The following is a 66,498-nucleotide window of genomic DNA, read 5'->3' on the forward strand; positions in this document are numbered from 1 at the left end:
CTCCCATTGCTGAAAGTGACCTCGTCTCTGTCTCCTGGATGACCTCGTCTAAATCTTCTATCACCATTCATATCCATACTATCTCCTCCGGACAAGCCTAGCCAAAATGCCATACAACACTCGCCGCAAATCTTTGTCTCTCCCATCGCTGGGCATTCATGTTCCAGGGAGCCATCCAAGTCGCAATTCGGCCACTGCCGCCCCAAGTCGAAGCAATTCCGAGAATGGGGGAAATCGCGTAACAATTACATCGACAACAACAGCGCGCCCGAATAAGAGACAAAAACGCTCCCATGGGGATGAGACAGGGCATGGGCCGACGTCACAAAAACATACCGGAGACGCTGTGGTTTTCGACCATACGCCACCGCCGTCTCCGACAAGAAGCAATGTCGAGATGCAGGAATCCCACAGCGACTCCGAATCTGCTACTCACATGACGATCGAGGGAATCAACGACGAGATTGTAGAAGCTACTATTGCCCAACTACAGGCCACCTGCAACCGACCTCATCTGGTGCGAGAGCTGGCAACTGTGCTTTCGCAGCGGATTCCAATTGTCAAGAAGTAAGCCCCTCAGCTCCGTTCTTGAGTTATTACAAACTTTCTAACAGATTCGTAGCTCTGCAAACCCATGCGCCATTGTTTCCTCCCGCCTCTCCGCCTACCTGAAGCGATCCTGTTGGAGTGTTCGAGCACCTTGCCCGATGGCTAAGGAACTCGAAAAGATACACCCACGCCGGACATATTTCTATCTCACAACGCGCCCAAGACTGCCTTTCCCAGACTCTCCGGCCTTCGCTCAGCGCGCTGTCATTTCTCCATCTCTCTCTAGCATCGCATCTGGATCCGAAGATGGTGACGACATTGACCTTCGCCGACGGGATTTAAGCCCCTCCCCCGAGGTTGATCTTTCCTCTCCTGAATTTGATGATGGTGACGAAGACCTTGCCATGCCTACTACTCCCGTCGGGTCACTACCAAGCAGTTTCCGGTACTCAAGAAGCCAACGCAGTGCCTCTCCTCCTCTGGAGAAAGATGAACGAGAGTTCACGCAGACGGCCGACGGTCTGCAGAAACGCAAACTCGCCCGCGAACTGTCTTTGACTGGCAATGGCGAGCAATCTGCCAATGCCTATGAACCGGCACGGGATGATGGCATGTTCGACGAGAAAACCGGCGTGGCCGTAAACAGCGGGCTGGCAACTATGCATCAGTTCATCACAAGCCCAGCCTTCAAGGCAACCGTCCCGGCGAGCGCCAGAAAGGAAATTGATGGCGACAGCTGGTTCAGACTGGGGGGCCTCCTAGAATGGGATCATAGCCCTGAAAGTATTGAACTTGATGAGCTTGATTGTTTGCTGGACTCTTGTTAACGGCCGTGAAATGTTACGTGTAACGAAGGCATGCTCATGTCCCGTATCAGCGTACGGAGTATCGACTGAGTATATTTTGCGCAACTCAGTGCCAGGTCCTGCTTGGCCTGTCGACTCTGAAACCAACTGGGCTCCCTTTCCGGAGATTTGATACTTAGCTGGCGTTGCTGGATAATGGTGAAAACAAAAATGGAATCAGGGCATACGATAGCGGGAAGGTTGATTTCGTTTGGAAGTACAATCAGGGAATGGGCGGATGTCTTTCTTGTATTAGTAGTTGTAAGACCAGCTGGTCCCGAGGAAGTCTCTGTAGGCTTGGGGTTTGGGAATCTAAGCTGGGAGGATCGAACTCGAAAATTGGCTGGGTATGATTGAAATGAAATAAACAAACCTCCCCTTTCTCTACAAGTCTTGAAAATCAGCTGTTGACGCCGACTTCTTGTTGACCACCAGATTGCAACAAATGCATCATGACTCTTCGCTTGTGAGTCTGGAGACCAGGGGTTGCCTAAGACACACCCGAATCCGAAACTCTTAACTCAATCCACAAGGTCGTCCCGAGCTGTGTAAAGTACGGGCGATCTACCTTTGTGACTTGGAGTCCCGGTGTAGACTGTGCGGCGTTCTCGACAATCTCAGCGATGTCTCGATTCCACCAGCATCCATATTCTGAAAGAGTAGGCGAGTTAGTTCGTGCTGATGATTCTCATGGAAAGAACCAAGCTTACTCTGGAAATGAGAAGCTGCGGACTTATCAAGTAGCCCATTGACAAATCCCCACCATCCTCTACCGTGCTCAACTAGGACGATCTTGCCTGTGTTCGGCTTTACTTTGCTGGCCAAATCCCGAACCATTTGTTCCGGGTCGCGGACACTGCAGAGTGAAAATGTCGAACAGATAAAGTCGTATCGAGCTTGCGGACAAGATTGCCGAGGGGGCGAAGGAATATATTCGTGAATATCCGACCGGAACATTCGTAGTCTTCCTGCAAGGTAGGAAATATCATTCCACTCAGCCGTCTGCTTTTCAGTTCTTGGGTCAACATCAGCCAGCTCTGGCACAGTTTCTGCGAGCTTTTCGACAGCAACGCCGAGCATTTTATCAGAAATGTCGATTCCCGTATAGGAGATCATCGGTGCTGCGTCGGGCTTGGATGGTTGTGCGTCAGCCTCTGGTGCTGCAAGTGCCTGGGTTGCTGGCTTCGGAGAGCTGATAACATAACTCCAGTCGTAAAAGGGAAGGTTACGGCCAGTGCCCATGGCAACTTCAAGCACATGTCCGAAAGCCTCCGCAGCAAGCCTTTTCCGCAGAGAAGTGATACCCATCAGCCATTCTGAGCCCTCGAGACTTTGGTCAAATTTCTTAGCAGAATCCTTGGTGAAGACGTTAGGCCGCCCTGTCGGAACTGCATCTGGCGCTGGCTCTGGGTTCTCGTGGTAGGTCGAAGAATAGGACGAGGATGCCAAGAGGCTAATATAGATTCCTAGACCCAGAGCTACTACCCCGGAGGCAAGCAAAGGTATCTTCCTGGCCTTGAAAATGGCGTCGGCCGTTTCGAGAGTATTTGGAGTTGTGGGACTAGGAGGAAGTTGGTTGGCACGACGAGAAGCGTAGCTGCAGCATGGTTAGTAATGTGTACTGGGCAGAGGACTGTTTGGACTAACGGCCGTGGAGCTCTTGCACCATGGCTCGTGGATCGAGTTGAAGCCAGCCGTCGAGATATTGTTACAGAGCTACAGGCAGCCCGGCGAGGGGCGCTCGCGCCGATTGCAAGGTGTAGCATGGTTCGCGACCGCTGCCAGGGCCGACACAAAGTGTATTTTGGTGTCTTCGGGAACTAGTTGCGGGAGAATTGGATCATGGCGCAGCTACCCATGGTATCACCTTGCCACGTTTGCGTCTTTACAAAAGTGGTATGCAGAAACACTGACCTTGCCTAGCGAGGTGTGTGTGTGTGTGTGTGTGTGTGTGTGTGTGTGTGTGTGTGTGTGTGCACAGTCATAGTGTTTACTGACCTGTTAGTAAAGCATGATCAGGTCCAGTATTCTTGATAAGATATCTATCCGCAGAGGTGAACCACCTTAGCCGAGGAAGCTACCCAAATCAAGGTACCCAGCTATGTAGGTACCTTGATTGTGTGGGACCAGGCTAGAACAGGGGGCACCCCGTCCCGGTCCCGCCATGTCTTCAATTCCAACTCCCCGGGACCGCGGTAGTTCCGCGATGCAGTGAGTGCCTTACCAACGGAGTCTCGGCGAAGACGCGAATGGGGTTGAGATGTGGGCTTCCGTATGTTTAGGAAATATACGGCAGGATAACGGGTTTGTGTTCTGCCCAATCTCAGCCTGCAGACATTGAAAACGAACGTGAGCGCTTTGGTCTGCCAAAGGCTTGGGCATCCTGCCGGGTTGATAATCTATTTCCCCGTACTATGGGCGTCATCTCGACGTAGCTGAAGTATCGAATCTAGCTTCAGCCAACCTTTGGCACCCCACCCTGCCACCCCTGGCTTTACATCTGGTCTGATAGACGCATACCATGAGAATGCCTTGCGGTCCATCTCACGGGGTCCAAGGCTGCTCCAGCTATCGAATAGCAGCCGGAGAGCTCCGAGGAGACGGCCAAGGTTGCGCATTCTCTCACTGTCAACCTCCGATTTGCTAACCCTCTTTTGCTTGGCTTTAGAAGAACTCCCGCCGGAATTGTCGCCTATGGGAACACCCCCAGATTGGCCGGAAGCAAAACTCTTAAGCAAGTACGCCCGAGCTGATTCCGGACGATAGGTAGGGATTCCGACGACGTTACCACTTGTTCCGCTGGCACTGCGGCTGCCAAGTCCATTGTCCGTGTTCTGAAGATCCAGTGCCCACAAGGCCACATCATCACAGCCCCCCTGGGTCTGTGTGAGTCGTAGCCTCTGGGAGAGTGCCTCTGTGACGACGTTGCGCATCAGTCTCCAGCGATCTGGACCTAGCATCTCCCCTCCGAACCACCTGGTCAGCACTACAATCACGTCGACAATGCCGGCCTCCCTAATCAGTCGTTGTATGAATTCGCCGCAGCCAGTTTCGCCGTCGTCCTCGCTTGCTTCGCGTACCTCTCCTGACCCCTTGTCTTGCCTGCCGTCTTGCCCTCTCCTCTTCACTCGGTAAGCCCAGGCGTTGTGCGTGGCCGTTTGTAGTTGTGGCTCGGATAGCAGGAGGGAGCGGACGAGACCTGACGCCTGAGTGCCGTCCTCGACATTTGCCACCCTTGCAACAAAGGTGGACGATTTGAAAGTGACCTGGCGGCTGGCAGACCACGGATTTCCCATGAATGCAATACTCCCGAGGTCTTGCTCCAAGGACTCTGACGGCTTCCTGCCCTGCAGACTATCATCTGAAGCTCTCTCTGGAGATTCCGGGGCTACCAAAACACTGCCTTGCATATTGAAGTCGCCTCTCTTGAGAACAGCTATAGCTCTGCCCATGATATGGACCTTTGGCTGTCCTTCGCCCCATGAGCCGTCTTCGTTGGCGGCCTTGGCCAGTCCAATGCTGATGGCCTTTGACTTTGAGTTGGCGCTGACGACAGCCTGAGCTAAGCTGAGACGACTCGACATCGGCTGCATTGGCATTGTGTGCCTGAGAAGTTCCAACACGAAGGCCAACATGAGTGGCGCCCGATTGGTGTATATGGACGCTTCGGCGATCTCCTTCTCGTCCGTAACCACCGGTAGATTCAGGGCAGCCTCCATGTCCTCTACACGTTGGGCAGGGCCTTCGGAATTGTCGCTGGGGTGGTGGTTCTTGGGACGCTTCTCGCTTGGAGAGGTAAGATGATCCCCGGATCTTTTGGTGTTTGCCCTCTTCATGTGAGTCTTGCATGCAGTCTGTAGAGCCTTGGCCGACTTTGAATCACCCAGACCTCGCTCGACCAGGTCGAGCGGAGCGTCACTTATCTGCTGGATGCTATTCACCTGCGTGTGAGACTGGTGGACTGTAAAAGCAGAGCCACGCAATCGATCAACATACCTCCGAAGCTCCACTGTCTGCAGTGCTTTGACCTGGCCCATTGCAGCCATCATTGTTACTCCCTTCCGAGAGGTGATGACCCTTAGCAGTTCTTGAAGATCCTGTTGTGAAGCCATTTCTGAGCCGGCCAGGACTATTGTTTCGTGAGTTGCTTCCTAGGACGTTTATTTGTATCGGCAGCGTTGAGGAAAAAAGAGTCCACGCAGTGTGGATGGTTTACTATGAACTGGCTACGCCACGTCAAGTAAAGTACGCAATTGGAGAATGGCTTCAACTGGAAGCACAGCAGGTTCATCGGTCCTCACTGTGACACTTTTGACTGCATCCACCTACTATCTCATCCGTATGCATTTGTTCACCACCTTAGGAATTGCACGGGGCATTCGTACTTTCCTCTCGCTGTATGCACGGCCATCTCGACCAAGAACGCACTGCCATCCCTAATCTACGTAGGTACGCAGTATGTGGCTGCATATGGAACACTGTATAGGTAGGTATATTGGCGCGGGGAAACCCCTCGGTCGAGGTATCCATAGGCACGTAGGAAGGTACTAAGGATAGAGTACCTTACGTCAACTCCACTTGCCTTTCGCAGGCAAGGTAGACACAATACCTAAAGTACGGGGCACACCTACCTTACTTTAGGTGTTTGGCACGGGTAGCTGCTACGGAACGTCACATGCTAGTTGAAGCAGTCGTTGTATTAAGGTAGGTACCTAGCCTCCAATCTGTATGAATGGGCAACAGCTCTGCACTTTGCCAAGCTACCCCTTTCCTTCGAGGCAACAGCGGAAGCCATCCGGAAGATTAGCAAATTCCAGCTGGCGAGGGCGAAGGATCAGTTTGGAAATGGCGGCATGCCAGCCCAGCGCCACAACTTTCTGAACTGATACGGACAAGGTACCTTACACACCCTGATACCACATCAATTGGCGGCCCGGGGCTAGCCACCTTGCCAACCGTCATCCCTTTGCTCAGAGAAGCTCGAGCCTCGAGCTTCAAATCCATCTGCGCTTCACTTTCGCATCTCAACATCGACATCCAGCGTGACCAGGAGCTCTGGCCCGTTCAAAGTCAGTGCCCGGATCGCGTCTCTTCTGTCCAAGAGCGCAGGGTGCTGCGTTCAACGGCCCATTTGACTACGTTAGTCTCGCTTCACGGCAAGTACCTTACAGCTCATCGCTCGCTCACCCCCTGCACAACGACGACACTATACATGCATAGCTTGGTGAAGCAACTGGTCGTATGCTTCGGACGACATCGCTTGCAACTCGGACGACATCATTTTTCCACGACTTGGCCCCGAACCTCCAGTCGGAGCACCCCCCTCGCCTACCTTACTTATTGAAACTACCCCCTTAAGCTCCCACAACAAACAACTACATCTGTTCTCGGATATAATGGTACGCTCTCTGTCCAGTATTACGATTCGCTAGCCCTTGAGATTCTAAGTCTGGCGTTGGTAGGAGGTGTTGAGCAAGGCGTCCCGAGTGGCCACGTCCAAGACTGCGCAGCGGACACTTGTGAACGTGAGCCTCCTCGTGGGCACGTCGCTATTTCTGCTGCCCTTTGCTGCTATCGCCTCGATCCTTTTTTTCCGCGACTACCTCCCTGAGCAAGTAGTGACGACCCCAGTTCACCTCCAGTATGGGTGAGTTCTTCTCGCGCTTCCCGCGTGCTTCACGTTTGATCCGACCAAGATGTTGCTGTCTAACCTCATCTCTAGATCAGGTGCAAATCCCTTTGGAACTGCATCTATCCCGACGTCTGCTCTGCGAACGCAACAGGAGTATGATGTGTCTGTCACGTTGTCTATGCCCCGTTCGCCTGCCAACACGCAGCGAGGCAACTTTATGATTGCCATCCACCTGCTGGATATTGGAGCCTTGTCGACGGGAAGCGACAAAATACAGCCTCATATCGCTCCTGAACCCTATGCCCATTTCGACGGAAAGACAGTCCTTTTGTCTTCAAGGCGGCCTGCTTTGGTGCCATATCAAGATCCAATGGTGTCGATAGCGTCGCGAATCCTCTTCCTAGCCTACCATGTTTTGTTCTCCGATTCGGAAACTTGCGTACTGACCGTACCGATGGCCGAGCGCGTTGAGTTGGCCAAAGGCTCCTCCTTACCCGCTTCAGCGTACCTTGAACTTCAGGGCGGCCAGGATATCGAGACGTACTCTGCCTCGATAACGCTGACTGCTCAACTACGGGGATTGCGTTGGCTGATGTATAACTACCGCGTGATGACCCTGACCGCTGCCGTCCTGTTATTCTGGACATCCGAGATCATTTTCATGGCGGTGGCATGGCTGGCATGGTCTGGGCTCTCAAGATCGTCACAGGGCTCTGGCATCGGCAATGGAGGAATCGTGGAAAAGTCGTACAATAAGTCGATGGGTCAAGTCAAGCGAGAGGATGGAAGTGGCATCGATGAGCTGTCGGATGCCCCGAGGACCTTCCCGACCTATGGTAATCAGGCTCCGTTACGATATGAGCCTGAAGTCAAAGATGAGCAGCATGCGGGGCCTCGTATGGAGGACCTGCTCCCGCTCGGTGGCGAGGCCGACGATGAGGAAGAAGATGACGGAAGGGGCTTCAGAGGGGATTCGGGCATTGGAACGAGTTATAGTGAGGGAGGTTCCAGTAGTGTGCGGCGGAGGTCATCGCATAGAAGTTGATGAGGGAGTGCGTGCTGTGGTGGTATGGTTGCTGACCTCTTACTGGGGTCTGGCGGAAGTACCTGGAGGGAGCAACACGTCGGGATAGAAAAAATCAAGAGGCTATTGAGAGACGCCGCCGAGGGTTCGGCATTCACTCATTAAAATGTTTGTAACCAAGCTGCTTGCGTCGACTTCCTTGGAGTGCAACGAAACGAAGGTACTACAGGGCTAGGTGGTACATAACTTGGGTAGGAAAATGAGGTGTGAGCCAGCTGTCAGCGACAACCTTGACCGTGATTGTTCGTCAGGCATCACGAGCACCAAAGTCGCCATCTGATAATGGAAGGTCCAGATGAGGTAGGTATCGCCATATCGGTGTGCCCTTGCTTACCTAACAGGAGGCGGGGAGGCACCTGAGTGCAGGTACGGAGCTAAGGTGCCTTAAGTCAAGGTAGTTAGTCGCGGCCCGGAAGACCAATATCTGCCACTGCCATGGTACCTCGTCGATGGAAGTGCCAGCCCCCCACAGTGCATCAGTGCACTTCATCCCAGCGGATGTAGGAAGCTGCACTTGTGGGAACATCCAAGCACGGACACGGGACAGCCAAGGAACATTTCCCCTCCAGGGCACTATCTTGTCGCTTCCTTGCCCTCCCACACCGCCAGCTGCCGCCGCCATCGTCTTGAGCCTTGTCCTGACTTCGACCACACCACGCTGTAGCCAACAATACTCTGGTATTTTTCAGCCTCATCATCTTCTACTTTTCAATAATTTCCCCTCCCAGATCCCATCTGCCTCTCCACTGTCGCCGGGGCAATATGCGCACTATTTGTACCTAGGCCTCCTCGCCCAAGGTCTCATTGCCCCCGGTCGTCAGATCCACCACAACCAGGTCCATTCGGAGACGGTGAAGAAGAGCAAATTCTACTTCAGCTTCGACCTCATAGTCGCATCAACTGCTACCCCATCACGCTGCCGTCCACTCGCTACCCGCCACTGCGACTTTTGACGTCGTTGAGCCAACAAACCACTCTTGCAGAACACCGTTGCTTGCGTTCTCCTCGGCAATCACCAAGACAAGAAGCAACCTCCCCCACTATTCCCACCTCGTCCGCCTTGTGCCGCAGCGAATCCCGCAAACCACTCACGTAACTATCGACTCAACAACCCACCCGAACTACGGCCTTCAGCTGATATCACGCAGCTTTACCCAGCTGTCTGGCCGCCGCGTTTGCAAGGAAAACCTTCAGATCGCCGCATTGTCACTGGCGACCGCGGTGTCCTTCGCCGATTCTCCTTCCTTGCTCAGACTGCGGCGCTTCTACGCGCTCTAGTCCGCTTTGCAGTCATGCCCTGCTTCAAAGGGATCGCTGTTAGCATACATGCCAACGGTGCCCCTCTTCCTGAGCATGGTATGCAAAAGCAGTCACGACTGTCACGCATCAGCACCTATATACCCGTGCCCCAGCCAAGCATCAATCCCGATTCGAACAAGCCCGAGCCTGCCAAATTCGCCATATCAATCACCCTCTTGACACCCGGCTTGCCGATTCCATACTCGACTCCGAAGTCCACCGAGACGAACCCTTATCCCAAGCCCCAGTTTGTCGGAGGCCTGCCCACCGCCGCTCATGGTCCCTCAAAGTTCTCCGGAGTCGTCAACCCTTATATTCCCATGACCAATTCAGAGAATGAGACGATAGCCGCCTACATATACTTTGACGGAAGATCCAAGGAGGAAGTCGCCACGCTTCTGCGACCGGGTGAGGAGACGTGGGTCAACAGTCGTTGGGTCCAGGTACCCGACTCTGAAGGCGGAGGTCTTGCCGAGCGCGAATTCCTATTCCGCGAAGTCGGCTTAGAGCGCTGGCTTAACGGCTTGGACCTTCAAGGTCACGATGCCGCAGAGAAGCTGGAACGTCGCCGTCAAAAGTTTGAGAAGCGACGCAGGAGGCAAAAGGTTACGACTGGAGCGACGAGCATGCAAGTTGAGGAGGGCCCCAACGGCCCTAGAGACACTCTGCGCTACGGTGCCGAGGACGGATCTCCTGTTGAGGCTGTCTTTGGCGAAGACGACTCAGACTCCTTGTCTGACGATGACGAGATCCCCGAGGCAACTGGACAGATCAAGGTGCTGATGTTCCGTGTGCTTGCTTCTGGCGAAATAAAAAAAGGAGAATACTCCCCACAGTTCGACGCTCACGACGATGACGATGACGCGGAGTCCGGAAAGCAAGGCAATGGAAAGAGCGGCGTGGATGCTGACGTGGAGCATACCACAAGCTTTGCCAAGCCCAAGACGTTGGATCCGAAGACTATTAGTACTCAGACCGTGACAGGTATCGATGGCCCCGACAAGCCATATGCTTCTTTCACATTCTTCTACCGTGGGGAGAGTAAGTCAGCCATCTTCTCAAGAAATGGAGTAATGTTACGTTCTAAGAAGCTAATAACGCGCAGGGCAACTCCAAAAGATTGGCATCATTGCTTCTTCAAAGACAGCCCAGGCAACGCCGGGATCTGCCAAACGCCGGTCTGGGCAGCTAGACTTTTCCAGCCTCGGCCCCTTAAAAACCTCTGGCACCGTTGGATTTTCTGCCTTCAGAGACCAGGATACAGAGGCCACCAGACGACGGAAAGCCCGCAAGAAGAGCAACGGCAATATTGGGGGAGCTCTCAATGACGACAGTGACGACGACGATGACGAGAGTGAACTTCTTGGAAAGATGCAGGATATTGATGAAAAGGACATCAATAACAAGCTCGCTCCCGAAGATGTCAGATCTCAAGGGGAGCTTGCTGATGGTGTGAACCGAATTCGAGTATGTGTCACTCCCCACAGGCTCTTGTCTAAGCTAGAAAACTGACTCCTCATCAAACAGCTTAAGAGAGCACATTCAGCCGAGCCCGACCGCTCTGAGAACGCAGGTGCCACCAATAACTCTGCAAACTCGGGCACGTTCGGTAGTCCATTGATTGGCGCTGCAGGCAATGGCCATGTTTCTGGGGGCGTGGACCAGGACCCTAGCAACGATGCTACATTAGAAGGAACGATTGGGAGCCCCTTGAAGAAACATCGGCCGAGTATTTCTGGCGGCGATGACCTAGCCCGAGCCCAGTCAAATAACTCAAATTTGAGCGATGTCATGAACCGCGGGGTCCCGGCACAGACAAACGCGCCGGCTACCGTAGGTACGAATGTGGAAGAGGAAGAGCTGTGATGCTCATGCATTTATACTGGTTCTATCAGGGGGGAGGGGAAGGGGCTGCGGGAGTCTGGGCCACATGGTAAAAAGGGTCCGTGACGATACCCACGACAGCCGAATGCGATGGATAAGAAAAGCGTCAGAGGTCCCGAAGTAGGTTTGCACGGTTATTTTGTATGCCGCTCTGGCAAGTCAAGTGGCGATTCAGCTAGGTCGCGACCGCACAGGAAGCCGCGAGGCCCGGCCTGCTTTCCAATAGAAACGTGTATTCTTGAGTGTGTACGTACTACTTACTGGGTGGACATCACTATGTAGCACTCTGTGCCTCAGCTTTCAGGAATCTACACAAGGAAGGCATCTCGCATGAGTAATCGTGTGAAGTATTGAGGAAAAAGACCTTGAGAGGGAGATGAATCGGTAACGTTCTGTTTGCTCACAGACAAACATGAGCGTGCCTTCTTGTGGCCTCTATTGTATCCGGCAATAACATTGCTAGGATAAAGCTTAGAAAACTTCCTGCCTTTGTTATCGACCGCAGGCGATGACGACGGTCGCTGTGGAAGTGAATACCTACTCTCGCGCATATGCGCGATCATTCGAGTTGAGGAATAGAAGTAGTTCAGAGCGAGAAGACCAAGCAAGGGGGCTAGGCGGAGGATACAGAATACAACTACTATTTATCGAGGTATTGTCTATCTGGGTTGCCTTAAGTCGATCCCTCGACACCATAACTGCCACACACAAACACCTGTGCCTGAGTTCGTCTCGAGGACCCCGACCCTCCGTTGCCTCAGAGGACTCTATGTATTTATCTCTATCATATCGCCATGACGCCGCTTGGACGAGCAAGGAAGGAATGAAGGCCAAACGCTTCTAGGTCGGAATGTCCAACAAACCACCAGAATTCTCATTATCGTACATTAGCATAAATACTACAGGTTCTTTTCCGTGATTTCCATGTAGAACGCCCTGAGAAAGGAATCGCCACCCATATCTCCTTTTTGTGAACCCCCAATCCGCCCGTTTCCCCACCCGTCTTGTGCCGCGATTGAACCGAGGAACACACCTTGCCATCGCCTCGTCTTATGAATAGACATGATTGCCAGATTGGGGCCAAACCTTTCCACGGATTCTTATGCGCGCTGTAAAATGGCATGGAAGCGTTCAATGACCTATTTAGCGCGACATTAGTCATGGGTGAATGTTAACATAGTCGGCCAAAGCTGCTTCACTTACCTCTGGGTTTGACTTGACGAATGGGAGATCAAAAAACATGTACTTCTCGTTCTTGAGCAATTCAACAACTGTCACCATGAGACCCCAGGGTTGGGGCCAGTAGCCGATCAGGCGTTCCCAAAGGACTCGAGTGATTTGCTGCCTGATTTCCGTCTCCTCAGGGTCATTCATGTCCTGGCCGAAGATCTCCAGTAAGATACGACTGAAGTAGTTGGTATGGGCATTGGGGAACCGCAGTTGGTTTGCAATGCTAGTGATGAGGTAGTAGCGGGCCTCAGGGGGCAGCTCGTGTAGCAAGATAGACATTGTGGCCACATCGGATGAGGCTGGATTGAAGACATCCGTACCCTTCTGAGTTGACTGCTGGACAGCATAGTTGCCGACATGAAGAGTGACTGCCTCAACCACTCGCAAATTGGCATTGATAGGCACATGCCCAAAGCCCGTGTCAGATCGCTGGCTCTCGACAATGGCTCGCGTGATGTGTGCTAATGTATCCTCGGACGGGCCGTTCTGCAGCGCGTGGTCAAGGACATCGAGCAAGCCCAAGTCGCGCAGAATAGACGCAGAGTTGTCTAGCGATTCAGGGGAGTCCCTGACACCATCTACTCTGTCAGCTTGCAGACCGGGGAATGAAGGGTCCGGCATCTTGGGATGGGTTGCTGGGTTCGCTGTCAATATGGCGTTGAGAAGCTGCTTGCAGTGAGGAGGGACACTAGCTATGAGCTGATGTGAGTGTGCCGCGAGGTAGTCCGAGTAGTCGTGCTGTAAGATAACGAGTAGCTTGAGGGTGGCACGATAAATTTCTCGCGCTACATTGGAGGGCTCAACCGCTTTGACTTGTTCGCCGATATGTTCCAGGAGCAGTTGCAGAAGTCTGGTAAACGCCGCCCACCCGGAGCGATCCTTCATAACTGCGGGCAAGAAAGCCCGATGCTGGAGCAGGGAGAGCCAGCCAAAAACGAAGCCAGGAAGATATTTTGGCCCGAGGTCTGCGAGTCTGGCAGCGAATTTCAGGAATAGCTCCGATCTCTCTGACTCGGGGAGCTGCTCTGCAGTAGAGCTGATTTCGTAGAGGAGAACCGACAACAGACGATGGAATACTCTTTGGTTGAAGTGATCCGCACGCTTCACATGGTGATGGTTGAGCACGAGAGTGACGAAGGCCAAGACAGAATCCAAGTAGATCGCCCGGCTTAGCGTCGGAGTCGGCTGTGCTTCACCGTGAAGCCTGATGAAGATGTTAATCATCTTTGCGAGGGCATCGACAGCGAGGAAGGCGTCTGTCAGGGTTCCCGTCGAATGGGCGAAGTGCTCAAACCTGTCTACCGACATGTCTGTTGCGATTCTTAGGAAGACAAAAAGATCGTCCTTGCTCTTGACGACACCTCTGATTTGCATTTGCTGCACGAACATGATGGACGAGTTCTCCGATCCGTCAGGGTTGTTGCAAAGATGGATCCATTCGTCAAACACATATTCCATCTGGTCCTGCTGGAGTGCGCCTTCGCTCTCCTGTTGCGCAGTTTGCGGCAGCGATTGACCGGAGAGCTTTGCCTTCAAGCGCTGTCCGATGGCGGAATCTGGCTCGTCCTGTATCCAGGACCAAGCGGCCTCGAGTGTCCGAACAAAGTCGCCATAAAGCGCCATTGGTCGGCTGCCGAGGAGGGTCAGATCGACCATCTGGTCCAAGAAGTCTAGTGAGCCTTCTTTCCTTTGCTGCAGCGCTTTGGACATGGACAAATCAATGTTTCTCCAGTCGAGAAGATCGGTGCGCAGCAGTGCGGCGAGGAGTGGCATTTGGAGGAAGGTGGCTCCAGGCTGCTGGCGGAAGTGAGCAGTGACGCGATTGTTGAGTGTCGGGCCAGAAATCTTGCGCAACGTCTCCAGAACATGGACTAGGCTTTCCAAGGCTAAGTTGTCATCAATCGGGCTGAAAATGAGTTGGATAATTTGATCCGCAGCAAAAACCGCAAACTCGTCTGAAGTCTGTGATGCCTTGATCATGTGCTGGACCAATGCGTCAACCACATCTAGGACAGGATGTGGCCTTGGGAGGTCGGCGAAGTGTTCCTCGCGCGCTTCGGTCGCCACGCGCTGCAGTTCCATGAGAAGCTTCTGGACGCGTTCAATCAGAGCGCGACCGTCCATTTGGAATGCTTGGGGTCTCGCGCTAGGCATCGCTCCATTATGAACTGGGGCGTACTGCTGAATCTGAGAGCCGAGGTGTTGAACGGCTGGCGCATCTGCCGTGGCTCCCAGGCTGGGTACGGTAGAGAACTGGTCTTGGAGAACCTCGTTGGCTAGTGATCTGGTCGCATCAGAAGCGGAGGGCACGTGTGATGGAGCATTAGAAGTGGTGGTCCGAGGCTGGCGGGCGAAGTCCTCGTAAATGGCCATCTGCTCAGGGTTGAGGCCGCCCATGCTTGGCGACAGCTTGAACGGGTTGGGGATAGTCCATGCCCATCGACTGAGAGAGGCATCCACATATGGCTCATTAGGTCGCTGAAGGCGATGACGACGGCGTGCTTCCAACTCAGGCTCGATCATCTCCTCAATCTCCGGCACAGCTCTCTCCTCAGCTTGCTTCTCGATAATGTTGCATGCCAGATCAAGATTTGAGTTTACACACATGATGATGGTGCCTTCCGGTAACCCTTGCGGTAGATCGTTAGACGAGTTCCTCATATAATTCGTAAAGTTGGCTCTCAACGGCTCCTTAGAGGTCACTAATGCCAAACTTCCGGCAGTCGCCTTCACCATGCTGATGGCCGATGTCCTGACCCTGTTTTCATCAGGCTCAGTCGCAAAATCTTTGTGAATCATTTGCTGCGTAGAAATGGCAGCAATCGTGACCGATCGATCTACCACAGGCTGTATAATGTCTTGCAAAGCCTGCGTAAGAGCAGTCCGAACAATCTCATGCAGTCGGGTAGCCGTTACCACCATTTCGTTCGTAGGCGGAATGTGAATGAGCGGGCCAAGATCTGGAATTGATGCAGCGATGACCTGAGGAGAGAGACCAGCTGTGACACCAGTGGAAATCCCGTTTAGAGAAAGATTCTCAAATGTCTCCAGAGTGTCCTGGGAAACCAGCTCTTGTGCATCTTCGATAGCGGCACGATTGAGAATCTCGCCGGAAGGCTCGATACTTTTGTGGTCAAGGTTGAGACCCTTGCACAACACTTCAATCTCGAACTTGAGGTTGAGCTTGAGCTCAGCATGGTGGTATAACTCGATGAGCAAGTGAATGATGTCCATCAACCATGGGTTCGGTGGTCGAAATACGGTTGAGTTGACCCCTTGGAGAATGACTTTGCAAACGAAGGGAATGACCACAATGAGCCTTTTCGTGTCGTGGGCCTCGATCAAGAGCTGTTTGAAGGCAATGTTCTTGTGCTTAATTGGCTTATCGCGAGCCAGAGTAAGGAGACCAAGCCAGCCTCCAAGATTCTTGAGGTGTGACCGTTCGGTCGAGTTCTGCATGGTGGCCTCCGAGTTGAGCATACGAGCAACGCTCACGTACGTCTCTCTCAGAACCTCTCCCCACAGAATCTTGTCCTCGAACAGCTTGACTAGTTCAAGATAGACTTGGTGATAATTAGGCTGCATCTTGGCTCGCTCCTCAACCAGGTGGCTTGCAAACCATTGCTGATAACGATGCTCCAGTATTTCCCGCAGCTCTTGACACATGGTTTGAAGGGTGGTCTCGGTAAGATTGTTCAGTACGAACTGAATCTTGCCTTGTGTATCGCTTGATGGCTCCTCACAATCGACCCCAGGCGAGCGGTCAGATGCGTTGATAGACTGGAAGGGCTGCGGTTGACGATCCGTCGGTCTGCCTTCGGCTACGTTGCCGTTCGAAAGAGACTCGGTATTGACATGAGCTGAAGGCATAACGCCGTTGCGTGATCGTGCAAGCTCATCCTCGTGGTCCCTGACCACGTCTTCAGCTTTCTTCCAGGCCTCGGTACCTTGCAGGCCGGGTATCTGCAGTAATTGTCGACAGAAGCCGGGCCATTCTCGGAAGCGAGAAAAGAGTTGCATCAAGGCCTGCAGTCCAAACTTGTACATCGAATCCTCTGGTGAATAGTCTCTGACAGCCTCAAGAATCATGCCAAGACCAATCTTGAGCGGGAGGTCTGAGATAAGCTTGTGGGAGATAATGCCGCCGAAAAGTACTGCGGTCGTTGCGAGTGCCTCTAAGGGATAATCGACATAATGAGCGTACTCATCGAACAGGCCGTGGATCATGCATGCGAACACGTCTTGATCTAGAGGATCGCGAGAATGTTTGTATCGATCCAGGACCTCGACGATGTTGCGGACTTGGATTTCGTCCCCGTACATCTTCTTGTAATGCTCTTCCATCTTACTGTTGGCCCCTGTGGGCAGAGCGTTCCCATCTTTGCCGTTGGCGTCGATGATATCGTCGAAGCCTTCGCCATAGTTGATCAATCTTGGGTAGACCGTGATGCAAGATCTTTGCACCATGATGAGATCCTGCAAGGGAGTCTTGGGGAGAAAGTCCTCCAGAATTTGCAGAAAAGCAGCCACTGTTCTTACTTGGAGAGTGGTACTAGATTTGACGGCAGCTTGGCCATCGGGAGGGCGCTGGAATTGCAATTCCAAATTTGCCTTGATCAACAAAAACTGGAGCAAAGACCGCGCAATCTCATTGCTTCTCTCGGAGTTGAGTCGCGCCCAATTGACTAAGTCAAGATATCCCTCGGCATGAGCAAGCGCTGCGAGGTCAAGTCCAAAACCATTTGATAGGTATACAAGCTCATCGAGCCACTTGTGTTTCAACGCATGCTCAAAAATCAAGGGAAGATCGGTTGGCTTAATGGCATGTGCCTCAATCAGCCGCTGAATCACCCACTCCTTGTCCTTCTTCCACAAGCTGTCGAGAACGAAATCGTATTCCGTTGATCGTTTGTAGAGGAAGCTTTCGAAAAGTGAGTTCAGCGTATCGACTGCCATCGTTGGCCATGGTTTCGGCACTCCAAATGCGGAAACGACGAAGATGTCTAGGTTAGGCACCACGACTTCCTGGAACAGGCGCTTGGCTTCGACGCTTTGCGACGCGTGGACTGAGTGAAGGGCAACATGGAACACGGCCGACAATGCTTCAACAGACACCAACGCGTGCTTGGCCGCGAACGCCGCGCGTTGCTTAACCTCTGGAGCAGATTGCGCGTAGGTTTCCAGTGTCAGCGTTGGAATCAGCCCTGGGATTGTACTGGCGTCAAGCTGATCCGGCTGAAGGGAGGCGAACGCGCATATGAAGGACAGTTGGGTTTCTGGATGTTCCCAGTTTCCACCCCATAGTTTCTGGATATCGAATGTTTGATCCTCTTCAGCGATCGGGAGCAACGCGTCGTACAGACGGAGGAATTGCCGGGAGGAGATTCGAGCGGATCGCTGATCGAAGTATGAAACTACGTCTTGCCACCTAAATGACGAAGGTAGAACTCGACGGAGGGCTGCCGCAAGAATCGATGGGTCATAGCGGGGTGTTTGGCTGATAGTGCAATAAGTCAGGGCAATTGACACCTGCTCTTCACTAAGCTGAACATTCTGAGGCCGACTTTGCAGGTATGATACGCAACTCTCCTCGTCTCTAGTAAAGTCACCGCCCGTTCTTTGGATAGATGTTGCCAGGGCATTTGGAGGTTTGTCGGCCAGCACTCTAACCAAGTCAAGCGCGGCAAGCACTTCAGAAGGCGGCGGAGCCTGGTCTCCGTGCCACCTTGCCTGGACCTTGTAGGCTAGTTCGGACTTGGACGCGGCGTTGAAGTTTGGTGGCTGATACTGAATGAAGCGATCGACGAGTACAGCGATGAAGGAATCGGTCAAATCTGCATGCTCTTCTAGTTCGCGCCGGGCAAGAATATTCACGAAGGTTGGGAAATTCGTGGATAGGATGGCATCGGCTGGATTCGAGGAGTCAGCATTTAAAACAATTGTTTCCCATGACAATAGGACAACCAACCCTTGGTCTTCAGATCGGACCTTGATCCTGTCTTGAAGGCTAGCGCCAGTATCGTCTTTTCGAGAGCATCTAACTTGAATGCTTCCATGAATGTTGACATATCGAAGTCACGGAACAAGTCTTCTGAGCCGGTTTCGATAGACTCAGCAATCTTGTTGGCTTGATTGGCATCGTGGGAAATCTTCTTCATCTCGCTCATGAGAAGGTGAAAGTTGCCATTGGCCCCAGACCGTGTATGCCCGTGGAAGATATGGCCAGCATGGGCAGCGACGAGGCGCGTGAAATACTTCGCAAAGACCTCCATTCCGTGTTCATTGATGAGCTAGGGAAGATGCTTACGTATTAGCAATGATCATGTATCAGACCAGATTTGACAGAACTTGGTTACAAGCTCGAGTGGGATGGCTACCTTTTGTAGTTGTTCTGCTTGTGTCTCCCACTTGGCGCGGTCCCTGTCCTCCTTGATAGCACCGAGGAGGAGATAAACTTGGGCGACAGCGATTTTGACCAGGGAATTTGGCCCTGTCGGACTACTCGTACTTGGACTTGCGCCTGCAGTCAACCCAGCGGATTGTGATGGATGGGGCGAGTGCCAGGCTCCTGTATGCAGTGTCTGTGAAGGATGTGGAGAGAATGATCCCAACCTTGGTTGTGGGACCATGGGAGAGTATTGCGTATCGGGGCGGAAGAAGTTTGGAAGGAGGAGGAGTCCGTCCTACAGCAAGACCAGACTAGACCAACTTCCTCGCTGGAGGCTTCCGTTATTGAGCCGCCAAAGTAAACTATCTCGCGATCAACTACGCCCACATCAACGACGAGCACTTCCAGCACTGTGAATGTGGCCGTCGGCGCGACGTGGCGGGCAGCAAATGTCGCAGATAATACGCAGGTGCGTCGAAAAAGATGACTGGGCGGGAACGAGGATTTGTAGGCCGTGTCTAAATCGTTGCTGATGCGATGGAGGTGTTGAGCAAAGGAGGGGAGGGGACCTGGCACTTGAGCCAGGTCGACCGAGAGCGCAATCAAGATGCCCACCGATGATCGGGCGGAGATCGATGAGCGGCTTCTGGAACAAGCTCGCTATTGCCAAAGGTTGAGGAGGAGGATGGGAGTGAGATGGAGAGAGGGAGAGTTCGTAGAATATGCGACGTTGATCGATCGGGAACGTCTGTCGTGCGGTGCTTGACAGCTTCGCAAAGAGAAGAAGAAATTAGAGCCTGGCTGGTTTGGCAGGTACGTGAGGACGTGGAGGCTATGGTTGCCGGTAGGGGATTGGCTTGGACATGCACAAGGCGGAGAATGGACGGCACCCAAGGGAAAATGTGCCTTACCTAAGGTACCTGACCTCATGGGCGAAGGCACACAGTGGAGAGTAAGGAACCTAGGTACCTACGGCAGGAATCTCCAGGTAAGGTCCGTGGTACCTGGTACCTTACCCTACCAGGCAGGCCAAATAGGTACCTGGAGTAAGGTTCCTTGAAGTGCCCTAGGCAAGGTGACAGGCCGCGTGCACCTACACCGCCCCAGAAAGTCATACTTGAGGCACCAAATGCAGCCTACCTTTGGTAGACATGCTACAGGGAGGTACTCCTGAGGTAGCTCGGGTGGACGGATATCGAATCTCTTCTGAATTCACAAGCTGGCCTCTTTGGTACTCAATCCAACGAAGGTACTGAGGTAGGTAGTTTCCGTACCGCTGGTTTGATAGGTGGGGGGAGGAGCCCGTCAGGGCACGTGACATGTCAGTAGTCTTGACCTGGGGAGAAGCACCTAGGTAGTGAGGTACCTTAGGTAGGGCAGGCAAGCAGGTATACCTTTTCTCAGCATCAAGACCTCTGATGACAGGGAACTCCCTCTCTTTGTCACCTTGAGGTAGGAAGAGGCATCTCGGTAGGTACCTGGGCACTTAGTGCTCGGCCAGCACTCCGAATGCCCTGCATGCCTCTGTAAAGTGCCTATCGCCCTAGCTACTGTCGTGGCCGTCGTGCCCGCCTGAGGTACTTTTCTTGCTACTGAAACGGAAACCTTATTACTACAGGCCATTTCCCTCAGGCAGCCATGCTTGATCTAAGGACACGCTAATCTCAGCCGAGACACCCCCACTAAAGTAGGACGTCCAGGAAGGCCGCCTTATGTAATGACACGGTTACCCGGCAACGGAGCCAAACAATATTACATTGGCTAAGGTATCTATTCATCAATCGACCGACCCGTCATCCGACCACAGTTATTGACGCCAACGTGGCTCTCAACCAACTCCAGCTTTCAAACGCGAAAAGGCCAGAAACATCACTTCGAGGTTGTGCGCAAAGAGACCCAAGGGCTCTTCTTGAACCTTGATACATTCTTCTACTGTTCAGTAGCTTGTATCGATCGCACGTAACGCCATACCCATCCAGATTATTTTCCTGATTTAAGGGCTTTAAGCCACTCGTAGGCATCATGCCTATATCGACGGCAGATGGGCCAAGCGTGGCTTTGTCATGTATGTTGCAATTCTGTGTCTCTGCAGCAAAGCAGGAGCTGACTGACTCGACATGTAGTCGCGAACAACTTCTGGGGAAAGGAAGATGCTGGTGTAGGTCCTTTGCTGGATCGCATGCTCGCTGCAAAACAAACATGCGATGAATTGAAAGCTTTCTACAGCGGCAAGTAACACGACTTGACATGTTACAGCCGAGAGCTAATGTCCAGTACAGCTCGTGCCTCTATCGAAGACGAATACTCCCGAAAGCTACTCTCTTTGTGTCGGAAATCATTGGGATCCCATGAGTCGGGAAGTCTGAAGATTTCCCTCGACACTGTTCGAGGCGAGGTCGAATCGATGGCGAAGCAACATCAGAACATCGCAGCGCAAATGAAGACAGAACTGGAAGAGCCTCTTGCCGCTTTCGCGGGTGGTATGAAGGAGAGAAGGAAGATTGTGCAAAATGGGATTGAGAAGATCCTCAAGACGAAGATACAACAAACACAGCACGTCAACAAGGTCAGTTCTGATCATGCTCCCAAATCCGAATTGGCCCATGAGTCTTCCAGATTGAGTCTCTCGACGAGTCATGTACTGACGAAGACAATAGACGCGGGACCGATTCGAGCAGGAGTGCCTTAAGATCAAGGGCTACCTCGCCCAGGGTCACATGGTTATGGGCCAAGAGGAGCGAAAGAACAAGGCAAAGCTAGAGAAGACGCAGATCAGCGTTGCGACGTCTAATACCGAGTACGAAAATGCTGTTAAGGCACTTGAGGACACGACAGTGAGGTGGAACCGAGAGTGGAAGGCGGCTGCGGACAAGTTCCAAGATTTAGAGGAAGAGCGTCTTGACTTCACAAAGAGTAGCTTGTGGACGTTCGCCAACATTTCTTCCACTGTTTGCGTCAGCGATGATGCTTCTTGCGAAAAGATCCGTTTATCACTGGAAACGATGGATGTTGAAACGGACATCATCAGCTTCATCAAAGAACAAGGTACAGGCCAAGAGATCCCAGATGCGCCAAAGTACATCAACTTTTGTCGAGGAGATGTCAACGACACGCAATCGGAAACGTCGGACGACGACAGCTACTCCGTTGCCCAATTTCCAAGGAGTATAAACCCGGCGTTCAGATCGTCTTCACCGCAACCCTCGACATACGAATCGCACCACGATCCCAATTCAAGTCTTGCTCAGGATCTAGGACACAAAGATCCACCTTTAGCTACTCCCAGAGCCGTTGTCGCCCCCGATTCAAGGCGTCAAGATGCAAGCCCTTCTACGTCTAGGCACCTCGCTCATGATACAGCACCAAAGGATGTCAGCTCCTCTCCAAGAGGATTTGGCTTGAACCCGGGCCACAAGGATGCAAGCCCAACCGCAAGGAACTATCTTCAAGACACGGGCCGTCGGGAAATCTTACCCCCTAACGCTCGCGAAGCACCAGTTGCCACACAGAGACCTTTGGACCAAATCCGGCAGGCAGCACCGGTTGCTCATCCCCCAGCTCAACAGCAGCAGCAAGCAAGCCGACCTTCTCTTGACATGAGTCAGCGTGGATCATTTGCGCCAGTCCCTCATGATCCGTACCCTCTCGACGGCATGACAATGCTTTGCCGTACCGGCCCACCCTCGGAGCGTAGCTCGCATCCGCCCTCGGCCAGGCCTTCAAGCCGTGATTCCCTCAGCGATTACTCGAACCCAACCTCGCTTTCAAGCCAAGAACCAGTGAGCGGTAAAGTATCGCCCGTTAAGCAGGAACCGGTGAGTGTGGCACCGGTCCCTGATAAGCAAGTCCTCAAGAAACGGAGCGGCTTCTTCCAAAATCATAGCCCATTCCGTCGCAAGAGCACAAAGGAATCACCAGGCCCGCCGGCGAACAGAAACACCTGGCACCCAGTAACATCTCAAGGAAGTCCGGCTCGAAGGCCCCAGTTGCAGACTCAGGAGACATCAGACCTGCTAGGAGACAGATCAACCGTGAGCCCAGAGCCAATTGATGCAAATGCTAGTCTCGCATTGAACGTTGGGCAGAATGTCTTCTCCGTCACAAATCCAGACCTGGAGAAGAGGAAGGGATCCAATGTTCCGGCCGCTCAGCCTGAGACGGACCCAATTGCCCTGGCCCTGGCCGAGCTCAAGGGCGTTGGCGTAGGCGTAGGAAAGCAGTCCAGCGTGCGCGTTTCCGCAGACCGCTATCACGGCATTGCTACTCCGACGCCCGGCTCCCAGCCATTCTCTAGGTCGGTCCCAGCGGTGGGGAGCAGCAATGCAACGGCCGGGGGACTTCGAGGCACGCCGCCTCCCTATGATCAGCAAGTCGTGCAGAGACTCGGCGTACCACCTCAGGCGGTGACAGCAAAGGCCATGAAAGAGACATCGGCCAAATTTACCGACCAGACTCGTAGCATGTTTAACCCGGCTAATCGCCCTGGGTCAAGCTACGGTGGAACGACCAGCTCACGGCCAATGACACGAGGTAGCGACGTTCCTCGAGCAGCGTCACCCGCCCCCCTCCGAAGCGCTTCCCCGAGAACGGCACCGATGGAGGACATGCGAAGCGGCTACAGAAGCGCCCCGCGTACTGCTTCGCCGAGAGCTGGGCCGGCCGAGGATACTCGGGGTGGATACCGATCATCGTCTCCTAATCCTCAAGGTTCTCTGGGACGAGGCTCGTCGCGGATGAGCAACGTACCCAGAAGGGGGTCAGAACAGCCTTACTACCAGCAGAAGTCACCTAGCACAGTGTCGAGAGCGGCATCCCCAGCCCCTTACTTGGAGAAGATGAGACCGGGCAGCAGCCATGTCGCCAATGAATTAGCTGTCCAACTCGCGCCTGTAGGTGATGAGAGCTATGGATCAGTCCGTGGCCGTGGCGGGAGTCGACCTGGAACGAGCTCCAGCAATCGGGCCATGGGACTCTACGAAGGCGGCGGACCACCGGGACAAGGCGAGTCGAGACAGCGTAGCAAGAGTGTGGCAGACCCATCTCGGCAATATACTCGAGATGGCCGCCCCATATTGCATTTTGGTAAGTGCTGGCCCTGTAACAAGAAGAAGAAGAAAAAGACGGTGCTAACGAGGGTGCAGCAAGGGCTTTGTACGTTTACCAGGCGGCTATCCCAGAAGAACTAGGATTTTCTAAGGGGGACCTTCTTGCCGTTCTGCGTCACCAAGATGACGGGTGGTGGGAAGCTGAAATTCACGGGAGTAATGGACGCATGGGGCTGGTCCCAAGCAATTACCTTCAGCCGTGTTAGAGAAGTTCGGTTTCCCAGGGAGCAGAGGGTGACACGATTGGCTGAGTTGACGAGCATTCATGACATGAGCGAGATTCTCGGGAGTTTTGCAGCTTTGATATGTAGTTTTGGGGTATGCCTTGTTGCGGCTTGGAGTATCGGTTTCCGAAGATGCTGTATACTTGCGCTTGGTTGAGATTGTCGGTCCTTTCCACGGACAAATTGGCCACTTAATGACAGTGAGCAATACATTTGAACTTGCGCTATAGGTGGTGGACTTTCTTGATCCCCGCATGTTGAACTTGGTGAAGATTGCGGAAGCGGAGGTGCGGTGACCTTTGGACAACGTGCATCAATGAAAGATTGATTGCATGCCGCCGCCGAGTGCCTATGTCCATCCGGAGTAGGTCGGAGCAAAGAGCGACCAAGCCAAATGGGGCCTGTCCACACCTTAGTGTCTTCTGCGCGCGCGGTTGCTTAGAAAGTGAGTGGATCCCATCGCGTGCTGACCAACACCAGTGGCGTCCGCGAAACAGCGCAACAATGACTTGGACGTCTGACAATTCCGAGGGTGCGTTAATTGCCTGACATGTGTGTATATAAGTTGAAGGAGTATGCCAGTCTCATGTCGATTGCACGAAGGCCCAGGCCACTGAATTTCGGTATTCCTTGTATCTTCAAAACTAGACACCCGCAGCTGGTAAGACGCTGCATACCTTAATCAAAGCATACAGAGTGGCCATGGCAGCCAATACTCCGCTCTATACCTACATCTCCCCTCGCGAGGGGTACGAAAGTGCCCCCCCGCTGCCAGCTGAGCTCAACGAGGATGGCAAGAGCTTCAGAAACCCACCACGAGAGGGGTTGAGCAAGACGTATGAGGAGTTTCCAGCTCCCCTAGACACTGGGAGACAAGGTGGCTTGTAAGCGACCCGACATTTGCAACGTACTACCTTAGGTACCTTGGGGTAACCTTACTTCTCGCTTGTGGTGCTAACCTACGGTACGCATTGCAGTGACGTCCACATCTACCATTTTCAAGGCAACCCAGAACAAGTAAAGCATGCCAGAGACCTCTGGGAACGCATTCGGAGGGAATGTAAGTGTCTGCAATTGATCCGGCTTGAGAGAAAGGAATGGCTGATGTTTGCTTCTCCAGTCCCAGAGCTAAGAATCTACCGATTCTGGGAACAGCCAATTGGCCCCCACCCCGTGGCTATGTTTGAAGTCAACATCTTCACGCCAGCACAGTTTGGTGCATTCATACCATGGTTGACCATATATCGAGGCCCTCTTTCCGTTCTTGTTCATCCCAACACAGTCGAGGAAGGCGTTGACCATAATGCCACGGAACTCCGTAATCACACACAAAGAGCTACGTGGATGGGCGAAAGGTTGCCGCTGGACACCACTATTTTCTACCGCAGTAAAAACTAGCCTCGCAGAAAGGATAGCGTATAGTAGTGATCACTTAATCACCGTGTCATTTCGTAATACTTACCTTGTCTTATGTATCACCTCGTGAACTATGAAGTGACCCAGTAACTTCAAGATGGCACAGTTGTCGAGAAATTAGCATGGTTGATAGGCAACGGTCTAAAGTCACGTGGCTTTGAGTTACCCGGCGTTTTGACTTCACCTTGCTGCCTGCTGCCTGCGGTACGCTGCCACTGCTGCAATGACGTCATGCCCCATGGTTTGTCAGCGACGAAGTGTTCGATTCATTCTGCCTGCCTTGTCTTGAGGTATACACACTACCTACCGTATACCCACCGATAAGGTACCTTCCCTTGCTTCACTTACAGAGCCCTCAACCCAAGTACTTGCCCTGCCGCGAGGTACGCACGGGAGGTACCCACAGACACCCTACCTTTATCTATTTGTGGAAGGTAAAGGTAAGATAGGCCAGAATATATCAAAGCACACCTAGATTATTCACTACAGCCATTCTGTAGCAGACAACCTAATATCAACCACCTACCTCACCTACGTTGCGTCCTCTTGCCCCGCCTGCCCCTGCGTCCACTGCATAAGGGTTTCCCAACCTGATATCAACATCCACTCCAACCAGGGCCACAATGGCGGGCCGGAAACGAACCAGGGCCGCAAAGTCCGACGTACTGGATGTCTATCAAGAAATGCTGATTGAAGCTGCTGCGGACGCCGGCTCTTCAGCATTCTCAGAGCCCTCAGCTAAAAGACTAAAGCGACCAGGGGAGGGAAAAGCAGAGGCCGTGAAGTCACAGGCCACAGAACAGGAAGGGTCTGCGGAGGACGACGAAGACGCAGACATTGAGTTTGAAGACGTGATTTTACCTCCGGCGACCGTCCAGACCATGTACCGAGATTCCGACGATGAAGAGGATGATCTTGATGATGACATCGAAGAAGAAGTCGAAAATAAGGAGGCTACCAATCTCGACAATGTTGCCTATGGAGCCACACACCACTTTCAAGACTCCCAGGAAGAACCCCAAAAACTAACTCTCAATCTATCAAAGCACGCCAATGCCACGACCGTCACAAGCAAAGGTATCAACAAGCGAAAGCCAGTGACAAAGGAAGAGAAGCAGCGGCGCATCACGATACACCAGACTCATCTGCTGTGTCTCCTGCTACACTGTGCCCTCAGAAATCGTTGGTGTGATGATGAACAGGTTCACAAGACATTGCGTCCTCTGCTTTCGAAAAAAACTATTGGCTACTTGACACCAAGCCCTAGTCTTCCCCAGTTTGGACAAACGGAATCTCTAAAGAACGGCCTTGAACAGGCTGGAGCCATTTTCAGATCCAAATTCCAAATAACTGAACGGGGCCTGCGTCGGCCACTGTGGGCTGAAGACCCTGACCATCTGAAAGACGTGAGTCTATTCCAGGATATCGCACGCGAAGCAACATGCTAATCCTCTTGCCTTAGTACGAACCACCTAGCAACATGGATTCATGCTTACACCGTTCGGACTTCAAAGACGCTGCAAGAAAGCTGTCAGGGTCTCGGGACACCGGCGCGCAGTTGTACTGTGCTTTGCTGAGGGCTGTAGGAGTTCGCGCACGATTGGTCTGTTCATTACAGCCGCTCTCTTTTGGTTCAGCCGGTCCCTCTCTGCCAAGACCCAGAGATGTAAAGCACTCGAATAAGCCTACCAAGGAGGAGAAAATAAGGTCACAGTTGTTACAATACAAGTCGGCTGCCGAGGAACCTTCGTCTTCTGCCTCCATCTTGACTTCACCGCTTCGTCGATTGGGTCACCCGAATGCCGCAGCCTATAAGCTGCCAACAGCATCGACTTCGCCGACTCTGCGGCGACAGGTTGAGGCTCCCATGAAGATTCGCGAGTCGAGCTTTCCGGTGTACTGGGTGGAAGTGCTAGACATGGGCCACCAGAAGTGGCAGCCCGTAGACTCTCTGGTAACAAATTCCATGTGGAAACCCAGGCAGCTGGAGCCCCCGGCGACCGACAAGGAGAACTCTCTGACATATGTCATTGCTTTCGACATTGATGGCACAGTTCGGGACGTCACTAGGCGATATGCCAAGGCATACACGGCCAAGACACGTCGTCTGCGCATTGAGACAGTGATGGAACGTGGCGAGGGTTGGTGGCGGAAAGCATTGAAGCCGTTCAGCCGGCGTCGGCTGACCGATCTTGACCAAATCGAAAACACCGAGCTGAATGCGATTGAAGCACGCGAACCGATGCCGCGAAATGTGGCAGACTTCAAAGACCATCCGGTATTTGCGTTGGAGAGGCATCTGAGGCGCAACGAAGTCTTTACACCAGACGCGCAACCGGCAGGAACGGTAGCTGCAGGTAGCAGGGCCCCCTTGGAAAAAGTATATCGACGTAAGGATGTTCGAATTGCCCGGAGCAGGGACAAATGGTATCGCATGGGGCGCGAAGTCAAGCCAATGGAGGTTCCAATCAAGTTTCTGTCGCGAAGGTCCAACGCGAAACCGGGCGAGTACGCCGACGACGGTTACGGTGGAGATGAACGTAATGCCGCAGGAACGCCGGTCTTCACACAGGATCAGACGGATGTTTACCGCGCGTCACCGGTCGTCAATGGGCGAGTTCCAAAGAACAAATTTGGTAACATCGACATATACGTGGAAAGCATGATACCCGAGGGAGGGGTCCATATCCATGACGAGTTTGATACAGCTGCCAGAGCCGCCTACATTCTGGGGGTCGACTACGCGCCAGCTCTGTCAGGGTTTCAATTCAAGGGCAAACACGGGACTGCGGTATTCAACGGCGTCGTGGTTGCGAAGGAGTACGAGGAGGCTGTGCGTGCGGTGATGACTGGGTTCGAGGATGTAGACGCACAAGAAGAGCAAAGCAAGCGATCCTTGGTCGCCGTCCGGACTTGGAGGCGGTTCCTTGTGGCGCTGCGGATCTTTGAGCGCGTGTGGGCAGGCGTCGAGCCTGCAGAGCGGGCCGAGGAAGAAAGGAAGCTGACCGAATCCGTCCGGACCGACATAGATAAGGGGTCGGACGGCTACGGTACAGAGGAGGGCGGAGGTTTCCTCATTGAAGACAGCGTCATGGTTGACGATGTTGCGCAGACATCGACCAGTGCGGGACTCACAAGCAGGGCCGATGTAAGGGAGAGCACAAATGGCTCTGATCTAGAGAGAGGTAGTCATTCTGCTGCCCACAACGTGGACATTGGTGAGGGCGCCGCAGGTGATGGGGTGGAGGCTGATGAGGGCGGTTTCCTAGTTGATACTGATGAGGAATTTGATAACATTGATGCAGTTGAGAGAACTGCTGGAGTCGAGGCAAGGCCTAAGACTCAAAGGAAGAAAAGTCTTGAGGCAGAAGAGGACAACGAGGTCGAAGATGTGTTGAGCGATGTGACTGAGGAATACGATATGGAGGAAGATGAAGACGGCGGAGGATTCCTGTTGGGTCAGGAATAGGATTGATGGATGGCCCGACAGATCTTGATACCCTACAGAAAGCCGAATTTGACTATTGAGACATGAATCCCTTTTCTGCTGCGCCTAGAATAACTTGGAAGTGGGGGTCAAGATGCCCACCTGGGTATCACATCGAGGGCGAATTGAGATCAGAACGAAGATGCCCCTTTTTTTCTGAGGCGTTGCCTTGTTAAATTTCTTGACTGGCCGAAGTAAGGGGAACAGGGTCGGATCATCGTACAATACTTGGTAAGCTATTACTCAACTTAAAAGTAGGTACAAAAGTAACAAAAGTTAACTCGCACTCGATGAGGTATCCTTCTTCGCAGGTTGACAGCCTACCTTAGCTAAGTACTACTCATACCCGTAAGGTAAGGAATTAGTTTGTGTGTGAAATCGTGGAGATGTGGAGGGACTCTTGTACAGGAGGTTGAGCCACCGAGGTGGCCCAAGCTCCTCGATTACGTAGTACGCACAGACGCTTAAAAACAGCTATGTATTTTCAACGATGGTGAGTGCCTGGCACACAAGGTACGCGGTAGGAACCTTACCACCTTCTGTACTTCGTACGTACCTAAGTAGTTACCAATATTACGTTCAGTACCTTCCCACACTTCCACTGCCGTCCCCAGTGGTTTTCCCGGCATCCGCAGAAAAAAATTCTTCCAGTCAAGCGCGTCGGGCCCACGTGAGACGTAGACGGGAGTGTCCACGTCCCCAGTTCCGAACAAACCCTGACGAACCAGGAAAGCCCGCCCTGTGCTGACTGAGAATCCCCAAGGTCAAAACTCCAGCGCAACCCGGATCAATCAACGCCTTTCCAACCTCCATCGGCTGCCTGGTTCTTCCTATTCCGTCCACCAGATCGCCTGCTTAGCAGATCCATCACGACAGCCCGCGTCGGACTATCTTTTGAAGAGAGAGCAGAGGTCAGTCAGCCCGATTCATTATTTTCCCTCAACCCCCACGCGTTTTACTACTCGGGTGACCTGCTGCTGTTGCGGCGGCACTGCTGCGATGAATCAAAACCCTCGCAGATGCCATCGCTGTCGCACTATTGCGATTGACGATGGCTACAGAACTGCTCTCATCACAGCTGACTTCCGCGACTCGCCCCTACCTGGAGCTTGTCGCGCGAATGGATGGGAAAAGTTTGAGAACGCAAGCTACCATTTCCAATTATCGCGTGGTAACGAGGAAGACGAGAGGAAAAACTTTGCACATTCCTAGAGAGTACAGATACTAAACACATAGTTTTTTAAGACAGTGAATTGAAGCCCGCCTCGAGCTCGAGGACTCACCGCTTGGTCGTGCAACGCAATCGCGACGCGCTCCTGTGCATGCACGAACTCGCACTACACATTTCCATTGACGCGCCTTCTTCTCGTCGCGAAGAGCCCTCGACTTCCTACGTCCACCTCCCGCTTCCTGTTGCGTAACGAGTCCTGGCTTCATTTTGACGCAGTCCACTCGTCAACCTTTCGCCATATTTCCCAGCTGATGCTCAATTACCCACCCGAAAACCCTGAATAATTGGTCCTGCTGTGTCTTGCGCAGCAGTGTCGCGAAACGAAATCGATAGTAGTCGGCTTCACACAGACCGCCCTAAACATCTGTCGCCATGACTTCGACGCAGGAAGGCGAGACGACCGAGGAAGAGAGATTAAAGGTGGAAGATCTCCAAGAGAGCAAACTGGAAGATGACAGCAGAATGCATGAAGTCGGCTTGCAGGAGGACCGACTGCAAGAGGATGATATCCAGGTAGACGGCATGAACGACGACCGCATACAAGAAGAGACGCTCCACGACGCAAGGGTGGATGAGCGACCGGAGCACGAGAGGCTGGAGCACGAGAGACTGGAACACGAGAGACTGGAACACGAGAGACTGGAGAGCGAGAGACTGGAGAGCGAGAGAATGGACGAGGAGCGCATCCCGAGTTATCCGTCTCCTTTGCCAGAGGAGCGGCTCCAAGAAGCCGATCGAATGCATAGCTATCCTTCGCCATCGGCCGAAGCTCAAGACAGCGGCCCTTATTATCACCCGGCTACACGGGACGATGATCCCCAAGAACAGCAACAGCCGCCGCCCACGCCACAGCAGCCCTCGTCACACTCTGCCAGTGTGGAGGAGTTGCAGTTAGCTGCTCAGCTTGGCCAGGATCTTGCGGCAGAGCCCCTGATGCACGTCACAGATCCAGGCATGAACGTCGAGGACCCAAGTCTTCGTAGCATCATGCCCAATCCTCATTCCAATTCCCATTCGGAGCAACCTCAATCTCAACAGCAACAGGCACAGGCACAGGCCCCGACCTCAGCCCAGACACAAACACAGACGCAGACGCAAACACAGGCGCAGGCTCAGACACAGGCTCAACAGCACCAGCACCAGCATCCTCCTCACCAGCATCCACATCAGCACCCTCATCAGCCCCCTCCCCTCCCGCCTGCGTCTCGTTCTTACGTATCCGAGGAAGCATTGCCAGAGTCACTACAGCAACACATGCCCATGTCCATGCCCATGGACCACCATCATCTTGCTCAACCATATGCCCTGGGTGACAGCACTCCGCCTAGAAAACGGTCAAAGGTGTCTCGCGCATGTGACGAGTGCCGGAGAAAGAAGGTCAAATGCGATGCCCAGTCAGATGCTGGAGACAGCCCATGCTCCAACTGCAAGCGGTCTGGCATCCGCTGCATGTTTAGCCGTGTTCCTCAGAAGCGCGGTCCAAGCAAGGGGTAGGTTGGGAATGGCGCTCGCTTCCTGTATCTACAAGATCCAGAGACTGACACAATGCCTCAGATACATAAAAGAACTTGCCGACAGGATCAACAGCATTGAGGGCAAGTTGGAGATCCAAAGTGAGTCATTGCCACCCGAGTCAATGGTAAACTGGACCTCTGCGGCAGCAATGCTTAACTCCATGTCAGGCCCTGGTGAGGACAACAGCCGGAAACGACCATTCTCCAGCATCTCCAGCACCGACATCTCTACTCCAGCACCACAGAGACAGGTCGCCTGGGGTACCGAGCCTCGCCCTCTTCAGCCTATAGCAACACCATCTGATCGTTATCAACCGTCCCCTTTCGCCACCAATGGCTTAGCACCCCAGCCTTTGGCTTTGCCCATTAAGAATGACATGCAGCCACGGCCCCCTATTGCATCAATGGATGGCCCTGTGGCTGACATGCCTGATATTGATCAGGCGCGAGATGTGGATGAAGAGGTTTTCAATGGGTATGTGATTAATGTCCCTTTACTTTTTGAAAGCTGAGACTAATGCACAAATTGCAGCTACCTGACCATGATTCATCCTTACTTTCCATTCCTGCCGAGCAGCAGGGTGTTGATACAAGAGTATTTGGCTCAGTGCCCCGGCCTTCTTCGGGAAGCTTTTGTAGAGGCTCTCTCGGGAACTATTCACTCATTCCCTTCGTTCCAGTCAGGTACTCCTGGAGACGTCCGCCTCGCCCACACGCTATTAGTAGAATGGGAGGCTAGCGATTCTACCTCTCGGACTGCTGTTGCAAACCTCGTTTTCCTCCAGACACTTCTCCTCATGATTATTGAGGCTGACATTCGACCACTGGGCTCTATCGGCGCACCCAAGGAATCCCTGTTGGGCAGGGCGGTAGCGAGCGCCAACACCCTGAAGCTATATCAGGCCAAGGCAGATCTTTCAGAGGCCGAAGCAGGCCCAGATAACGAAAGCCACCTTCGTGTCAGAATTTGGTGGTCGTTGGTCTTGCTCGACCGATGGAATGCTGTGGGTGCTGCGGTGCCTTCCTTGATCCGAGATGAAAGCGTGGTACTGGCACCTGGCCTCAAGGCGGTCATTGGCGAAGTGCCATACCTGCTGATCCGTAAGTGTTCATTTTCTCTTTTTTCTTGAGCAAATATTCCCATGCAAACATGTCATAGTGTTGCGGGGTACTGACCATATAGCAGGTGCATCCAAGTTTCTCAGCCGTGCGTCATCCATGATTACCAACTTCCAAGAGCCACTCAACACAACCTTTGCGGACCGCATGGTGGGCTCTTTCATGGATGCGTGGGTAGAAGACTTTCGTGAGGATCTGCCTGCCCACATCGAGCCCAACATTTATCCTGTTGTTCATCTTGTCTATTGGCACTGCCGCTTATTGGCGTATCTTCTCAACCCATCCGCCAAGTCGACCGATGTCTTGTGGCCCAGTCAAGAGTTAATCAACCTCCTGATCGGCCATTCGCAGCTCATCACACCCTTGCACCATCATTTTACAGTTCTTGCGGTGCTCACATTAGTCGAGCTGGCAAAGTTGGACAAGACAAAGGAAGAGGCCACAAGGCTTCTCGGTGAATTCCGAGATTCCTCGCTTCCAGCTTCCGTCTTTGATGGACTGGTTCGGGACAGGATTGCTGATCACCTTCGCCTCTCCACGAATACTGCCGCAGCTCCAGGTCCGTCTGCCATGGAGGCTGCTGCGAGCCAAGGGCTGCAGCATCTGGCCGATTTGGCAACTCTTTCATCGGCGGCTGTGGAAAAGACAGAAGAGGCACCGACCTACCGCACTGCACCCAGCTACGAAGACATGGGCTTCGACCCTCGGCCTTTACTGCTTATCGGTTACCTCAACGTTGTCCGCGCAACTCAACAAGCAGCCTAGGAGCCTTCTCATCTTGCGTGGATCGAACAGCAGCAGCAGCAACGGCAGCGGCATGAACAACAACATCTCGCGCAGCAAATGACCGATTGTCAGCAGCTGCAGGAGATGGGGGGTGCCCCGGAACCACAGCAGGTACTGCATCATCCACAACAAGGAGAGGAAGAATTGCAGGTGCAGGGGCACGCGCTGCTGCTGGAACAACAACAACTACTGCAGCTGGAGTATCAAGTTACCGATCGGCGTAGTGACAGACAGGCATATGCCCGCAACCCTGAGAATACGGACTCTCTGGGACACTCAGAAGTGACTGGCAAAAAGCACTACTGGTACTATTGAAGATGTCGACAGCGACAGTGGGCGAGTGCCTCTATGGAGGAAGGTGGTCAATATGGATCAACCAGGTGGTTTACCTACAAGGTTACCACCCACCAGTGAAAGATACAGATGCTTGCGGCACCTTTTTGGGTGCTTCAGCATTGGCTTGTATTAATATGAAGTGTAATGTACAATTAGTTCTGTTTGTAAGCCATATCCTCATATGCCAAAGCCTTCTCTCGCCTTGATGCATATTCTAGCCGATGGCTCAATGTAATGATACCACAATTGTACGCACCAGATGCCATTATGATTTGGGAGTCTCCATGTCATTTTCCTAGTTCGCCCCTTGTTGTCACCGACGCGCGAGTGGGGGAGGGGGTTGTCCTGCAAAACTTGGTCGTTGGCTTGAGGTAGAAGGCGGTGAAGAATTTGACCCGAGAGTAAGGTAAGCTGCTAAAGAACCCCCTACCTTCCCCAAATCGCTGTTAAACTATCCGTAGCACGCGTAGGTAGCCTCGACCTCGAAGTGGCACATGGGAAAACCTGCTAGCTGGCGCACCGCGCGCCTGCTGGCCCCATGCAGGAAGAACCATGTGATGTATGCCGTCAGAGTTAATTGACTGACAACGTATCGAAACTGGGTTCCGACTTTCTGGGAGAAGCAGTGATGGGCAGTGCCGCGAACTCTGGAAAGCAAGTGTCCTGTTCCTGTACCACACTTCCCGGACCTCTCTCACTGCCGAGTTTGCCGCTCATGACTTATTCTCAGCCTCTGGCACGTTAGCCGCGACTCAAGGCAATTGAATACACGCTTCACATACATGGTACAGCATCTATCTCGGGGCTATCTGCGTCGATTGGTTGCAGTCCCAACTCCCGAGCACCGGAGATCATCGACTGCCACCGCCCACGGGGGATTTGGAAGGCCCCTGCGAAGACCCCCCTTGTGCCCCCATTCCCTCGTCTAAAGGCGCCGAGAGCCGCGCCGGTGTTGACAGCAGGTGATGACACACTCACATGGTCGCACACAAGTCCACACTCTGGCTCGGCAGCGGCGCCTCCACCAACCCAGCCACCGTTGCCGGCCCAGATAACCGTTTCGGCGAGCATTCTAATACCTACTACCTACTCGCTTGCTCTGTATCCGTACTCCGTACTGGTTGTCAGCCTGCGCTCCTACCAAGTGTGTATACCTACGCATAGAGTCCGCAGCTCCTCACAACTATTCAGTCAGTTCGGCACTGTATCTGCCAACATGCGCTTCGGAGCTTGGACGCCGGAGGTCTGATGGACCTGATTGGATGATCAGGTCACAATCCACACGGTTCTCACGGAGCTCGGGTGGGTTCATCAATCACCGTTGCAACTTGCCCAGTCCCTCTCGATTCCCGCAACGTCAGTTACGGTGGATACCCCTCGAGTGAGTCTCCCAAGGGGTGGGAGACTCAAGAGAAGAAAGAGGAGGGAGGGCAGATGAGGAGAATTATTACACGACGGTGGGCACTGGCCACTTGGCACTCTCAGTGCCGTGGAGCACAAGGGGGGAACTTCCCTGGATGGAGATTGGACAGGACCTGGACGATTTCCGGACAGAGTCACATTCGGTGACCACCTTCCACCGTACCAATCATTCGGTTGGAAAACACCACTGGGGCAGCGGGCTCGCGCAGAGTCGCAGACCCAGGGTCGCTATGGCCCATGGTGGAAAGCGCCGATGGTGAGGCGGTGCCAGCCTAGATGGATGATATGCAGGAACAGGAAAGGAGGGTCCCCCGACAGAGCCCTGAAGCCCTAATGGTACGGATACAGGTGTGTAAGGTAAGGTAGGTAGTTCGTGAAAGGCACCTGCAGGCTGCAGCTGTCTGCTTCTCCCTGAGTTCCTGCTGCCCGCTCCTACTGCCGGCCGTCTGTTCGGCTGGAGTTCTGCGTTTTGCTTCGAATTTGACACTCAAGTACTTACCTACCTAGTGAGGTCATATCAGTTGGTGTATCTAAGGTAAGGAAGTAGTTGCAATGAGCAAATGGCTGGTAGGCAACCTGGCCACAGCGCACGAAGGCAAGGCACCAAGCACGGTACTCTCCGTACCTTACTGGTGACTGTAATAGATGTAGAATAATAGATGTAGAATAGATGCCGCAGCACAGAGCAACTGCGGAGTACAAGCCTTCGTCTACACAATAAACCCCCCTCCCCTCCCCTCCCCCAAGGCCGCATAACTCAATCGGTATTGCAAGGCCCTTTTATCTGATTGATGTGGGCCCTGTCATCGAATATCGAAAGCTACGTATACCCGTACTAGCTTTGATTTTATTAGGTCGTTTGGGCCTTGGCTTGTGCCCCTCTCTCATCTCATTCGCATTCGTCATCCACATCGGTGGCACATTCAGTTTTCGGTTCGTGCACCGTTTGACCTATTGACTTGCCTTGACAGTTAACGATGAAGTTGCCAAATGCTTGTCGAAAGTAAAATGAAAAACAATAGCAAGGCGTCATCTCGGTGAGCGCATGGTAACTTGTGAGTAGTTCATTCCCCAAGAGATTGTCGAATTCGGATTGCCAACGGCCAGTTCAACCCTTATACCCACTATTACGGGCATGCAAATCTCGATCAGCGACCTCTTCCCTTATTCAACTGGCGATGTATCAAGCCCCCTTCACCTCTGAGCCATTCCTATTACGCCGACATCTGCTAGCCTTTCGTTACTGGACGAGAACCTCTTGCAGCCCGTATCAAGGGAAAGCAAGAGTCACGGAACATAAAAGCTTCTGCGAATGCGCAGCAAAGCCCAGATCTATCACTCTACGCAAACAATACTACGTGAATGCACCTCCGCGATCGCCTTGACATGGATACCATTTTCATTGCCCCGCACCTCAACAACAAGAAACTGAAACCGCTTAAGTCTTTCTATATACAGCTTGTTCATGTGCAATGAGGGAAAACGATATGTCGTGAGGGTGAGCCAATTGCACACTGAAACCCGGTTTCCAAGGCCTACATACATAAATCGTTGTCGTCTGTAACCAAACCATCCCCAATAGCCTCACCTAGATGCTACCCAGTTGCCTTTGCGCCGAGTCCAATTGATGATGGTAATGATAATGAGATGCTGTCACTCTTTTTTGAGCCGCCCGCCCCGTCTTTTTTCTTTTTCAGTCCCATGGTCAAGCCTAACGTCAAAAAAAAAATATGAAAGAAATAGCCTCTAATGCTGTCCGGATAAAGTGTAAACAAATTGAAGAAGAAAAAACAAGAGATCTACGCCAACTCCAGGTATGGATATCGTAGCGGGCATCTATCCAGTCGTCCACCACAAAATCTCGTCCCGCCTATGCTCGCATTCCTTGCGCCTGTGCTTGCCGTCTAAAAGTCGTTGGACTGGATATCATTGGCGTGCAAGCGTCGAAATTGTCATCATATCAAAACGCCTACGGCATCGTCCAGGGTTCCGGCTGAAACTGCGGCAGGCCATCTGGCGACTCTTGGTATGTGGCGATGCCGTCGTTGAATTGCTGACCCCAGAACGCTGGGTCGTCGTCAAAAGTGAGAGAGCCGCCAGCAATCGGGCCGCCGTCATCAAATGAAGAAGGTGCTGCCATGAACTTGTTGTTCGATGATTTGGCGAAGCTGTCGTAGTCAATCGTGCTCAGGTCTGCTCCAGCAGCAAGGAAACTCGCTGGGTGAATAAAGCTGTTGCTTCCAGTGCCGAAGCCGTCGTAGTCACTGTCGCCAGCGATGAAGTTGTCCTCTACTTCAGAGACCTCCCCAGACGTCGAAGTCGTCGCGGCGAGGGTGGGAGCTGGCTCGGAGCCCGTACCAAAATCGAAAATGCCATTGAAGCTCTGAGCGCCAGCCTGGCTGTAACTTGAGGGAGCAAAGTTGTCCGTCCTGTCAGTGAGATCGATATGGCTCCAATCCACGGACGCAGCGCTCAGCCCGGCACTAAAGATCGGCGCATCGTGATCCGACGACATTCCCGATCCGCCAAACAGGTCGAAAGAGGCGTTGGGTACATATGTCGGGTACTCAATACCAGAAAGATCAAGGGGCGGAAGCTGGTTGTTGAGTTGCTGGAAACCAGATGAACCTCTCATGAGTGGAGAAGCAGCTTCAGACTTGACTAGTCTCTGTGGAAGAGGTGCGACGCGGCCGGATACGGGATCCTTGAGAGGGTTGTCACTGATGCGCTCCGGAGAGTGGCTGCCCAAGCTGCTGGTGCTGTGCAAGGAATTGACACGGTTGAGTTGATAAGGTCCGCACTTCTGAGAAGCCTTGTTGAGCTTGTGTGCTGGTTTGTGATGGCCGTGCTCGTCAAAGGTTAACATGCCATCAGAATGGACCGTGTTCGCACGCCGCCTGCGGACGGGCGGCTTCGGCCGAGGAGCGATGGCTTCCTTGTCGGAGTCGGATTCGGGGACAGTGTCGAGGGCTGGTTCTTTCTTGTGGCTACAAGTGCAGCGACCACCATGGTTGCAGCAACAAGTCTCTGCGCGTGAGGAACATGAGTGTTAGAGGGGAAATGTTCACATCATGGAGGCAGATGACTTGTCAAAAGCCTTGGGCAGACTCACCTCTATGGCCGTCGGCCAAAGGCTGCAGGTGAGCGCATTTGCTTGTCTTCTCACCACAATCGCACTTGATGTGGGCAGAGCGTGACTTGCGCATCGACCGACAGTGTTGACATTGGGAGACGGGGCGACCCTTCTTGTTAATATGTTGAAGGGGACGATCTGCAGCAAGACAGGCGGTTAGCTGCACATGTTTGCGAGGAACTCGATGCTCAATGGCGTAGTTGGAGAAGGAAACCCCCAAGTGAAAGCGGTAGAGTAGAGGTAGCTTGGGGTATGTTGTGGTAAAGCTAACTGAACTGCATTGCATGGGTGCAATTGCAATGAAAAGAGAATTGCAAAGAAAGGCCCATGAACTTACCAGAGTGTTGGCAATTGCTAACACGGTGACCCCGAACGCAGGCCTCACAGGCGTACTTCTCCCCGTCGATAATCATGTCGGGCGAGGCAAAACAAGCAGCAGAATGGGAGAGGAATGGTTGGGAGGAAAAAAGCGATTCTAAGTTCCCCCGCCACGAGAGTTTGGAAAGGAGGGAGATCGAAGACAATCGGCGGTCGGCAGGCGTGCAAAGAAACGGTCGAGTCGAGCACGAGGATATGGTAGGTCGGGTCGGCCTGGAAAGTGGGATTTTCTTGCCCTGGAGCGTGGAGCGGGAGCTCTTCGGTCTCGTTACAGAATGTTTGGCGTGGGCTGGGGGGGGGGGGGGCGTGTTAGTCCAGTGCCCCTGGTTGGGTTGGATGCCGTGGGTGCGATGGCTAAGAGCTGGGCCGGCCGGTAGCGGAAGCTGGAGGTTTTGGGGTGTCTGTCTGTCCGTACTTTACGTACGGCTGTACGGGGCGGCTGGTACTGGGACTGCGGTGGTGGTGGTAGGTGTGGTGGACTGGTGGTGGGAACTTGGCCAAGGGTTTGTTTGTGTTGTCCGTCTTCTGGGAGGGTGACGGAACCTCTTGTCTCGTCTTTTCTTGTGAAGAAGAGGGGAGAGACTGGAGTCAGAGTGACAGCGACCGCCAAGCACGACAAAGTGTGGAGGTCTATGAATAGGACATATCCGTGGGGTATACGGATAGCTGCTAAAAGATTTTCATAAAAATCAGAAGAAAAAAAGAGATGAGGACGACGGGCGAGGGTAGGGTCGGCCAAGCTTCGAGGTAGGGGGGTACTTTGGACCAATTGACCGATGTCAACGTCCGGAACAAGTGGGTAAGTCTAGTCGAGTGGTGGGTGTTGAGTGGAGAATTTTTGTCACCTTTCCAATGTTGTGTCTGGGCTTGCTCGAGTTGTTCAAGCCTCAACCAAGTTGGCGCATGCGAGGTAGAATATCCGTACTGATACTGCTATGTTCTATTTTCAGCAGTCGGTGACAGAAGTAATCGAGGATAACCCGGGCCCAAGAAAGATTCAACAAAGGACGGCAGAGACGGTAGAGAGCTGTGAGTCGTGAGAGAGCATCCGTAGTAGACGAGCTGCCAGTTTCGTAGAGCAGTATGGTAGGGGTAGCTGAGCGTGTCGTCGCCAGTGAGGGCCCTGTATCTGGGGTGCAAGGGCTGAGCATGTGCGACGAACAGGATGTGGTCGGTGTGTAGCGGACCGTGGTCCTCGACGAAGACCGTGCAGCGCAGCACAGCGATTGCCGGTGTTGGCGCCTTGCCAGCTCCTCTCTCGCCCAGTGTAGCAGTGTCCGGGTTTTGGGGGTTGCAGGGAGGCGGGATGAAATCGAGACTCTGATTCGGAGACGCGGGGGGTAAACCAGCCGACCAGTCGTACCTAGGCGTTGAGGCCCTGGAGGGTGTGAAGATCGGAGGGGTTGGTAGCAGCGCAGCAGGGTGGGGGTTCGAGGTTCCCTTCTTTTCTTTGCTGGCACGGTGGCAGGTCTGCAGCGGAACGGCGTCAAAGTCTGTACGTCTTCGATGACAGTTATCCGTGGACCGTAGGTAGCCTGTGGCCCTTCTCACAGCTGGGCTAGCTTGGCTGCAGTATGTGTCAGGCAAGGCACGGTCGGAGAGACTGTGGCCGAAAGAAGGTGTGTACCTTTGCAATGGGATTCCAGCAAGATTCCCGAGGCAAGGGGAAAAGGTCGAAACTGCCTTTGTATCTGTAGGCCCTAGGAGTAGGAACAGGGTGCAGAAAGCTGCAAGAAAACGGAGACACTGCCACCTCAAGGGGAGGAGCTGGATCAAGCGATGCTTTCTTGGCCCTTGGAGATGACGGCGGTTGGACAGTGATGCGGGCCTTCGGTGGTGAAGCCCGAAGTAGATGGGTTCAGTGGTCGGGAGTTTGGTTGGCCAAGGGCGGGCGACAGGCGGATTCAGCCTTCAGGGCAGTGAATGAGACTGGTCGTCGGAGCTAATAACGCGAGGTGGTGGCTGGCCGCTGAAATTCTGAAAGCCCTTGGGTCTTTGGAACCTTGGGAACGGGGGATTTGAATGGTAAGGTACGGTAGCCTAGAAGTGTGTTGGTACCTTGAGGGGCCGGCTGTGATTGGCGGGGAAGTAGGCGATGACTCGGTCGCAAACTCAGGTAAGGTAAACTCGCAAAGTATTCGTAATTTCGTACGCATAGGTACCGCGAACTCTGTCCAGGACGGGCTCTAAGACTCAAGACTCCAAAGTCAAAGGACCAGAGGTAAGGTATGGTAGCTACTGATGCTTTTTGTCGCCTTCGCTGTAGGTCATTCCAGTGGTCGACTTTGCGCTGGCTCGACGAAAGACGTAATGATTGCTCATGTGTAAGTGGCCTCGACTGGCGGCAACCTCGTAAATACTGGAAACCCTTTCTTGGGACTCCCGTCTGCGCTTGTTGTTGCCCGTATGTGTGTCAGTGGTATGCGGAGCGCAAGCTGTGTCCTGCCTTGACAATCAAGGAGGAGAGCAATGCGTCGCCTGACGAGCAGGAGAATAGTCTCCGTAGACACGATGAAGTGCTCGAAAGATTGCAGAATGAGAAGGGACGCGGGACAGGTGGCAAGGTGAAGTGACAGGCGCCGCGGCGGACGAGGGAAGCCATTTTAATGTTTGGGGCCTTCCGCATTCAAGAATTGGGATTGGGGGTGAGACTGAGATGATGCATAGGACAGGAAGGCGAGGCGCGGCTACCTTCCCTGGGCCACACTGGCACCTGAGGTTGACCTGGGGTGACTGGCAAAGACGGCGGCGGCGGCGGCGGTAGCTGCTTCCCTGCTTCCTCAGTCACCTTTCTTGTGCTTCTTCTTGTGCTCTTTCTCGCCGCTGCTGATTGTGGTCCCAATAGGTACATCAAAATAGACTGATGGGCGTGTGTTGCATGCCTACTACTTCAGCACAAGGAACATTGCTACGGTGAAGGCCGATTCAGTTGGCAACTGACTGGGCCCATGGAGAAAATGGCACAGGATGGCAATAGCTAGTCGCAAGACGGAGGACGGGAAAGGGCCACGACAACGGCGAGGGCGATGACCCGATGCCAGGTATGTAGTGGTGGTGAACGGGTTAAATTGGAATGGTGAAATGCAAGTGTTCGAAAGGGCGCATGCCTGAGGCGGATGCGGCGTGCCCTGGTCTTCATGTCACGTCTTTCCAGAATCCAGCAGCACCAGCAGCAGCCACCAGGCAGGAGCCAAAAAGGGAGGGTTCGTCCATGCATCCAACATCTGCAGACTGGAGGTCATGACTGGGTCCTAAGAGCCGTTTCTGTGTGGGGTGGGCCCCCTTCGACCTACCTTTAGGGACAGAGTAGATGTGGGCAGGCACGGGCAGGCAGGCCTTCGAAGCTACGTGCAGCTGGACCTGGGGCTGGCGCTGGAGTTGGCATACTGCGTAGATGTTCAAAGGAGCTACATGGGTACCTAGAGTAGGTAAGAGCAAGGCAGTCTGTGACATGCCTTACTGGGCGAGAAGGAAGGCAGGAAGCATCAGGTTCATTCGGGGGAGTTCAAAAGGTGATGAAGTACCTACATACCTACCTTACCTACCGACCTAGAGGGGATCATGAGAGCAACGCCACATGGTATTGCGCGGCAGTTCCCAACACTGATACAAAAACCTCAAGGACCTGAACTTTGACCTCAATGTAAGATTAGCATTTGGCAGGCACTTTTGCGTTCCTCGGAATTGGTATTTGTCTCGACTGTTGCGACTTCAACATCTCATCTCGCCTTGGCAGCCTAGGCTATCCATCAACTCCCGTGTATCTCTAGGTATTCATACTCATACTAGCACACAGAGAACAATCCTCAGAACCTGACTTGGGTGAAACAAGCGAGACAATCACCCGTCCCGATCCCGTCCGACTAGGTACCCCGTCCAGCGTACGGATGCTAAGTACGTTATCCGCAAGTCATTTGCAGAGTGTGAATGTAGGCACAATGCAGCCTTGCTGCATTGCGGATAAGACGGTAAAGACGGGATGAAGGTGCGAACGCCCCGAATCATGCCGATAAATGATGCACCTCGAGGCTTGGACGGCGCTTGATTCCGCATTGCTTACACAGTACTCTGCTGACCTTCGCGTGTCTCTCCTACAGTCTACTTACGTGATGACCTTCCCTCGAGTCCTCGCCGACAACCCTTGTTGGTCCTGATCGACAGTGATGCTCAAGTGTTGAGTGGAGACCGGCTGGTGTTCCAAACGTGGGATGGCACGCTGGAGTCTGGGGTCCGGATTCTGGAGTGCCCATGGAGTTGCACCACAACACTGAACAGACACATCCATGATCCTTCAGACCTCCAGTTTCCGACGGTCAGGACGGTGGCGCAAAACACACGCTGGTCAATGCTTTTCGTGCCGCTTCTTGTGTACATACGGCTACAGACACGGATCATACTTGCGCAGTATTTGAATTGAAGCTCATGCGGGGTATGGACACTCGTACCCAGCAGCTATTTGGACAACTAGCTAAGTGCCCTTGGATAGGAGTGTCACTGGCACTCATACACGGCCCTTGGATCTCAAAGGTCGTCTGTTGTATCTACCTTATGTACACCGACCTCAACGCCTGCTCACAAAGTAAGGTAACTGCTGACTACCATGAGTATTACTTCGTACCCAGCAAAGAGACATCAACTGCTGCTACTGACATTAAGGGTAGCAGCAACAGGAGTCGCCAAGAACGAACTGCAACTTCACAGCCTCGATACTAACGCTTTGCGGGTACCAATCATGATTGTGACTTGGGACCGTGCTAAAAAATCAACGATTCCTGACATGTGCCTCCTTGCCTGCTGCAAGCTTGGCGGGAGGTACTCAGGCATATTGATCCCTTTGACTTGGGCCTAGATAGCAGAGCGCATGTTTGTGATTTAAACATCAAGTTTCTAACATGTTTGCGTCAATGTAACCTCAGCTGATTCCCAACTTCTCATGATAGTCAAGACGACTGCTCAAAGCCAGGTGCCCAGCAACGGGTTTTGAATAGTTGTTCTATGCCAGGAGCGAAAACACCAACGTCGAGTGATATGCGACAGTTGATGCCGATCTACGTAAAACGTAGTGCTGGCAATTACATCACATGGCGAGGGGATAACCACATCAATGCTCAGGTACAATTGTGGGTACAAAGGGGTATGGGAGTCGTGTTCTGCAAATGAATGCGGGAATCAGAGCTCTGGGAAACTGAATATCGCATTCAAGTGTCAGAACCGACGTCTCCAGTAGCAGTGTCGCGAGGTTTGTGTCCGACGAAAGCCATTGTGAAGCAAAAGAGAGCATGGAGCCTTATGATCGAGACTCATGACAGGGCCAGGGTTTGACCAAGGTCTCATCACAGGCAACGGCGGCTACTGCGATGAACTGCAACGTCTGCCGGTGCCGGCCTTGACGTGCGAGTGGCAACACAGAAAAGACGAGTGGCCTGGGTAAGACGACTCAAGACAGAGGAAGAGGCGATACGAGATTGGAAAAGGTTGAAGTGGTGGTTTGCTGTGAAAGGAAGAAGAGGAAGAAAAATTTTCGTCAGGAAGAGAAATGGGCGGCGGGTGGTGGTGTGGGAGGGAAAGGAAAGCGTGGGGTGAGGTAATTGGGAAGGCGGTGCAGGCTGCAGCTGCCTCCTGTGAGGCGTGTACGACCTGAGGCACACATACATCTGCGGGTGTCTTTCGAGCCTTGGATTGAAAGTCAGGCCTGAGGTTGCGAATTGCCTGGGTACTTGATCAGAGTCAGGGCTTCAGGGCAGATACCTCAGGTGCTCCGTACAGTCGAGAAAGATGCACATAACGGATACCGTACAAATGCTTTGTGACAGGGCGAACAGTCGGGTGGACGACGACGGAACATTTCCTGATTTCTGGCACCCCCACCGCGCTAGAAGACGCATGGCGGCAACCATCAACACCTACTGCGAAGGTATTTCTTGCCTCATACCCACGATATCTATCTACCTTGCGCAGACGTGCTTGCCATGCTTTAGGTAACGTATATGCAGGCACTGATTGCCCAAGTTGACATCTTATCTCACGCTAAAGTTCTTCGATTGCCAAGATAGGTATCCGTATCTCAAGAAAGAAGCACATGATTGCCGGTACCTAGGACGATGACGATGGCTGCAAGCTAACAGCTCGCGGCTCACGCAGCTGCCCAGCTACAGTGTATCCGTAGATGCGAGCCCGTGGCACAGCTTCCAGAAGTCTGCATGGAAAACAGCCTGATCGGGCCAACCGACGGAAGGATGAGAAAGGGTGGTATGGCGGCATGGTCTGCATTCCACCTTCCTCCTTCCGTCTGATCATTGGCCATCGGCCAGGTCGGCTGCCCGTCAAATTATCGGCGCTAAATACCTGGGTCTGTGCGATCGACTCGGAATGGGAGGTGCTGCGCTCGCCTGCGTGTCTGCTTGGGAGATCCTTTCTCAGTCGATGCTTCACCTGCAGCACCGTCTGCCACTACCTTTGGCCCTTCTTGACACGGTGCATCGATGAGGTCGACCGTCGGCTGCACCTTCGCGACCCCCTCACACCCTCCACCAGGCGCCAGCTGACTGTGCCGAGCGAACTTGGCTGGTTGATGGTCCATCTCGTTGGTCAACCCTTACGAGGGTGTCCTTGACTGTCAACCTTTGGGGCTTCTCTGCTCAAGTCAACTTCTCAAGACTCTTGAAGCCCTCGGTGTCCGCTTTGGGCTTAGGTCTGCAGTCTCTACTTTTGCGACCGCAAAGAGACTTGTCGACGGACGACATGTTGCTTCACAGCAGTGACGGCGTTCCAATCAGTGCCCCGCCGGCCGTCTCTTCCAATCGTTCAGAGTCTGTTTGACCGACAGTATGTATCTTATAACTCCAATTGACTCCAAAGTCGCGTGGAGTTCCTACAAACGACGAGTTTGCTACGGGGTCACGCGGGTGACGAAATCATCCGCCGGTCCTCTCAAGCTCTCTCTTTCTACCTTAGGCCTATTCAGCACTGAAGAAGTGAAGAAACCTAAGAAAAGACTACTTATTCAGAGAGTGGCATCATTGCATCCGTTGCTTACATTGCCCCCTCACTACCCCATTATGCAGCCAGACCAAAAGAGAGAATCGGTTGCCCTCGGCCAGTATCATCTCGTCTTCGAGTTCGTCTCATTATCGACCCGCGCTCTAGCTCGGGTGCAGGTCGTGTGTTCGGGTCGCACTAGTGAAGCGGCTTCCGCTAACGACATGAGACGTTAAACCATTCTCGTTCAACGATGCTGAAAATATCAAATGAGAGTTCGATAGACCATTACGAAGGAATCCGACGTCGATCGATTGGTATGGCTAACAAGTCACGGTTCCTAATCCTGAGGACTAGTCGGCGAATTTAGATTTGGGAGAAGGGACCTTGGAACGGGACCGGAGCCTCACACAACCCTTGATGGCTCAATGGATGCTGGGGTGGCGCGAATCAAGATATTTCAGGCAATCCAGAACCGCAAGATCTCGGGACAGCTGAGATGTCTCGCTTCTATGTAGAAGAAGAGCAATTGCTATTATGGACCAAGACTATGCAGGGCACTTCCGCCTGTCGGATAAATGGAAATGCAATGATGCAGGATACCCAGGCTGCCGAGGGCCATTGACGTCCGATCAGCCAACAACATGTGTGCTTTCGGTGCGGTTCGCAGAATGCAGGCCAGAATGCTGTTACAGTCGGCGAAATCGAGGCACATCACCCTCCCCCCCCCCAGAGAGCAGAGAGGCCAATCAACATTGGCATTCCCCATCACACCCGATATCCGTGCAAAGATAGAAAACCTTGGATTTGACCTCTTCAATGTATGAGCGTTCAAAGCGCTTCTTGTGAATGCTTCTCCCCTGGTGCGGTGAACGGCCGGTCTCCCTGATGGCTGCTCTCTGAGGAGCCGACTTGAACCGCGAAAGTCCACTTGACTTAGCCCTCCCCGCCCCCTCTTTAAGCTTCAGCTTATATTTTGCTAGTTCTATTTTTATTCAGATACGGATACTCCGCACTTCATCTTCGGTACTGGCGGTGTGGCTGGAACAGGTATTATTCGGCGACTATTCGTGGCATCGTCCGGTAAGTCCTAATTTGGAAGCTCCGCTACTATTCGACCTCTTGCCACCTGCATAGATCCTGCTCGTCGTGCTTGTGACGACGTTGAGATGATGACTTCAATCTTGTTGATAGTTGCGCGAGTCTTATACTATGAAAGATCTGTAGATATCCGTTGGTCTGAGGCATGTCTCGATTTGACTTGTGTTGCGGAGGCCGGAAAGGGAAGACATGGGGTTGGCATGGTGTCCGAACGAGTAAAGACCATCCAGACTCGGCCAGAACCATGTCACATGGCTACGGGATAGGATCTGCGACTGAAACCATCCTGGGTTGTTGAATTCTCTATAGACCAGACTTATGGAACAAACCTTGCTTCTAGTAACGGTGGTCTCCAAAGAATAAGATGGGAGTTGCGTCTAGGAGCCAGCGTGACGACCGGGTCTTGGGCGACTCTGCCGAGGCCAGTCGAGGCTGACTTCAGTAAACTAAACACGGAGAAGAACGAGCTGAGTATTTTAACCAGATATAACCTATTATCAGGACGACGATGAGTTGGGTATCTTTCCACTTTCTGGTGTATGGAGTCCGGCATCTGGTCAACGCACCGTCTACATATGCGTGGGCAGAAAGTTGACCATATACTTACAACTAATGCAAAAGAATCTATCAGGATTCTCTGTGGTACTCTTGTTCCTCCATGCACTGAAAGTTCTTGCTGCACTAGTTAGCTGCTACTGTTGGCGAAACTATGTGGCAATAGCACAATAGCCCGCCGCCAAGTCAAAGAACCTGCTCATAGACGAGAAAGTTGCAGTGAGTGGCGACTCTATGAATCCATACACAGCAGCAAATCGAGTAGCCTGAATGTATCACCAAGGACTATGACGGCCAAGAGGGCCTCTGTTGAGTCGGCGACTCCGTAATTGCGCCGTCCCAATGCCTTGATACTCGCACGACAAGGAACGATGCCATCGATCTTGAGCTATTGTTCAATATGAACAATCAATGTAGGACTGCGGGATCACGAGGACGAGTTTTCGTCACTGTCCCTCCCCCGACGTCGCTTCGGCTGCGAATATGGCACCTGACCTGATCAAACGCCATCGCTGCCGCTCACTAGATATCGACACTATAACTTGAACATTAAGACGTCACAGTCTCCCGCCAACGAAGGATCACAACTAGACAGAGGGATTTCCTCTGGTTCCATGCCTTAGATATGTTGCCGGGTTGATGTCGTGATGGAAGATAGTACGAATATCAAATGCTACTTCATGAAGGTCTTCCGAATCGCACAAGTAAAGGCAGTGCAGATAGTCGACAGTATGTCACAGCAGTATCCGTCCGAGTAAGTCCCTCAAGACCACACAAAGGAGAACTATCAGAAGAGATACGGCTTTGAGGGAACTACAGATTGAGGACAGCATCGCTCATAGGCAAGCCAGCCATGCAGGTGACAAAATCATTCGCCGGTCCTCTCAAGCTCTCTCTTTCTACTTAAACCCTACTTAGTATTAAATGAATTAAGATACCTAAGGAAAGACTACTTATTAAGAGACAATTATCTCAGGTATTTTTTCTTTGGACCATTTTGAAATTAATTTACCTCTTTTAGTTGATGCTGAAGGGGCATGCCTTGGCCTAGGAGGGAGAAGGATGACTTGAACCTTTCACCTGCGTGCCGACGTACCAAGCCGGCACGGCACGGCCAATGGCGACATAGCGAAGTGGGTCGATGTCGTTGCCGGTGCCAATCGGCAACTCCTCGGAACGCATTTAACTACACCTCGGCCAAGTTCAGTTGTGACAACAAACTTCCCTGAACAGCTCAGCGAGTCGCATGATTCAATATCACTAGCTTTACTTTGATACATCTTCGGTCAAGTGAGTTGAATTTGAATTAGTATTGCCAGGGGCAGAAGAAGATACAATGGGCTCAGAGAAGAACAACTCCAGCGAAAGGTACGCCCACTTCTACGCCCGCGATACGGTGACGACTTCATGACCGGACTAAACCCAACTACTGCGTTGTAGCGCTGTGAATATTATCTTTATCGGAGCCGGCGCCGTTGGGTGCTTTTATGCTTCGCGATTACACCACGTAATTCTGCCAGACCCTCGATTTACTTGTCCAGCCAGGCTAACTCGCGTCCTAGCCCGACCGTAACATACACGTCTCACTCGTTGCCAGATCTAATTACAAGGCGCTCAAAGAGTCGGGCGTAAAACTTCAGACCCATACATTTGGCGATTACGTCTTTCATCCCTATGCCGCCTTTCCATCCGTCGACGCTGCAGCATCTTCCCAGACGCAGTGGGACTTTGTCTTTGTAACAACAAAGGCGCTTCCAGATCGATCCGATGATTCTGCCATGATCGCGCCTCTCGTAGGGAAGAATACGAGCATTGTGCTCATTCAGAACGGCGTCGGTGTGGAGGAACCATTTCGCCAGCGGTTCCCCAACAATCCCATTGTGAGCGCCGTGACGATTGTCAGTGCCGAGCAGACATCACCAGGTGTCATCCGACAAAACCGATGGACGAGGGTCAGTATAGGGCCGCATACAAATGGCCTCGGTACAGGTGATGCCGAGCTTGGCCAACGCGGTACAAAGGCGATCGAGCAACTCGGCACGTGGTGGGGTCCCGGCTGGGGTGGTATCCGCGACGTAGAGCCTCACGACGAGATTGGGCTGCAGACGGTGAGATGGCACAAGCTCTGCATCAATGCCGCATTCAATCCAAGCGCCGTGCTGAGTGGCGGGAGGGGCAACGCAGACATGGTCACGGATCCGGAGCTTCGGGAGCATGTCGTAGGCATCATGAACGAGATCAGAGCGGCGGTGCCCAAAATTCTGGGACGAGAGTTTCCTGATGACCTCGCGAAGCCGGATCGTATTGTCAAGAGCACGGAGCGAAATACGGGAGCAAGGCCCAGCATGTTGTTGGACTGGGAGGCTGGACGCCCGTTGGAATTGGAGGTGATTTTGGGCAACCCGGTGAGAATTGCTAGAGCCCATGGGGTGGAGATGCCTCGTTTGCAGACACTCTATGCCTTGTTGAGCAGCGCACAGAGGACCCGAGAGGAGAGGGCAACCAAGGAGAAGCTGTAGGAAACGAGTGTCGAGGGTTAGATGACAAGCTGGTCTGCTAGAGATTAAAGTCAACTTCACAACTGAAGTCAAGATTTGCTGTCCAAGTCTGATTTCTGAGCATGGTGCTCGCTCTTGTTTCACAGTCCCGCGACACAATGTTTACAGGTGCCAGTGGGGCCGGGAACGATGTGATGGACGTGTAAGGATCTTGTATGGATTGTCGAAGGGCCTATCGTCGATGTACACATTCCACTCACCTCACCTTGGGACAGTTTCATCTGTATACAGCAAGTATGTCAATCTGTACGAATGGGATTTGCATGAACGAGCACCGCATTTCCAGGCGAATGCAGCAAGTTCCTAAAAGCGTGTGGCTCCATCTTCACAAGCCAAGTGACGTGGGTTATTTCATGTCAATGAACATTACTTTTTACACGAGCAGCGAATAACTATGAAGTAGACGAACCAATCCAGGAAAATAATGTCAATTTATGGAAACCACGGGATCTTCGAACGCTTCTCTTTGTTATCACGATGTGGCGGCGGCGGCATAATTGCAAGAATAGGCTGAGAGTCATGTCAACTCACCTGTTGCTCATGGCTCATAAGACGAGACTCCATCCTCATGACCAATGCTATCATATCTTTAGCTGGTCTGCAGGCAAGACGCCTCCGTCTCTGTCCCTATTTACTTCAAACACTCTCGACATAAGACAGAAACCCGACAGACATCATGGCTACGATATGAGCACGCCCATCAGGCATACATCGATTAGCCGTGCAACCCGGAGATTCAACACCGCGAGATTATGCTTAAAATGATGAGGGTTCCGAGACTTGTCAGGGTCTGGACCGATTGAGCGATGGCCCGTCAGCCCCAACCGCACCCGAATCTCGCTCGAGATGGCACATCGTGGGAGATGGCGGATCACGGATAACGGGATGGCTCATGTGTAGGGACGGATAGGGACCGAGCACTAAAAGCAGCAGCACGTGAGTGAAACCAGTCGCGGAGCCTTTGAACAAAGGACGCAGTGTGCCGTGTGACCCGTGTCTCCCGCTGGAGGGTCTCAGAACGACATGGGCCCGACACGGGCGACCGCATCCAGAGCTGGGCCCGGCATGTGCCTCGTTCTTATTGTCTATAACAGAACAGACACAGCAGAGTCGAATTCTCGGTACGAGACGGGGCAGTTGCGAGGTCCACGATTCACATTCAGCCGAGAAGTGTAGCTATCAGCGGCCACGACAGGGTCAGGCTGGAGCAAGCTCAGGATAACATTAGTGAGGCGTTGAGCGATGGGTGAAGGGTTCTCAGGATGTCAATGTGTGTGGCGGTGGCGTCGACTTGAGGGGAGAAGGGTCCTGGGTAACAGCTGCAGGAAATAACGTCGACACTAGCTACCCGACAAGAGGCTTAAGGTTAGGTTGTGAACCCAGAGTCTCGGAGCGCGAGAAGTGCCCGTCAGCCAGTAACGATGTGAGCCGGATGCGGTGGGTTGGTTGGTGAACTTGGACTTGAAGGGACAAAAAAGAGGTTTTCTTCGCTGGGTACCTAATTCAACCAAGCAGCTGTCATAAGTTACTCGGTGATTCGGATTTGAGGGTGGGGTTGGTGAACGAGCTCTGATTGGATGGGAAGATCTGGAAGCAAAGTGCACGGATCATAGCTTATGACGTATGACCTGAGCAGGGCTGAGATGGCCCCTGGAAGTGGGGCGTGCGGCGTGCTTGCCTCGCTACCGAAGACACCAGCGGATGGTCATGTGCAGTACCAGTATGTGCTTACCTAAGGAGCCAGGCCAAGTAGGCACCTCACTCCGTACAGAAGGCGGGCTGTCAGGTGTGCGGAGTGCCAGAGAAGAAATAGGAATTGCAGACTGCCCGGCACGCGGTGGTAAATAATGATGGCCGGTTTCTCTGCTACACTACCGTAATAGAAAGCGGCCATCATTCATTGCCACCGCGTGCCCGGTTACTTTAGCTCGAGACTCGGCTCGGCGGTGGGGGGAATTGGCGTCAGGGTCTACCGCCTAAGGTACCGGCAAATGAGAAAGAATCCAAGATGCCTGGGCGGGTGCCTGCCTTCCTACTTGCTCGCCTAGGCACCGCATTTGAGATGTAATCCGGTTTTGAGACTTATGTCGACGAATACCTAGCCCATCAGCTAGAGTCCGCGGGGGGGGGGGGGCTCGCTGGGCACGGCATAATAAGGAATGTATGGAATGTGGATGGTGTATGTTGGGCAGTAAGGTTGTCTTTGATTGTGTCCGAAGAATTGGTCGGGTACGGACCGCGTTCCAGACCCTACTTGTTCCTCGAATTGCTGTGAGCGCCGTGCCAGGGTGGTAGGTAGTTGAAGTGCATCAGTGCATCAAAGGAGAAGTCTGGGCTAGAACCCGGCCCCATCATGCTCAATTTGGAGAAGCAACTTGGATGAGGCCTGTTTCCCCCTCAGCTCAGGTATGGGTAGCCAAGGATGGCAGATAGAGCTCGCAGCGACAGTAAGATTTGGTCTTGTGTGATATTACAGCTAAATGTCTTTCTTTGAAACAGTATCTAACCTGTGTGCATGCCCGTTCGGAGTTGAAATACTGTACAAAAATAAATACCTACGTACAGTGAAAGATGAGGAGTTTGGACTAGGCAGGATTGCAAGCGTGACTGGACAAGCACACAAGCTTGAAGCAGGCCCGGCATGTTGTCCGGGCGGCACGTGCAGCTGGGGATCCATCAGAGTTGTCGCGAGTGGAGAGTCAAGTCTGTCCAAGCAAGGATCGACACTGGCACAGCCTTTTGAAGGATAGGCAATTCTGAGAATCCCATCCTCGACAACACCACGAATTTTGTACACCCCACTTGTCCACCACCACCACTACCTCCTCCTCCTCCTCTTCCTCTCTCTTTTTCTCTCTGTCTTTCTCTCATTTTGCGGGTTGTCAGGCGTGCCATCCACACACGGGTTGAGAACAAAACCCGACACTTGCGCCTCGGCACAGGACTTTTTGACGCCAGCCACAACATTGAAAAGAGCGCATCATGGAGCCTATGACATGCCTGGATAGCATCCAATCAGGTGAGCTACCTCATGGCTCAGGGTATGCATAGTCAGGGGGATATCCCAGTCGTCACCCAAACTGCCAAAACCCCTCCACTCGCCGTCATTGATTGTCTCCGACTTGCAGTACATAAACACATACCTACAGTACACTAGGTAGGTAGACTGTGGCGAAAGGCAGGATCTGCCCTTCTCGATTCCCGCCTTTTCAGCGCGCTGGAAACCCCGATCTTCTTCTCCTACACCCCACCCCACTCCGTGTCACTCTTACCTTAACTTGCTTAGCTGCTTAGGTAAACATGGTAAACCAGCATTTTGCGCCTGCGAAAAACCATCAGGCCGGATAGAACATCCCCATTGGTAACAGCTCCGTTGTGGACGGATGCTGGCAAGTCACACCTTGGTCCATTGCTGCTAGGATTTCAAAGCTGTCCTTCCACTCTGTGATTAGCAGCCCCGACTTTCAACTCTTGCAACGGTTTCCATCACTCTCTCTCCACTCCAAGACGCACGAGACATCTTTCCAACTCTACGCATGTACGATCCTCTGAATGCGTCTCGTGACTTACATACCATTGCTCTGACCGAGACTTACATCAAGATAGGCGGCGCGAACAAGATGTCTGGCATCTTGCATCTTGTCGTGGAATAAGAGAGGAGCCGGTAGAGCCCTGCGGCAAAGATATTCATTCTTGACTCGAAACTAGTTATGGCTGAGGCTCCGTGTGCTGACAGACACGGCCATCTCTCTGTATTGTAGTATATTAGAATATGTACTTAGGTATACCCGACATGCCACCCCGGTCGCCGTGATGCGGTGCACTTCACCGTGTTTTGAGGAGGGTCATAGAGGGATGGCAGCTAAGGAGCCACAGTTTAGCAGCGTAAAAGAGCAGCCTGGCGTCCGGACGTTGGCCTTGACAGCTCGGGTCCCTGGGGCCTCGTGTTCGCTGCAACCGGATGAAATGCTCCTAACCAACCTAAGGTAAGGTAGGTGGCCGACATACTTGCAGGTACCTCAGATGCTTAGGTAAGTCAAGCGAGGTAGGTACCGCATGCGGACGATGCAGCTTTGGAAGACCTTGGATTATGGCGTTGCAATCGTCCCTTCTCGCCCTCGGTGTCTCCCCTGGGTCTCTTTCCTGTGTTCCCCTCCATTTGGGGGCCCACCCACCGGGGGCCTGTTACTATTACGCAGTCACGTAGTTTGGCACTTCAGTACTCCATAAAGACTGATGAGTGGGCTTGGTCCGCGATTCTAACCTGTGTCCCACGAGGGGCCTTCCATTGATGATCGGCGCACTAAACAGTGCTAGGCGGCCTACCTATCCTGGATCCATGATTCCATGGTCTTGTCTCTCGCATCCACCCCGAGACTTTGTACCTCACCCAGCTGCTACTGCTTTCGCTACTTGCTGCTTCACGTTGCTTGGTCTTTTTTTTTGTGCCACTGCCACGCTGTAGGTATCGTACAGAGTACGTATTGCTCACAATTCAGACGGTATTATCCGTCCAGCACTGATGACCTTCATATCGACCGCTCCGTAACTGGATTGTGGATCATGGTTTCGACTGGACTGGACTGGACTGGACCTGATTGAACTCGACTGGGGACTGGGCCTGGGTATGATTGGGAGCGACTGGATCGGATTGAGTTAACTGGACCGGGCCACGCCGCATCTCATTCCTGTTTTTGTCGTCATCTTGTCTTTCCCTTCCAGTCTCCCCGTGTGCCTGTGTGCCCGTCTCGTCTGCTTTCCAGGGCTGCGTGCCTGCATGACTTAGCTGTCTGTGTTGTCTGCGTCATTACCTTGGGTCGGGTTGTTATTTCTGGTGTAGTACGGATAATGCTTTTGCTTCGACGCTTGCCCTGTGGCTGTCACTTCTGCCTTTCTGCCTTTACCCTCCGATCTCTGCCTGTTGGTCAATGTACCCTTTCGGATTTTATGTTCGCCGGCACATGAGACGGGCTTTCCTCCCTTGCCTTTGCCTCTCTGCTCGCAGGTAATACCTACTGTACAGCAAAGAAAACCAGAAGCGTGTATATGGGTGTAAAGGCGCCTGTAAAGCAGCTACTTGTTCATTATCCTTACCTTACATAGGTTACTGTAGCCGTCGTTGCGTAAGGTACGGATACCGGCCCCTCTTCGCCTCTCCAGACATCTCACCTCACTAACCCTGCCTATTTGCCGTTCTTCTTTTCGCCTTCCCCTTCCTTGTATCCGTGCGGTGGGTGATAATTCTTCATTTGCCACTCTCGGGCTGGGGCTCGAAAGATCCCCGTCACTGGCTGTCTATTCACACTCACGACTCTACCTGGCCTCAGCCTGTCACCTGTGTTCACACATCGCATGTTTCCATCAGCCACTCCTTCATAGGCAATACCTACTCACTAGCCTCGTCTCTTGTTCGTCTTTGCCGTCGTCTTCCAACCCTCGACCGGGCTTTCCAAGGTATACCTCACCACAACACCTGCCTGACCACTGATTGCACCGGTTCGCATCGCCTCTACCTCAGATCCAACTCTGGTTGAAACAAAGGTACCTTATCTTTCCTCGTGCCATCTACCTATTGCACCTACCTTACCTACCTTTTCTCCCCTAACGTCTGGATAAGGTCTTCACTTTATACTGGGCACAAGGCATCAAAGTAGCGCTTCCTGCAATTGTGCTGCTTTGGCCACCCACCCTTTCTCAGCCACGAATTCACGGCTTGCTCACCTGGGGGTACGCTACCTACCTTACCTTACCTTACACACACACATCCCTCGACTTGCCTTTCCTTCATCGATCGATCCAACCTGGGACACACACCACACCACCACAGACACAGCCTGAGAATTGAGGAATTCCGAGGCTGAAGTGCCCATCTCCAGACTCCTTTCTCTTCACTTCTTGTTGCTCTTTCGACAGACGATACGACACGCAGCAGGCGGAGCTCTCTCTCTCTCTCTCTATCTCTCTACCTTACAAGCCCAACGACCTCTCGACGTCTGCCTCAGCTACCCTTACTCCAGCACAGTCTGGCCAAGGTAGCTCTACCCACCTCACTTTGCCACGAGCTCGCCCTGCGCCCTCAGCTCTCGATTTCCCATTTCCCAACCCCGGCCCACTGCCACCAAATCTCGACCCGTTCGTGCACAATTGCATCCCACCCCGACATCCCCATCCCGCACGCCCCTCTTCGACGTCCGAATGATCGAGTAGACAAAACCTACGCACCGCACTGCAAGCAGGGGGGAAGAGCACCCATACAAGGGAAATTCTAGATCGCGGCGAGCCTCTGCGCTCTTTTCGAATCCTTGGAGTTCGGTTCTTATTCCTTCTTACCAACGTTTGCACCGCATTTGCATCAGTCTCCTATCCCTCCCACCTCATTCGCCACTTCCTCTTTTTGAGGTTCTCGCGTCCTCCTGTATCCTCGCACCTCATCAGCTGGCTCAACACATTATTTTGCGCGCCTTCGCTCCATGCCAAGTATCACTGACTACGGACCTTTGAGCCTCTTCCGGCGAGGCCTCGTTCACATAACTGCGTCGGAGTTGATAGACTTTTAGGTCTCTTGCCAGAGTCAACCGAGACCATGGACGCCCTGTCCGACGCACGGCGGCCCTCCGTTTCTTTCGCCAGCCGCTCCACGACAGACTCCTCGGAGGCGACCCCCATCCCCAGCGTCCGTTCCGACACTGTCACGCCGCACATGCCAGACTCGTCCGCAGCTCCTACCCCCGTCTCCGTGAACGCTCCCCTCAGCTGTTCCTCTTCATGGAGTGCTAGTTCTGATCGTCAACTCGGCCACACTGCAAGTCCCGATCCCTCAGATCGCGTTTACCCGATCCGCTCCGTCGTGCGCGTAGATCGCACCGGCAGAACCTCTGGCGAGCATGACTACTTCCCTAGAGTCCCCGACCATGGCCAATACCAAGCTCCCCGCCCGAGCAATCCTCGAATCGATACCGCCGCCTTCGAAGCTGCTCCTCGTCGCGATTCTGCGTCCACGCCGCTGTCCAATGTCACCTCGCCTGGCGACCGTCAAGGAATTCAAGCGAGGAGGAAGAATGCCGGATCTGGCCCCATGTCCAGCGTCCAAGCCGATGCTGCACGTCACAACACCTCGCAGCCACTGGATATATTTCAGGATGTTACTTCAGATGTCGAAGAGGACTCATTACCCGGCGACGAGCATTCGCAACAACAGGCTTCGTCTACCAGTGCCCTCGGAGACTCGGCTAGCGATAGTCTCCTAACAACGCGCTTCAAATATGCCATGACGGATGAGGGGCATCATGTCATCACAGGCACCGACGGTGTTTTACAATGTTGCGAGGATGAGCCTATTCATACCCCCGGAGCCGTCCAGGGATTTGGCGCATTGGTGGCCATTCGCGAAGAAATCCATGGCCAATTTTCTGTCCGCTGCGCCAGCGAGAACACCGAGAAATTGATCGGGTACTCTCCGCAGCAGCTTTTCCGACTCAAAAGTTTCCTTGATATATTGAGCGAGGAGCAACAAGATAACCTTCTAGACCATATCGACTTCATTCGCGACGAAGACGCAGATCCAGCCATCAACGGCCCCGAAGTTTTCAGTCTAGCTATCCGCCCCCCGAAAAAGAAGAGCGTCAAGCTTTGGTGCGCAATCCACATCAACCCCGCGCATCCTGAACTCGTCATTTGCGAATTTGAAGCTGACGACGATCATCAATTCCCACTGCGACCCCCGGAAGAGGCGACGCCGATGACACCTGAAGATACTTTGCAATCAAATCCCACATCGGAGGAATTGGCGGAGAGTACCGAAATCCTGAGCAAACCGTTGAGGGTGTTGCGAAGCGCACGCAAGCGCCGAGGCGATGCTGGTGCCATGCAAGTATTCGATATCATGTCCCAGGTTCAGGAGCAGCTTGCAGCGGCCATCAACCTTGAAGGGTTTCTCAAAATTCTTGTGGGCATTGTCAAGGAACTGACAGGCTTTCACCGGGTCATGATATATCAGTTCGATTCTTCGTTCAACGGAAAAGTGGTTACGGAACTCGTCGATACCTCACACACCAAAGATTTATACAAGGGCCTGCACTTCCCCGCCTCTGACATACCGCGACAGGCTCGCGAGCTGTATAAGCTGAACAAAGTGAGGCTCCTATACGACCGGGACCTGGAAACCGCCCGTCTGGTCTGCAGGGCGAAAGAAGACCTCGAGGTACCACTGGACCTCAGCCATTCTTACCTGCGTGCTATGTCACCCATTCACATCAAGTACTTGAAGAACATGGCTGTACGGTCATCGATGTCGGTGTCCATCAATGCCTTCAACGAACTTTGGGGTCTCATTGCTTGTCACTCATACGGGAGGAAGGGTATGCGTGTCTCCTTCCCCATCAGAAAAATGTGTCGTTTAGTGGGAGACACTGCGTCTCGCAACATCGAGAGGCTATCATATGCTACTCGACTGCAGGCCAGAAAGCTCATCAATACGGCACCGTCAGAGAGCAATCCTTCCGGTTACATCATTGCTTCGTCCGACGATCTCCTGAAGTTATTCGATGCAGATTTCGGCATGCTCTCCATTCGAGGAGAAACGAAGATTTTGGGCGATCTTGAGCATTCGCAAGAGGCATTGGCCATGCTGGAATACTTACGCTTGCGGGAGCTTACATCCGTGGTCACATCTCAGGACATCAAAGAGGACTTTCCAGATCTGCGATATTCTCTTGGATTCACCGTTATCGCAGGCTTGCTGTATGTTCCGTTGAGCGTTGGAGGTAGCGATTTTATTGTCTTCTTTCGCAAAGGCCAAGTCAAGGAGGTCAAATGGGCGGGAAATCCGTACGAGAAGACTCTTCGCGAGGGCACTCAAGCCTATCTCGAGCCCAGGAAAAGTTTCAAGACTTGGCACGAGACTATACTTCGGAAATGCCGAGAGTGGTCAGAGGAACAGGTTGAGACAGCTGCCGTTCTCTGTTTGGTCTACGGCAAATTCATCGAAGTATGGAGACAGAAGGAGGCTGCGTTGCAAAGTAGCCGTCTCACGCGCCTCTTATTGGCGAATTCAGCCCACGAAGTTCGGACACCGCTGAACGCCATCATCAACTATTTGGAGATCGCGTTGGAGGGCTCACTCGACCAAGAGACACGGGACAATCTCGCCAAGTCGCATTCCGCTTCAAAGTCACTCATCTACGTGATCAACGACCTACTCGACTTGACGAAAACCGAGGAGGGTCAGAATTTGATCAAAGACGAGGTATTCGATTTCGGCATGTGCATCCGAGAAGCAACGGACCCGTTCACCAATGATGCCAAGAGAAAGGGTATCGAGTACCAGGTTATAGAACATCCTGGACTACCACAGCATGTGTGCGGTGACAGCCGACGCCTCAGACAAGCTATTTCGAACGTTGCCGCCAATGCAGTGCAAAATACATCTAGTGGATCGGTCAGAGTCGAGTTATACGTCAGCGAGGTACTCGAACGACGGGTACGCGTCGAGATTGTTGTCGAAGATACGGGCAAAGGAATGACGGCCAAGCAGCTCGACACACTATTCAGGGATCTCGAACAAGTGAGCGTCGAGACTGACGAGGTCAGCTCCATCTTTCCAGATGATGATGAGACCAGCAAAGACTCCAGGATACTGGGTCTAGGCTTGGCCGTCGTTGCTAGAATCGTCCGCAATATGGACGGTCAGCTACGGTTGAAATCGGAACAAGGGATCGGGTCGAGATTCGTGATTCAGCTGCCATTTGATCTGCCGAGCGATGTACCTGCGCCCCCAGAAGGCGGTCCGAAGTCTGTAAAGTCGGGTCCTACTTCAAGTGTGGCTTCTGTCGCAACCGCAACTGTACCGGACAACGACGGCGAGATGATGCTCATCGATCGCGGCAGCAAGATACCGGCGATTGAGGAAGGCGAGACAGATGGTATGGGTGTCGAGACGCAAAGCCTCGAAAGTGCGAAGACGACAGGTACGGGCGGAAGCAAGGCCAGTGGCCAGAGCTCTAGAAGTGATGCGGATCGCTTGATCGACGCAATCCAGACGCCGCTTTCCATTGGTGAAGCTGACATGAACCGACCATCGACTACGCGGCAGCAGTCTTGGGAGTATTCACAGAGACCGAGGTCTTCGGAGAGCCATAGTGCTGCCGCGAGGCGCATGGGATCCCCTACCTCGCGTCGAAGCAACCCCAGCATCCCAAGCGTCGAAGCCTCCAAGTCTCCACAGGTTGGGTATGCGACAGTCACAGATGCGAAAACGCCCGTCAGAGCTGTCAAGGTGCCAGATGAGTACACTAATCAGACACCTATGCCACCAAAGTCACAGCAAAGCGACTCCTCACGATTTCTCTTTGAAGTCAACAGTCGCTCAAAGATAGGGGGTACGTCGGAGGCTGGCACAATCGGCAGCACTGCCGGCACCGCGCCAAGCGTCGTTTCGGCTTTCGATGAGACAAAGCTCCAAGTCTTGATTGCGGAGGACGACCCTATCAATTCGAGAATTTTGCGAAAGCGCTTGGAGAAATCTGGCCACCAAGTGTCCCATGCTGTCAACGGCGAAGATTGCGCTACCGTCTACCAGGAGAGGCCCGAAACCTTTGATGTGGTGTTAATGGATATGCAGGTATGTCATACTGAGCCCCTATAGACTGTTTGAGGCTGACTGACGCCTGGACTTCTTAGATGCCGATTGTAGATGGCCTCACAAGTACAAAGATGATACGAGCCTATGAAAAGTCCAGCGACCATGGTGGGCACTCAGCGATTGCAACTCACAACGGCCGTATTCCAGTATTTGCAGTTTCTGCATCTCTCATTGAACGAGAGAAGGACAAATACATCGATGCCGGATTTGATGGGTGGATTCTCAAGCCTATCGATTTCAAGCGACTTAACACGCTACTCTTGGGAATTGTGGATGATGAAGTGCGCGCCTCATGTTTATATGCACCTGGGCAATGGGAGAAGGGCGGCTGGTTCAACACTCGGAACACTGAGGAGAGGAAGGACGACGACATACCGACACCTACAATATCTCCGCGGCCTGTAGACGTGGACACATCTGCGGAGATCACAACGGATGAGGCCACAGATCGACCGCCAGAGATGGACGGCTCCAGCTAAGCTCGTCAATATCTGAATGGCAGCCGACGCTGGCAGTTGACGCTGGCAAAAGCTCAGTTTCAAGATTGCGCTGTCCAACGGCTTTTTATCCGACATTTCGGACGACATTGTGAACGGATATCTGTGGTGGCAACATTAATAGCCGCCACCTGTATAACAGCAAGACCTCGATAAAACCTGCTGTTTGAGAAGCTGTGCAAAGCTGGCGTTCGGCCGAGCAGCAAGGAAGGATGATGTCAAAGACGAAATCAGCGACGTTGCCAAAACGGCTATTGGCGATTATGGAGTTCATGGGTCACTGAAAGGAATGGGCTCAAAATAGGGCACAAACTTATTGAAATATGATGATAATAGATTTCAGGGGAAAACGGCAATGATACCATGGCAAAAGCATACGGATTGCATGGGGAAAGGAACCCAAGGGGGCTGAAAGTCTTTGAAGACTCGGCATTGGGCGGCGTTTTCGAGTTTTGCGTAGTGTACATGATACATCACGGTTTAAAACGAAGTATACCATTTGCAAGTCTCATTTGCGAGGCATACTTCCGTCTGTACTTGGAAATTGCCGTGTGACGGTTCCGACTAGTGTGTCCTTGGCCTTGGAAGTTGGTGACGTTGGCGAAGGCTTAAAGCATAAGGACGACAAAAGATGTTCTACCAAATTTCGATGCATCTACTGAACATGAATCCGAGAATCGAGACAACTCTGCAGCCGCGCCTGAATCGGGTACGCCTCATGAAGCGCGCTGCTCTTAATTACCACTCAAGCATCGGTAATGCAACACTGGCACGTGGCAGGCGATCGTCTGTCGCGACGGCGATGATGCGGAATCTACGGATAACCAATAGAGAGATATCAGAGACCCTTGATCTAACTGACCTAGGCAATTCACATCTGGCCAACGTATGAATGAACAAATGTTTTGCAAATGACCCGTCACAGCAAGTCGATCCCGATGTTCTACAGGTTCCCTTCGGCCGTGGAGTATTTGAGAATTTGATTTGCATGCTGCGGTGACATTCAAACTCGCTTGGCACGATGAGGGTTTGTCAGATTCGTCACATGTATCAGAATTCTCGGCTTCACAGAAGCGATGATCCTCTAATGCTCCCGAAGGGGGCTGACTTGAGTCAAGCCTTTTGCCCAACTCAACTTCAGGAGAACCCTGAATAGTGTGTATCTGTGATAGAACCGTATAGGCGGCGTAGGTATCATGTATGCCCTATAGTCTGGGGCACGGTATGTTGATAGGAGAGAAGAACAACTTTTCAGTCGTACACGGTGAGACGTTTTCTCTGCCCTCTTGGTCAGAGGTGAGATTTGGGTGACGGTGACGAACCACGAACCTCGAAGACACGACGAGCGACATGTTGCACGGACTTGCGTCGAGACAGGACGAGACAGAGACTGGACACGACAAACAGTTAATCGTAGACGCCGGGCCACGACGGCCAAGGATCCGGTCCCGGGTACGGCAGCTGGGCAGGGGAGAGGCATCGGAGCCTGGCATGGGTGCGACTCGTGCTCCTCCACCCGTCTTTGCGCCCATAGTTCATACTCTACATTTCTAGTAAAGGACGCTCGTTGGATGAACTAACCAGCGATTCGCACGGGGACACGACGCGCGTACTTCGATCACTTTTTCAACTTATCCTCGCCCTTCTTGTCTCTTTGTTTCCTTTCCTTTACCTATTTGACGGGACATAGAAATGTTGGTACCAGAGACGAGAGAGCAGATGGAAAAATGAAAAACATTGGCATGCGGGCCGTGCTGGGGTTGCATGACATGATGACTGAACGTCTGGTTGCAGTAGCTTCCGAGGTGGCCCGCTCCCGCAATGAGGAGCATCGTCCTCTGTGGTTCGGTCGTCTTTACATCTCCAGAGGTTTTGGAGCATGCCTTCTTGGTCCATCGCACGTGTCAAGCATATCAATCGATGGAAGGGTGTATTGCTAGAACGTGTGGAGCAAGATTGAGTTCGAAAGGGTGAAGCTAATATAGCAGCATCAGTCGCATAGAAATCTCGTCTTCCGTGTATGCTCGCGCGGTAAACTTGGTAATAAAATCGATGTTTAACTCATTCGTCTGGTAATCTTGTGACCGAACCTGTTGACAACTTGTCGGGAGGATCAAGTGCCGTTCTCGCGGGAGCGGGGAGAGACATAAAAGAGTTCAACGGGATGGGATAGACACAGGCAAATATGCAACTCCAAGATTTCGGATAGACATCAAAAGCCAAAGATCAAAAACTCTGCGTAGATGACCGTCGTAGAAGCGACTGTTTCCTTCCAAGATGGTGGGATGATGGATGGCAGAGCAAAGAGGACCGAGTGCCGTGGACCAACTCTACCCGGCTGGGCTTTTGCAAGATGCGCATCATGATTCGATGCGCAACCTGCGTCCGGAGTCATCGAGCAAGGTCCTCCGCTGTCATCGCAAGCCTTCTTGAATATCCGTGCATTCTTTGTCATTGTGTGTATCCGTATCCCTCTTTTCTTAAACAAAGTTCCAACCTATGTGGTCGTCCCCGTGGCTTATGCTGGTTGCCATTCTTACGTGGGTTCATTATGTCTGTGTGTCATGCCAAGGGCCAGCAGGTGATCTAGAAGAGCTGCTTCACAAGAGGACAGCGATGGGAGGGAAAACTCTGAAGACATCCGATCTTTGTACCCATGACTGGCCTCTCTTGTCTCTTTCCGAGATAACTATAGTGCTATATATGGCAGTCTGTTTATAGGTATTCGCTTCTTTAGTTTTCGCAACATGGCCTTCCGCCATTTAAACTCTGGTCATCCCTCGGGAAGTGTATTATTGAGTGTCTAGCCCCGCTCCCTCGCTCGCTCCAATCTCATATTTCCCTCATTTGTTCATGTTGGTCGAGTTTAGTGATCAAAGGAGTGCGGACATGGATGAGTCGTCTACTCATGAACTAGAATCTTGGTTCGGATAAGCCTGTTTTTGGCCTGTATGAACTCCTAGCGAACCCCTCTTTCTCGCCCCCGATGCCACAAAGGCAGGGAGTTGAAGAGTCAGAAAAGCTGTCACGCTGTATTTTCGATACTGTGTTGTAGGTTTGCAACTCTACGTGTGGAGCCTCACGCGATGTGGGTGGGTTAAGTTGATCCCAGGGAAGGGAAGCCCCGTCAACCTGTTTCCGCCTCCGTTTCCTCTATTGCTGAACGTCGCGCGGCTACAAATCCGGCCGCGCTCCGAAGTCTCCCATCCCTCTTCCCCCCGGGATCAGTTGCTCGGCGTTACAGGCCTTCCATGTGAGGAGGCGTACTGTGTAGAAATGAATGACTCGATTACGATGGGCAGCGGTCATCTGCTGGGATGGGATGTACTGGGCAGCTTAGACCCAAAGGCAATTCCTCGCGCAAACGCTGTTTGGAAAAGTCTGGGTATGCCCGTTCGTGTCGTCTTATTTCGTGAACACCCCCCAGAATGAACTGAAGTGGTTCGTTTGCATTGCTTGCTCCTGCTCTTTTTTCACTAATATCTCTCGAGTATCCCCGACAAGCATACGAACAATCTCCGACAACATCATATCCTGTTCAACCTGCCTTTTTTGTTTCCCTTCTCGTACATCCTCCATCTGTACGGTGATTCTTACACGGGCAGTGCCCGTCATTCAGTTCATCACTCCCCAGCAGGAATCTGGCCTGGTTTAGCTATACTGCCTCTTCTTTCCTGTTGACGCAAACATGGACACAACAATCCCACCAGAAGTTTATCAAGATGATCGAAGGACCACGGTGGTCGCATCTGTGGTTTTCTGCATCCTGTTTGTGACGGCGATGGTTGGGTTGAGGATCTATACGAGGACAAGGGTTATCGTGCTCTTCGGTATCGATGATATACTAGCTGTTGTAGCTCTGGTGAGTGAAAGTGACAATGTCTACCTCAATGTCGAGATGTTGAATCTGATTCGTTGTTCTAGTTGGCAACAACAGGTTGTGGCGTCGCCATCGCACTCAGTAAGTCATATACTCATGCCAATTTAGCGGAGGAAGATTAGCTGACGACTATAAAAAGTGACAAATTATGGTCTTGGCAGACACATCGTCGTCCTCAAGCCAGCGGATATAGTAGAATACATGCACGTAAGCAAAGTCACACTCGCCTCATCACAGTAGTGACGATGGCTTGGTTCCCTCGACTAACGCTGCAACCCAAGATGTTCTACATATCCATCGTATTCTACAACATCGCCCTGCTCGCCATCAAACTCTCCTTCCTGTGCCAGTACTACCGCATCATGGCCGTCCCTCGGATGCGTAGAATTTACGCAGTCGCCCTCCTCGTGGTCGGCGCCTGGTCAACCTCGCAGGTCTTCATCGCCGCGTTCCAATGCCTCCCAGTCGAAGGGTTCTGGGACAAGTCTGTCGTGTCGCACTGCATCCCCAACCAGCCGCAGTGGTACGTCAACGCAGCTGGAAACATCATCACCGACGTTGCCGTCTTTGCGCTGCCGCTGCCGATTTTCTGGCATCTCAGCCTGCCGCGGAAACAAAAGGCACTCCTCATGGGCATCTTCAGCCTTGGATTCTTGTAAGTCATCGACCCTGGAGGTTCTGTCCCACGCATGAGGAGCTTCGCTTGTTCGTTTAGTAACACCCAAGGCCAGCACCGTCGCCATCTCGATCGTACGTATTCAATACCTCAGCACACCGGCAGACTTCACCTGGACCAACGTCGACGCCTCGCTCTGGTCCATCGGCGAAATCTCATCGGCTGTCACCTGCGCCTGTCTCCCGACGCTCCGTCCCCTCCTGACAAAGATGTTCCCGGGTCTGATGAGCAGAGTCAACATCACCTCTCTCCACAGCAACCAGACCGATACACGGCCGGGCACCCACCCGACCCGTCCGTACTCGAACCTCCCGAAGAGCTTCCCCCGGGACGCCGAAAAGGGGACCACGGCCTCGGGCGTATCCAGCGCGCGATCCAGCCATCTCAAGGACGACGGGTCCTCCGTCGCCCACGGATCGCCGTATCAGCACAACGTCCACGCCAACGAGTCGAGCGATACTATTTTCGGCCTGGCTAGCGTCCGCGGGGATTCCATCACTCCCGTCAAGTCCAACTTCAGTCCCTTGAGCCCCAGGCCGGCGTGGACTGCCT

General features: G+C 52.8%; 15 protein-coding genes across 15 annotated transcripts in view; 11 read left to right on the forward strand and 4 right to left on the reverse strand.

Annotated features, from left to right (window-relative positions):
- Positions 1-106: 106 nt before the first annotated feature.
- On the forward strand, positions 107-1,376 carry BDZ83DRAFT_576863 (uncharacterized protein; the record flags this gene model as incomplete). The annotated part of the gene is made up of 2 exons (XM_060504960.1): positions 107-567; positions 623-1,376. 2 exons carry the CDS (start codon positions 107-109, stop codon positions 1,374-1,376), a joined length of 1,215 nt encoding a protein of 404 aa, XP_060365281.1.
- A 508-nt stretch (positions 1,377-1,884) lies between these two features.
- Positions 1,885-2,852, reverse strand: BDZ83DRAFT_576987 (methyltransferase OMS1; the record flags this gene model as incomplete). Its single annotated transcript, XM_060504972.1, has 2 exons — positions 1,885-2,045; positions 2,105-2,852. Coding segments are annotated over 2 exons (909 nt in total), but the record flags the coding sequence as incomplete, so codon positions are not given.
- Positions 2,853-3,710: 858 nt separating this feature from the next.
- Positions 3,711-5,625, reverse strand: BDZ83DRAFT_620127 (uncharacterized protein). Its single transcript, XM_060508176.1, has 2 exons — positions 5,391-5,625; positions 3,711-5,327 (listed from the first exon to the last, which is right to left on the reverse strand). Exons 1-2 carry the CDS (start codon positions 5,504-5,506, stop codon positions 3,794-3,796), a joined length of 1,650 nt encoding a protein of 549 aa, XP_060365283.1. The 5' UTR covers positions 5,507-5,625; the 3' UTR covers positions 3,711-3,793.
- A 986-nt stretch (positions 5,626-6,611) lies between these two features.
- BDZ83DRAFT_307422 (putative adipose-regulatory protein-domain-containing protein) lies at positions 6,612-8,258 on the forward strand. The gene is made up of 3 exons (XM_060502291.1): positions 6,612-6,793; positions 6,857-7,041; positions 7,117-8,258. Exons 1-3 carry the CDS (start codon positions 6,791-6,793, stop codon positions 8,069-8,071), a joined length of 1,143 nt encoding a protein of 380 aa, XP_060365284.1. The 5' UTR covers positions 6,612-6,790; the 3' UTR covers positions 8,072-8,258.
- A 1,003-nt stretch (positions 8,259-9,261) lies between these two features.
- BDZ83DRAFT_307438 (uncharacterized protein) lies at positions 9,262-11,538 on the forward strand. Its single transcript, XM_060502292.1, has 3 exons — positions 9,262-10,450; positions 10,515-10,876; positions 10,937-11,538. The coding sequence occupies exons 1-3, from the start codon at positions 9,403-9,405 to the stop codon at positions 11,273-11,275; spliced, it is 1,749 nt and encodes a 582-aa protein (XP_060365285.1). The 5' UTR covers positions 9,262-9,402; the 3' UTR covers positions 11,276-11,538.
- Positions 11,539-12,294: 756 nt separating this feature from the next.
- On the reverse strand, positions 12,295-19,152 carry BDZ83DRAFT_777325 (CCR4-Not complex component; the record flags this gene model as incomplete). The annotated part of the gene is made up of 3 exons (XM_060515477.1): positions 12,295-18,432; positions 18,492-18,813; positions 18,901-19,152. 3 exons carry the CDS (start codon positions 19,150-19,152, stop codon positions 12,452-12,454), a joined length of 6,555 nt encoding a protein of 2,184 aa, XP_060365286.1. The 3' UTR covers positions 12,295-12,451.
- Positions 19,153-20,588: 1,436 nt separating this feature from the next.
- On the forward strand, positions 20,589-24,600 carry BDZ83DRAFT_620141 (uncharacterized protein). The gene is made up of 5 exons (XM_060508177.1): positions 20,589-20,976; positions 21,035-21,139; positions 21,191-21,477; positions 21,569-23,993; positions 24,053-24,600. The coding sequence occupies exons 1-5, from the start codon at positions 20,934-20,936 to the stop codon at positions 24,220-24,222; spliced, it is 3,030 nt and encodes a 1,009-aa protein (XP_060365287.1). The 5' UTR covers positions 20,589-20,933; the 3' UTR covers positions 24,223-24,600.
- A 1-nt stretch (position 24,601) lies between these two features.
- Positions 24,602-25,811, forward strand: BDZ83DRAFT_620150 (dopa 4,5-dioxygenase). The gene is made up of 3 exons (XM_060508178.1): positions 24,602-25,124; positions 25,218-25,300; positions 25,361-25,811. The coding sequence occupies exons 1-3, from the start codon at positions 24,943-24,945 to the stop codon at positions 25,636-25,638; spliced, it is 543 nt and encodes a 180-aa protein (XP_060365288.1). The 5' UTR covers positions 24,602-24,942; the 3' UTR covers positions 25,639-25,811.
- A 468-nt stretch (positions 25,812-26,279) lies between these two features.
- BDZ83DRAFT_576978 (Rad4 transglutaminase-like domain-containing protein) lies at positions 26,280-29,125 on the forward strand (the record flags this gene model as incomplete). The annotated part of the gene is made up of 2 exons (XM_060504971.1): positions 26,280-27,062; positions 27,119-29,125. The coding sequence occupies 2 exons, from the start codon at positions 26,280-26,282 to the stop codon at positions 29,123-29,125; spliced, it is 2,790 nt and encodes a 929-aa protein (XP_060365289.1).
- A 1,621-nt stretch (positions 29,126-30,746) lies between these two features.
- Positions 30,747-33,772, forward strand: BDZ83DRAFT_576866 (uncharacterized protein; the record flags this gene model as incomplete). The annotated part of the gene is made up of 5 exons (XM_060504961.1): positions 30,747-30,941; positions 30,996-31,864; positions 31,929-32,363; positions 32,421-32,989; positions 33,075-33,772. 5 exons carry the CDS (start codon positions 30,747-30,749, stop codon positions 33,770-33,772), a joined length of 2,766 nt encoding a protein of 921 aa, XP_060365290.1.
- A 3,748-nt stretch (positions 33,773-37,520) lies between these two features.
- On the reverse strand, positions 37,521-39,097 carry BDZ83DRAFT_576937 (copper fist DNA binding domain-containing protein; the record flags this gene model as incomplete). Its single annotated transcript, XM_060504966.1, has 3 exons — positions 37,521-38,578; positions 38,664-38,822; positions 39,022-39,097. 3 exons carry the CDS (start codon positions 39,095-39,097, stop codon positions 37,521-37,523), a joined length of 1,293 nt encoding a protein of 430 aa, XP_060365291.1.
- A 9,790-nt stretch (positions 39,098-48,887) lies between these two features.
- BDZ83DRAFT_620189 (ketopantoate reductase PanE/ApbA-domain-containing protein) lies at positions 48,888-50,690 on the forward strand. Its single transcript, XM_060508179.1, has 3 exons — positions 48,888-49,064; positions 49,137-49,203; positions 49,259-50,690. The coding sequence occupies exons 1-3, from the start codon at positions 49,033-49,035 to the stop codon at positions 50,213-50,215; spliced, it is 1,056 nt and encodes a 351-aa protein (XP_060365292.1). The 5' UTR covers positions 48,888-49,032; the 3' UTR covers positions 50,216-50,690.
- Positions 50,673-51,072, forward strand: BDZ83DRAFT_307976 (uncharacterized protein). The gene has a single exon (XM_060502293.1). The coding sequence runs from the start codon at positions 50,732-50,734 to the stop codon at positions 51,017-51,019; it is 288 nt and encodes a 95-aa protein (XP_060365293.1). The 5' UTR covers positions 50,673-50,731; the 3' UTR covers positions 51,020-51,072.
- Positions 51,073-56,837: 5,765 nt separating this feature from the next.
- BDZ83DRAFT_576923 (hsp90-like protein) lies at positions 56,838-61,372 on the forward strand (the record flags this gene model as incomplete). Its single annotated transcript, XM_060504964.1, has 2 exons — positions 56,838-60,872; positions 60,932-61,372. The coding sequence occupies 2 exons, from the start codon at positions 56,838-56,840 to the stop codon at positions 61,370-61,372; spliced, it is 4,476 nt and encodes a 1,491-aa protein (XP_060365294.1).
- Positions 61,373-65,171: 3,799 nt separating this feature from the next.
- Positions 65,172-66,498, forward strand: part of BDZ83DRAFT_698708 (uncharacterized protein) — a gene marked incomplete at its 5' end in the record, with an annotated part of 1,629 nt that continues 302 nt past the window's right edge. The window contains 5 exons of the mRNA XM_060511399.1: positions 65,172-65,252; positions 65,315-65,351; positions 65,410-65,477; positions 65,552-65,925; positions 66,002-66,498. The exon at positions 66,002-66,498 is cut by the window's right edge and continues 302 nt beyond it. Of these exons, the coding sequence (XP_060365295.1) occupies positions 65,172-65,252; positions 65,315-65,351; positions 65,410-65,477; positions 65,552-65,925; positions 66,002-66,498 (1,057 nt within the window). The remainder of the gene's footprint in view (positions 65,253-65,314; positions 65,352-65,409; positions 65,478-65,551; positions 65,926-66,001) is intronic.

The sequence above is a fragment of the Colletotrichum acutatum genome (genome assembly GCF_030867785.1).
Source record: "Colletotrichum acutatum strain CBS 112980 chromosome Unknown BDZ83scaffold_43, whole genome shotgun sequence".
NCBI classification, from domain to species: domain Eukaryota; kingdom Fungi; phylum Ascomycota; class Sordariomycetes; order Glomerellales; family Glomerellaceae; genus Colletotrichum; species Colletotrichum acutatum.

Excerpts from the sequence above, each read along its gene's own strand:
- BDZ83DRAFT_620127 (XM_060508176.1), bottom strand. The coding sequence starts at position 5,506 with ATGGCTTCACAACAGGATCTTCAAGAACTGCTAAGGGTCATCACCTCT. Across the intron at positions 5,328-5,390 it reads CAGACAGTGGAGCTTCGGAG|CATCCAGCAGATAAGTGACG; the intron begins GTATGTTGATCG and ends GCAGGTGAATAG.
- BDZ83DRAFT_307422 (XM_060502291.1), top strand. Across the intron at positions 7,042-7,116 it reads CCAGTTCACCTCCAGTATGG|ATCAGGTGCAAATCCCTTTG; the intron begins GTGAGTTCTTCT and ends CCTCATCTCTAG.
- BDZ83DRAFT_307438 (XM_060502292.1), top strand. The coding sequence starts at position 9,403 with ATGCCCTGCTTCAAAGGGATCGCTGTTAGCATACATGCCAACGGTGCC. Across the intron at positions 10,451-10,514 it reads ATTCTTCTACCGTGGGGAGA|GGCAACTCCAAAAGATTGGC; the intron begins GTAAGTCAGCCA and ends AATAACGCGCAG. Across the intron at positions 10,877-10,936 it reads ATGGTGTGAACCGAATTCGA|CTTAAGAGAGCACATTCAGC; the intron begins GTATGTGTCACT and ends CTCATCAAACAG.
- BDZ83DRAFT_620141 (XM_060508177.1), top strand. The coding sequence starts at position 20,934 with ATGCCTATATCGACGGCAGATGGGCCAAGCGTGGCTTTGTCAT. Across the intron at positions 21,478-21,568 it reads AAACACAGCACGTCAACAAG|ACGCGGGACCGATTCGAGCA; the intron begins GTCAGTTCTGAT and ends CGAAGACAATAG. Across the intron at positions 23,994-24,052 it reads CCGCCCCATATTGCATTTTG|CAAGGGCTTTGTACGTTTAC; the intron begins GTAAGTGCTGGC and ends ACGAGGGTGCAG.
- BDZ83DRAFT_620150 (XM_060508178.1), top strand. The coding sequence starts at position 24,943 with ATGGCAGCCAATACTCCGCTCTATACCTACATCTCCCCTCGCGAGGGG. Across the intron at positions 25,125-25,217 it reads ACTGGGAGACAAGGTGGCTT|TGACGTCCACATCTACCATT; the intron begins GTAAGCGACCCG and ends TACGCATTGCAG. Across the intron at positions 25,301-25,360 it reads GGAACGCATTCGGAGGGAAT|TCCCAGAGCTAAGAATCTAC; the intron begins GTAAGTGTCTGC and ends TTGCTTCTCCAG.
- BDZ83DRAFT_620189 (XM_060508179.1), top strand. The coding sequence starts at position 49,033 with ATGGGCTCAGAGAAGAACAACTCCAGCGAAAG. Across the intron at positions 49,065-49,136 it reads AAGAACAACTCCAGCGAAAG|CGCTGTGAATATTATCTTTA; the intron begins GTACGCCCACTT and ends ACTGCGTTGTAG. Across the intron at positions 49,204-49,258 it reads ATGCTTCGCGATTACACCAC|CCCGACCGTAACATACACGT; the intron begins GTAATTCTGCCA and ends CTCGCGTCCTAG.
- BDZ83DRAFT_307976 (XM_060502293.1), top strand. The coding sequence starts at position 50,732 with ATGTGGCGGCGGCGGCATAATTGCAAGAATAGGCTGAGAGTCATGTCA.